Consider the following 72,089-nt stretch of genomic DNA (forward strand, 5'->3'; position numbering starts at 1 on the left):
CAACAGAATTGAGGGATACAAAACTCCTGGCTAGATTGTCTGTAGGTGATATGACGGCATCAGATGCTGTTTATCACAAGAAGTGCATGACTGTTCTCCACACTCGATACAGATCATTTGTAAGAAAGAATGAGGAAGCCAGTTCAAGTGAAAATATGCCACCAGAATCAGTAGCTTTGGCCGAATTGATAGCCTATTTGGAAGAAATGAAGTGTACAGATGACAGTTACACTTTCAAGTTAGCCGATCTCACAAAGCTTTATACAGAACATCTGGCACAACTGGGAGGTGATATCTCAAAGAGGATTAATTCAACTCACCTTAAGAACAAGCTTCTCAGACACCTTCCGCAACTTGAGGCACATAAGAGCAACCATGAAGTGGCACTGTCATTCAAAGAGGACATTGGTGAAGCTTTATTGCATGCTTGTAGACAAAGCTCTGACAACGACGCGGTCATTCTCATGAGAGCTGCCCAGATTGTGCGCAAAGATATTTTGCAAAAGCAATACCAATTCAATGGATCCCTAGTTAACGAATCATATAACAACTCACCACCATCATTGGCAGCGTTGATGGAAATGATTCTTGCTGGTACAAACATACAAAAACAAAACGCAAACAACAAGGGAGGCGTCTCTGTGCAATCCTTAACTCAACTTGTAACATTCAACACTATGAAACGAGGAAGGTTGGAAACTACAGCAGTACGTCACAATTTGAAACGTGAAACATCACTGCCACTTTACCTGGGTCTTCTCATTCATAGCAAAACAAGGAAACGGGATCTCGTTGACGTTCTTTTTCAACATGGTTTGTGTGTTTCCTATGATCGCATACTGGAGGTATCCACAGATGAGGCCAACAGAGTCATAGAAATATACAAACATGACGGCGTTGTGTGTCCAACAAAATTGCGAAGTGGAATATTCACAACAGGCAACCTAGACAACATAGATCACAACCCATCATCAGCATCAGCACAAAGTTCATTTCATGGAACCGCGTTATCACTGACACAACATGTTTCACATGACAAAAGTGGCAGCATTCGAAATCATGAGAATGTCACTGAGAATGAGAACAAACAGCGCTCCAAAACCATAGCCGCCTTTCCTGCATCTTACAGTGATGTGCCTCCTGAAACATTTCCAACTAATAATCCCATTCCAAGAAAACCAAAAGGTCCATCCACTCCAAGTGTGTCCTCCAGAATACAGGACAAAGAAAGTCAGTGGCTTTCGTTTGTACAAAGTCTGCAGGAGAAGGAAGGTCTTGAGAGTGAAGATAATATCTCCTGGTCAGCATACATGGCAAATCTGCAGGTTGAAGTTCCTCGGCCTCCTGCAATTACAGGACTGCTACCTCTGTTCCGCGAGAGTGCTCACACATTGGCAATGGTGAAGCATGGAATGAATTTAATCAAGCAGGCGACAGAACTAGTAAACCCCGGACAAGTTCCAGTTCTGACCGTTGATCAACCACTCTATGCAATTGCAAAGAAGATTCAATGGACTTGGCCAGGTATATATGGTGAAGACAAGTTTGTTGTGATGATGGGAGGACTTCATGTAGAGATGGCCTTGTTGAAAGCGATCGGCAGCTTCCTGGAGGGGAGTGGCTGGGCAAGTGTAATGACCAGTGCTGGTGTAACAACAGAGGGAAGAGCAGATAGTCTTCACAAAGGTTCGCAAATATCGAGGTCACAATGGGCACACCAAGTCACAGTAGCGGCGTTGTACGCTCTGCAGCGAAAGGCATACAATGACTACCGGAAAACATGTGAAACTGAAGATTTACAATCATTTGATCTTTGGAGCAAGAAGATGGCTACAAAGTACCCCCAGTTTTGCTACTGGAATAAAGTCCTGCAGTTGGAGTGTCTTCTCTTGGCATTCATAAGATCACAACGGGAAGCCAACTACACGCTCTATGTGGAGACTCTCACGGCGATCATTCCGTGGATGTTTGCCATGGACCATTACCATTACGCCAGATGGTTGACAGTGCATGTAACAGACCTTCAGGAACTTTCAAACGATTCCATGGATATCCATCGTGAATTTGGCAAGGGGAACTTTGTCACTCAGAACTCATCACACAAGTTCTCTGCTATGGCACACGATCAGATACACGAACAGCAGAACGCTTATGTGAAAGGTGATGGTGGAGTCATTGGAATTACTGAGAATGAAGGGGCTCTTCGCCGGTGGATGGTAGCTGGTGCAGAAATAGCCAGAATCCTGAATGAGTTTGAGGACCAGTTTCAAAGACAGAGGCAAACTGATGTCCGCCACCACGAACAATTGCCTAGTGTCCAGAAATCCTTTGCATCAGATCTCAATAATGCAATCAGTTCCTTTGAAAAACTTGGAAACCCGTTTGCGGAAGACAGTAATGACTTGTATGTGCTTGACACAAAGGTCATCATGCCTGATGAAGTGATAGCCGCAGTGCGATCCATGGAGGACACTGGCAAAACACAATTTGACGGATTTGTGGGGCAGCGAATCAAGGATCCTTCTGACAATTTCTATGATAGCATTTCAAAGAACAATCTGCCACTGTTGAAATCGAAGCCCAAGAAAACACCTGGAAAGTCTGAGGCGAAGATTACACGTATGAAAAGTAATGTGGAGCTCTTCTCACGAATGTACATTTCTTGCCAAACTAGAGATGGTGATCTTAACACATTTTATGAATATGAGTGTCATGGGTGGCCACCTGCATTGGCTGAAGGTATCAATACAATGCGGCCACCAACCGGCAAGGCTGATCTTTTGCCCTGTTTGGAAGCTTTAGCACAACGTCCTCGTGATGCGCCCAAAGGAGAAGTTCGTATTTTCGATGGGGCTGCCTTAGTCCATCATTTGGAGCCTAAGAAGTGCAACAGTGTGATCAGGACATTTGGTGACTATGCACAGAAACAGGTCCTTCCATACATTGCCCGAAAGTTAAATGAGGGGACTGTGATGCGTGTTGATGTGGTGTGGGACACCTACAGAACGGACAGTCTCAAAGAAGGCACCAGGCTTGGTCGTGGCACTGGCATACCACTCCATGTGACTGAACAGACATCCGTGCCACGAAACTGGAGCAGCTTCCTTCGTGTAGATTCCAACAAAAAGACATTATTCAGTTTCCTTGCTGATTCCCTGCAAACGATGCCTATTCCAGAGGGAAAAACACTTCTTACAACCTTAGAAGAAGAGGTTAAATCAAAGCCCCCTTCTGATGTTTCTCAAATTAAACCATGTACGCATGAAGAGGCTGATTCACGAATGATGCTACATGCTTGGCATGCATATCAGCAGGCGTACAGAAGTATCGTCATTCATGCAACAGACACGGATGTGGTTGTGTTGGCTATCGCAATGGCAAGCATTATGGACGGTTGTGCAATGTGGTTGGCATTTGGACATGGAAACTATTTCAGGCACATTGCTGCTCACACTATTGCGACTCACATTGGCCCTGAACGCTCATGGGGGCTTCTATTCCTGCATACTGTTTCCGGATGCGATACTGTTTCTGCCATATGTGGGATTGGCAAAAAGACTGTGTGGAGCATATGGAATTCCATGCCAAACTTGGGGGAGGTCTTCAATCATCTCTCACATGCACCAGCGGAAGTAACAGATGATGACATGGACAACATAGAGAGGTTCTTCATTGTTCTGTACAGTAGAACTTCCCCTCTGAAGAAAGTGAACGAAGCACGCAAGCAGCTGTTTGCTCAGGGAAATCGGCAATCGGAAAATATTCCACCGACAAAAGAGGCACTGCGTCAACATGTGAAGAGGGCAGTCTTTCAGGCCGGTCACATCTGGGGACAGTCCCAAATTGCTAACCCAGAGCTGCCTTCACCTGCAGATTGGGGATGGGCTAAAAATGCAGATGATGTCTGGCATCCATTTTGGACAGTAATGCCAGAGGCGTCAAAAGGGTGCCGAGAGCTGATCAAGTGCAAGTGTAAAAAACGGTGTGCTGGAAATTGCAAATGTCCTGCTGCTAATCTACCATGCACAGAACTATGTTTCTGCTCTGGACAATGCTTCCGAGATGAGCAGTAGGAGAAGTAAAACGGATGGAAAAAAGCTTGCAGCATGTTACGGCTGCCAACTGGTACGAAATATACTTTGAAATGAGCTCTTTGACTTGTTATATGATTTGTCAACTAGGGATCCATTGAATTGGTATTGCTTTTGCAAAGAACCCGGGATTTTCAACATTTCGTCTTGGCGGCCATATTGGAATTCAAAATGGCGGCCATACCATTTGTCAGACATTTCAAATTATTGCCTTATTGAACTCAGCATGTCAACATACCCTTGTGTACAAAATTTGAGCACCACAGGTCATTTAGAACCCAAGATAGGGATTATCAACATTTCGTCTTGGCAGCCATATTGGAATTCAAGATGGCGGCCTGTCCATTGGTCAGACCTCTTGGATCCGCCAATTTTTGAACTCAGCATGTCAAAATACCCCTGTATGCAAAATTTCAAACTTTCTGCCGGATGTGAACATCTCGTGCAATTTTTGTTACATATCTGCCCCACTAACGCCATTAGCGAGACCACGGAATACTCGACAAGCCACTACATCTCATGATTATTGTGTGGCCATTAGCAACTCAAGGGTGGGCCACTCTGATGTTTGTTTCTTCCCCTCCACTGCCAAACTATGGAACTCTTTACCTTCCCATGTATTTCCAAACACTTAAGACCTTCCCCTTTTCATGTAGCAGATTTTTTTACTTCCTCAAAAACTCTTCGACTGTTCTCTTTCTTCACTTTTCTATCAATGCATCTCTTTTATTTGAGGCCTGGCCTCAATAAGGAAAATATAGTCCATGACTGGCGCCTTCAACATAATTTTTTTTTTTAACCTGCTGGAAAGATCTCGTTCAACAGTCTAAGAAACCCTGTCGTTGGTTTTCTCAATAAATCAGCAACTATGCTTCTTGTACATGTTACTGAAGCAGGAAAAATATCTGAGGCAAATGTGCTCGACATGGAATGGGAATACATCTTCAATAATTCTCCTACAACTTGGTAAAATGTGGACACAGAGAAAGTGTTTGCACGTATTGAGTAATTTTTAATTTATTGCATCATCAAAAAAAAAAAGTGAATATAATCAAGATGAATATGGCAAATTATGCGTGGCCCTAACTTTCACTGCTTACAGGCTGAACCTTATTAGCTCCTAAAATGTGAAGTGACAAAGGAGTCTATACAATGGAGATTAGTCAGTTTGGTTTTAACAATCTTTTTTTTAAACTCATAGTCAAATGCAACTTGGTCAACAGTTAATCCCCTGTGCAAATTTCTGTTCACCCTAAGGATCCCATCCAAGAACACCAACATACTTCCTTTAGCAAAGAAAACAAAAAGCCAAAGTTCCTCAAACTTGTGACCCCATAATTGAAGTTGGGTGTCGAGAGTCCCCTGTTATCTCTCCAATTGCAGAGAATCAGGCCAGCAAAATCCACATGGGATGATCTCTGCACGAGCTGTTTATGAAATATTCAGGCAGAATATTGACTCTGCAATCCCCGCCTGCCAACACCAATAATCCTTGCTGTATGATTCAGCAACAAAAGCCTGAGCCTTTTTCCTGGTAATAATTAGTACAAGATGATGAATGGGATTTTGGAGTGGAGCAGGCATCACGTCGGATGCAAATTAATGTGGCTCAAAGGGTGATCCTCAGACAAAAACCACCGGATATGGCATTGTGCGGAGGGATGGCCTATTTTCCCAAGGGTCTTTGCAGAAATTGCCAAGCATGAAAAATGTGATTAGGAATAAAACCAATGAAAAGAGGATATATACAATAGCTTTGACTTTGCCCTCAATCAGATGCAATCGTTCACTGTTAGCAATATGTCAGCCATGATAAACTTTTGAATGAATGTACACTTTGTTGTCTTCACTCCATGGTCGCTGAGAGCCAGGATAAGATTAATACATAGACCAATGTGGGTCTGCCCCCAGGAACCCAAATCAGAGAAGGCCTCCTTTACAAAATTCACCATAATGCAGATAAAATGAATCATAGAAGTGCTGGGACAACAGATGCAGGGATTCAGTTCTACATCTAAGATAATAGTGAGATGATATTTTAGGAAGGTAACCAGATGTGGATTTTTGGAGAATGCCTGAAACTTGGCTGGGCTGTGTAAAGATGGAGAGCTGAGAGAATGGGTGGAGAAAGGCCAGAATTGAGGTGATAGTAAACTGAGCATCCACCAATCTGCCTGCAGATGATGAAAAGCAAGTTTTGGCACTTGGCCTCCTGCCGAGATATGCCCATAGCACTGAAAGTCTCAGATGGAATCACCTTCGTTGGAGCAAGATGGGAAGCAATTGACTTGTAGAGTGGATACCCATGCTCAATGATGCTTCAGATGAAGGCCTTGTTCACTTTAATGAGTTATGTCCTGATCAGAATGGACTTCGCTCTTTGTTGAGGGTTCAGTCAATTGTGCTGTAGGTGAAAGTGCTTTCAGTGAAAGGAATTTGGTGTACTCTGTAAAATAATTAATTAGCCTGTCGAATGTCCTGTGGAGTTGTTAAATGTCACAATGAACCTTGCCTAGGCTGAAATGGCAACGTCATGAGAGAAGAGACACCAACGGTGACACAGGAATGGCAACAAAATGAGATAAGGGACACCAACAAAGGCTGCATTGGCCTCCAGAAATGATAACAAAACGAAGATGAAAGACACTGACAGTTTGCAGAAGATATTTAATGCATCAGTAGTTTGTGAAAAGAAAGAGAGAGAGAGAGAGAAAGAAAAAGAAAAAGAGAGAAAATGTTGAAGGAGAAGAAACAGCTGCTGCACTGAATTTCACTTGAAGAAATTCATTTTAAAACTGATTCAAACAGTAAAGAAGGAATCATGGGTCCACTGTATTTGAACCCGGAAGGGTTCAGCGACCCCATTTCCTGACTACAAAGAACCAACTTCACCCTGCTTTACGTTGGTCGCTCTAATCTACTGGGCGGGTTACTCATCGAATCTACTGTCTCAGTCTCAGAGACGACTTCAAAGCAGGCATAACCTTGCTGGCTGCATCGAGAGTCTACGGAAGCCTCTCCTCAGTGAAAGACACATGAAAGCCCGCTTGGAGTTTGCAAAAAAGCACCTAAAGGACTCTCAGACTGTGAGAAACAAGACTCTGTGGGCTTTCATGTGTCTTTCACTGAGGAGAGGCTTCCGTCTGGCCACTCTGCCATAAAGCCCAGATCCGTGGAGTGTTGCAGTGATGGTTGTCCTTCTGGAAGTTTCTCCCATCTACACACAGGATCTCTGGAGCTCAGCCAGAGTGACCATCGGGTTCTTGGTCACCTCTCTTACCAAGGCTCTTCCCCCCCGATTGCTCAGTTTGGCCGGGCGGCCAGCTCTAGGAAGAGTCCTGGTTGTTCCAAACTTCTTCCATTTAAGAATTATGGAGGCCACTGTGCTCTTGGGAACCTTCAATGCAGCAGAAATATTTTTGTAGGCTTCTCCAGGTCTGTGCCTCGACACAATCCTGTCTCTGAGCTCTACATGCAGTTCCTTCGACCTCATGGCTTGGTTTTTGCTCTGATACGCATTGTCAGCTGTGAGACCTTATATAGACAGGTGTGTGCCTTTCCCAATCATGTCCAATAAATTAAATTTACCACAGGTGGACTCCAATCAAGGTGTAGACAAATCTCAAAGATTATCAAGAGAAATGGGAGGCACCTGAACTAAATTTCAAGTGTCATAGCAAAGGGTCTGAATACTTATGTCAATGTGATATTTCAGTTTATTTCTTTTTAATAAATTAGCAAAACTTTCTAAAATCCTGTTTTCTCTTTGTCATTATGGGGTATTGAGTGTAGATTGATGAGGGAAAAAATGAATTTAAACGATTTCAGCATAAGGCTGCAACATGCAAAATGTGAAAAAAGTGAAGGGGTCTGAATACTTTCTGAATGCACTGTACAGGCTCGATTCCCACCAGCGCCGTCTGAGCTGAGCCATAACTCCCGGAAATGGAAATAAACCCGCGGTCATGGTGTCCGGATAAAACGGGGAATATTTGCACCTTCATACATGACAGTAATCGGTGTGTTTTTTTTGGATGATCCACATGTTGGTGTCTCAGAAACTATTTCAAATTGTGCTAAACGATTATTGCATTGGGCAATTGCATTACATGGAAACTTTCAATCAAGTGTTCTGCACATCCCTCGTGCCAAAAGACACTTGGAATGAACGCTGGAATAGTCCTTCAACAATTGCATTTTAATTTTTGCATGTTTGGCTTTTTTTATGGAGGAGTGTATATTTTTGTATACCTTTTATAGATTTGTTGTTGCTAATTAAGGTGGTGTTCCTCATTCACTCCCAAGGTGAATTAGGTTCTATACTGAACCATTTGTGAGATTAGGAAGGTGTTTCAACTTGACCTGATTCTCTGTGCTCCCATTTAAAAGAACTCTGCCCTCAGGGTGTTGCAAACAACCACTCGGAGTTTATTACAATATCATCTTACTATAATTCACCAAATGTCCGTCTGTCCGTACATCCGTCCGTTCGCAGGTATCGCAAAAACGGCTGAACCAACCGCAACGATATTTTGGGTGGGTAATCTTGGGACCCCCTGGAGTAAAATAGGCTATATTATTTTCCCAATTTCAGCTTTGGTCTCCAGCATTTTCTGGTTTGGACTCCCGCATAACGTTATTTTCCTGGGTACCGCACAAACAACTGCACCGATCACAACCTGACGAATGAAAACACACAGTTAAAAATAATGACCTCAGACAAAGACCTTTTATAAGGACATGGGTTGAATCCCTGCTTGAGAGAATGCCAACCCCCTCCCCGCCATCACGGTCGTTTCTCCAACTCACAATCCCACAAGATATGTGGAAAGGACGACCCAAAACCAATTATCTTCTTTTTGATTCGTAAATAAACATCATTAAAAGTAAATAATGATCTCGGCCAAATTTCAAACGACGTGTGTTTAATCTCTACATGAGAGAATTCCACATAGCTATTTGGGTGGTGTATAAGCTAACAGATCGCTGTCTCCATTGATCTTGCCAAGGCCGTAACACCTATCGGCTCAAAATCCTTTTAACTGTTGACTTGGTAGTTTTTACAATGAAGGAAACACATATCGGTTTCACGTACTCGTATACTACATAGCGATTGTGAATGTGACAGCACTGAGGCGTCTTTCGCTTCACATCGCAGTGACAGCGAGCACCAACATGGCGGCTGTAAGATTAAAATCTGGCTTCAAGCCCCCTCACCACCCAAAGCCTTCAAACAGACATATTAACACGCTCCTCCCCCTTCATTCCCGTTCTTCAAAGCAAAGCGGTGAAAATTGTTTTATCGCCATTATATATTACGAGCAATGGTACCCACCCTAAGGGTGGGGCTTCAATTGGGAGGCGTAAATTATTATTTAAACGATTTATATAAACATCCGTTAAATCATATCACATGCAAATCATCAAAATCTAAACAGTATTTTTTAGAATTTCAATGAAAGCCACATCATTGTTCATATCGGCAAATATTATTCCATCGTCTTTCAAAATCGTGACATCAACTGTACGCTTTTCTTTAGGAAAAAAATGGAATGAATTTGTACCTCTTCTTCAGCTTAGAACTTCAGGATAGACGACATTGCTGATAAAAGTTCCTTTTCTCTCTTTGAAGTTCTTGGCAAACATTGTTATATTGTCGCTGCTACCAACTCGACGCATGGCATTATTCAATACATTCATTCATTCATTCATTCATTGCAGCCCCGCCTGTAGGGCAGGTACCGTTGTTAGTCCATAAAATGTCAGTAGCAGAAATTATTTTTACCATCATCAATGTTTATAAAATAGCTGGCACAGAGGTTTGTTTCAAGTTAGTGTTTGACTATAGTGTGGGAAGTCAGATTGACTATCTCATGGAAAGGTATGGGCCAAAAGGCTCTGACACACTCCTCGATTACCCAATCACAAGAACAGCCAAATTGATTAGCTCTGGCAACCACTATCAGTAAATTGGACTCTTGTGATAGTCAGCCATGCAGCATGAATGTGCACTGAAGACACAGTGAGCCAGTCGACTTACACAAAAACCCTCACATTAGAAAACAATGCATGTGCTGCAAGACCCATAATGTGATAGTTTCTATTTTAATACTCAGTCATATTCCAGTTGCTAAACTTTTAGTTCAGGTATTTAAATTACCCCAAGTTACGCTGGTTATTTCTTAACCCTGCAATGCACACATTGTGATATTTAAGCTTGGTATTATCGCAAAACAAATAAATAACTGTTTCTAAACACAAAGAACACAAAATATATGACAACACAAAACTATGATGTAAATTTGGGCCTTTGTCATTTTCGCTACGTCTTGGCCAAAATAAGCAGGTGGCAGATGTGGACTGAATGTTGGAGCAGGCGAAGAGGGAATGGATGAACTTTTGTTTTGCTCATGGTCCTCCAGTGTGAGGCATCGGATTGCTCGGTGACAGGCATTTACTCTCATTGGCATTTGAGTGCATAGGTGTGCTGTTGGCATAGCACGTGCAGCATCGCTAATCGGTATTGGCATAGTTCATAGCAGTAAGGACTCTCATGAGGCCCAGTCTCACAAGACGTTTCACCCACTACCACACCAAAACACAAACTGCCACACAGTAAGATTGCTGTCATTGTACCCCTGAGTCTACTGCCATAGTGGGGAGCCCAATACTGTCTCAGCAACTCTGCACTTTGGACTCCCTTTAACCTTTCGCCTCATCCTCCTCTCTCCTGTGGTTTTTATACAAGGCTTTTATTTCCTGCTGGGGCCCTGAAATGGTCTTTACCCAACCTATGGAAGACCTGCAGGCATCTAGGTAATCTCTTCTTTCCACTTTTCTCAGCTCTGACCAGAAGCATAAAGAAGACTGTGAATCACATATATCACGTTTCCATCCCACTGTAAAGGATTCCAAGGTTATCCACATTCACGTTCTTGCTATTTCACCAATATAATGGTTCTTAAGAGTACAAGAAAATGGCTTCATGGTGTCCTTGCGTGAGATGTTGCTCCACAGTTGTCCCTTCACAATGAACTAGTGGCAATATCACATCGTCCAAGTTTCTTCCCCCATACAGGGAACAGCATTGCGCACAAGAGACAACAAAAGCTTGAATAATTGATGTGTTCACTCCAGTAATTACAAAATCCTCCCCGCAAGGAGTCTCAGAGCATCACCCAACAAAGTTTGAAACCTATAAGCTGCTCCAAATGAAAAACTTTCTTCTATAGATGCCAATTCTACAAGTAAAAACGTATCCCATTCCATTCTTTTTCCCTGCAACGAGCTTTTTTTGAGCCAATTTCAAACCAATAATAACATTGGTAGATATTTGATGGACTCTTATTGTGAATCGTTCTTCCAAAAATTCATCTAACACAAGTGGAAGGTATTCCTGATATGATTCATTATGTTGAGGATTTTCCTTTCTGCCACAGTAGCATTTTCATTTAAAAAAAAACAAAAAACAGAATAACTTACACTTTTGAGTAGTTGATTGCGTTAATGCTGACTTTGCAGTTTCTGAATATCATGACTTTTTTCTCCTTGATTAGATACTTTCTCCATCGGTGAGGCATGTCCCCTGATTCCCACTGGGTAAATGAATGCTGGATCATTTTCTCCATCTCCTACACTATTGCTTCCTCACATCGAGTATCATTTCGTTCCTTACCAATTGGCCCTTCTAAAATGCATTCTTCCGCTTTCAATTTAGCTCTCAAGTTGTTTATCACAGCTTCACATTTCCATTAAATACACTAATATATGCCCCCATTTTGACCAACAGGGTAATGAGCAGAAAGTGTTTTCCTCAGTTTCAGCAAACCCCAAACCACCCCTGGGTAGGGGCAATTCCAGCCCTACAGATTAGAAGCCACCAAACACCAATTCCCTGGAGTTTCCTATTGGGTGTCATTATACGTTTCTTGTTCCTTTGCCGACTTGGAAATGGGAGTGTTCTGATAGGGTGAGAAGATCGACAAACTGCTGGCAGTCTGCACCAATAACAATGTGCAAGTCAAGCTGGAGTCATGTAGAATAAATGAGAACATTCTTTGGAGCATTGAAAATCTGGCGAAGAAGGTTTAAGGTGAACAGCTAGGCAGTGCAGGGACAAGATTAGTATTCCGTATGCAGCCTATGGCTGATGATGCAGTACCCTTTGTTTCCAGAAACTACTACTACTACTACTACTACTAATCCGCATGCTCGTCTAAGGGACGTAACGACCCCCGGGAGGGGTTGACCCTTAATACTTCGTTCCCTTGGGACAGGGGGAACGAAGCCAGTAGATAGAGCCAGTTCTTCATAAAGTTGAGTAATATGCCTCCATCTATGTCAGACATTGCCATTGATCCCAAAAGGAATTCATCCGCTAATGAGTAGCTCAAAGCATCATTGCTGCCCGGTGCAAGATTATCTAACCTATGGGCATAAAGCTGTGGGAATTTTAAATCTGAGTTGTTCTTCTCCTGGCAGACCCCACCCGCCCAGAGCAATCTGGTTTTAAGGCACCAGAAACCCGCCTTTAACACATCTGCCATCCTTTAGAAATGGGATGGGAGTCAGCACAATAACTAAAGGCAGTAGAAGTTTGGTTAGGAAAGGCTTTAAGAGAAACTGACTATATTGGGCATTTCACGGATGGGGAGTGGATCAATTCTCTCCACCACCCCAGTCAATCCTAACCCATTGACCCCCAAGCTGGTTCTCATTCCAGTAAACTGGTACCCATTTTGCCGACCCCGGAAGGATAGCAGGCTGAGTCAACCCACCTGGAGTTATTCACGGCACGACAGGAGCTCAAACTCAAGACCCTAAGATCTTAAGGCAGCCACCTTAACCGTTAAGTCATCGCCAGACTTGCGGACAAGATGCAAGCATTTGAAAGAATACATTGCTACAAGTAGGGCCGCTCCCAAAAGGAATAGACATTTATACTATTTGGCTTCATTTTTAGCTCACATGGAACGAAGTTCCGGGGAGCTTATGCGATGGCGCGTCGCCCCGTCAGTCTGTCCGTCAGTCCGTCAATCTGCCAGTCCGTAAACACTTGAAATTTCTTCTCTGAAACCGCTGATGGGATTGCGACCAAATTTGGCACAAATTATATTTGTTGTGTTGTGACTAAAGTTTGTTCACAGCATTTTTAAAAAATCAGGGTTTAAGGGGCTCTACCAGGGGTCAAAGTGGATCCAGGTTTGACCCCCCAAAATAGGAATTTACTTTTTCCTCTGAAACTACACTCACTATTTCGATGAAACTTCACCACAACCTTCACCACCCATGATGTACCAAAGTTTGTTCACGGCATTAAAAAAATCGGGGTTCAAGGTGGTATATGGGGTGGCTTGCCCCCAAAATAGGTATTTGCTTTTTTCTCAGAAACTATATACACAATTTCGATGAAACTTCACCACAACCTTCATCATCCGTGATGTACCAATGTTTGTTCAAGGCATTGGAAAAATTGGGGTCTGTGGAGGTACTGGGGGGGGGGGGGGAGGGGGGGAGGGGATTGCCTTCAAAATAGGAATTTTTTTGTTTGTTTCTTTAAAGTCTTATGATTATGTTGGTATGATTCTACATGCTGCCCTGCCTTCTAGCAAGCATTGAAATTGATTTAAAATACCTTTAGTCAGTGTAGTGTACTGTTTATTCGACCAGGTGAGCACCAGGGGTATTGCCCCAATGTTTAGGAAACTGATTGAGCTACACTGCAAGTGAACCATTCATCCTCTCAGAAAGTTTGCGAGTGAATGACTGTATAACTTTTTATGTGAGTGAATGCATAATTACATTAACTTTTTCTCTCCTCCCCAACACCCATCCACCAAACATGGCACTCACTGTGTGAATACTCTGAGCGGATACTTTTTGTGGTTAGAAGAGTGAGCGAGGAGGACCTTGCTTTGGCACTGATATTCGGTGAGTCCCATTGGATTTATCTTTCACGCTGAAGATACTTGGTCAATGCCCAGGGATGCTCTTGAGCAAGTTTTGACCTAGCACTGGGAGCTTATTACTTCCTACTTTCAATCACAAAGTCAGGCTTCTGATCTCTATCCTTTCTACTTCACCGCAAACTCGTATTAACCCCAACAACTTTAATTAATGATTATTGTAATTGCATATAACTTCAATGGAGTTGCTTACACCAGCTGATCCATTAGTTTGTCTGGTAGAATATTTCTGAAATGCACATTTCATGTAAGACAATTTTTTACATTATTTCATATTGATAATAAGTTGACTTGTACCTTGTTAATACTAGTCGATTCAGTCGCATATTTGATGTCAACTGCTGTGATTAATTATTTCCCCTCGAAGGAAATTATTGCTTCGAGAGATCCATCCATCCCTCCTTCGAGATTATATATCCCTCATTCCACTCATCCATCCCTCCTTTCATCCATCCATTCCTCATTCCCCTCATCCATCCCTCCTTCCATTCATCCATTCCTCATTCCACTCATCCATCCCTCCTTCCATCCATCCATTCCTCATTCCCCTCATCCATCCCTCCTTCCATTCATCCATTCCTCATTCCATTCATCCATTCCTCATTCCACTCATCCATCCCTCCTTCCATCCATCCATTCCTCATTCCCCTCGTCCCCCTCATCCATCCCTCCTTCCATTGCTCATTCCCCTCATCCATCCCTCCTTCCATTCATCCATTCCTCATTCCCCTCATCCATCCCTCCTTCCATTCATCCATTCCTCATCCATCCCTCCTTCCATCCATCCATTCCTCATTCCACTTGTTGGGGATTAAATATTCATATTGACAATATTGCTAGAATATATATCAATGTAATCTTGTTTAAAGTGGAATTATGTTTTACTTTACGAATGAGCAAAAGAGCATAGAGCTAGCATTAACATGTGGTCAGGAGAGTTAATTTCAGACAAGAATGTGTAACGCTCTTGGACCGCCACCTGTCGATCATTAATAGCCTATGTTCAGGGCACTGCGCACACGCTGCAAATTCTCCTTCAGCAGGTCAGAGTATTTGACCTCTTGAAACAGAAATAAGTATTTGCTGCCAAGAGAGCCAAATAAGGTTTTGGATAAGGAACACCCTGCATGCTCTGCAACATCAAAGGAGTTTGGGGCTTTAAAACCAGGAGAAAGTTGTGAGCAGAGAGCAGAGTGGACTGGGAGAGTGGACTGGGAGAGTGAACTGAAGAGGAGTGGAAACTGAAGACCAGTTGAACTGATCAACCAACTGGAGACTGGTCAACAACTGAACGAGCTTCAAAAGACCTACAGACCGTGCTTCAACCAAGACCGACCAAACAAGCTTCAACAGACTCTGGAACAAAGACTCATTAAAGATCTCGGCTTAGTATACAACAAATTCTCAGAAGTGAATAAAACATTGATTTTGCTAAACCGAGTCTCTTGAAGTTTTACTAACATAACACCAGTAATTGTTAATAATTCTCCAACAAGTGGTGGCCCGTAGGGACTCAACTGCCCAGGTAAGCTTTTGTTTGTTATCTGTGTAGTCTGATGTTAATCTGTGAAAATAGTTCAGTGTTTGAGTTTTGTGTACGTTTGTTGATGTGTGGAAGGAAAAAACACGAGGCCTTTAACAGGTTTCAGAAATCATGCCAATTTTTTTTCTTCCAAAATTTATGTATACGCATTTTTGAGGGATGGTGCCATGAACTGTCACAAATATCCACTAAAGCTTGGTGTCTTTAGAAAAGGTGCTGTGCTTTCATGAAGGATTTGTTTTAAAATTTCAGAAGTCATGACGATAAAAAAAATTTTTAAAAAATTAATAATCAATTTTTTTTTTGTTTTTTCTGTAATTTGAATTTTTTTTCGGTACATTTTACGAGTTTAATGAGACGATTGCAAAGAGCCACTAACGAACCCCGGGCGTTAGCCAACAGGTGCTGCATTCGTCTTGTCATGTACAACTGAAATATGGATTTTGTATATTTCTTGCTCATTTCATGAATGTCATGAATTCATGAAATAGAACGTCAATTTTGTAAATATCTTTAAAATGATTTCCAGCAATGGTCTGCATTCAAATCTCTGCTCGTTTTCGTGATTAAATGACTTATAAGTGTGTCGATTTTCCCGTTAAAATAATGGTTGAGATCCTGCTTGGGTTGTGACCACAGACGAGCAGATTGCAGAATGGACACTATTTGATTTATAATCATATTCGCGGTTTTTGTAAAAAGCGATTTTTCAAGCGATTTTTTAAAAGCGATTAAAGCGATTTTATACAGCATCTGTACAGTAAGCCAAATAATGGTAAAATCGGCTGGATTCGATTTTCAAACATGCATTTCCAGTGTGGTAACAAAAAGTGAGTTTAGTATTTAGCATTGTTTAGCATTTAGCCAATTTGTCTGCACGAGTCGACAGACAGTCCAAAAATAGGCATTCTTTTCCACGTTCAGCCGGCCACTGGAATGCGTGCAGGCAGGTTGCCCATGGTAACCGTTTGGTGTTGTGTCCTGGGTCCCGTAAGATTTGCACACACTGACCCTGCCACTGGAATGCGTGCAGGCAGGTTGCCCATGGTAACCGTTTGGTGTTGTGCCCTGGGTCCCGTTCACTTTTACATATGGGATCAGAAGCGATTTTTTAAATGTAACCTCTTTACATCCTGATTAGAAAAAAAATATATATTTTTTTAGGATTTTTTATGGCGGCGGCCATCTTGGACCACAGCTAAAAATCCTTCAATCAAGATGAAATTTAATGTGAGCCAATCCCATGCTACTGTGATCCGTAATCTCTAAAAAATAGAACCATCAAATGTACCTTTGATCATTTTATATTTCATCTGTCTTTTAAGATTTAAAAAAGGGAATTTATTGATATAAGATCCTATGACATTTGACAAGGCAATTAAATGGAGGGAAACCAATGATGAAATATATTGTGATCTGTTTATACATGAATGAATTTACATGTACATGAATTTGTTGACCCCAACCCAATCTTAACCCTAACTTCATTCTACCATTATCCATCCTCTCCAAATCATGTTATATTACTGATTGTATGAGGCATGTACAGGATTGTTGATCCCATATCCCATTGGATCCCATGTTGATTTAGCATATCACCTCATTATGTGGCTTTATGTGTTTTTATGTGTGTGGGTATGTGTTTTTCATTCTCATTTTTAAAATTTCTCCCTCTCCCTAAAGAATATGGCCCCATAGTGTTAAAGTGATGAGTGCCATGATACGACACAGTTTACATCGTTAAAATAATGCACAGATGAGTGTATGATTTGCACCAAGGTTGAGAGGGACAATAGTATCCATCATATAACCTTTCACAGCCTTGTAAGGGAGAATAAGTGCAGCCAATCATACACAGTTATTTTTAGAAAAATACAATGAGTGTCGTATTTCGCATAGTATTGATACCCCTAAGCCCCATCCCTCCCCCAGCCTCATTCCTCCCTTGGCATTCTGCCACTTCCCCTCCTCCCTTCCCCACCCTTTTCCTCCCCTCTTTCCTCCTCTTTTGCTTCTTCTTTTACCTGTTTTCACCTTTCATAGTTCTCATTGTTTTCTCATTTCTCTCATTGTTTCTCATTCTCATTGTTTTCTCTCATTGTTGATGAGATTCATCATTGTCATCATGATTGTCATATTGTTGAGTATTATTGATGTCCATTCTCAAATTTTGTTACAGTTAATGATAACTGTTTCATTGTTGATTATACCACGTGGATGTGTTGATACGGGAAATGTTTGTCTTCTGCAATGGATGATTATGGTATGACTCTGATAATGGTAACAATTTACAATTTTTTCACAAATTATAATTTATAATTGCCAATTTACAATTATGGTAAATTTACATTTACAATTTATAATTACAATGATTTACAATGGTCATGATTTTACAATCATGAAAATTGCTATGATTATCAGGCATGTCATCATTGGGTTTTGATGTAAATCGATTGCATGGACTTTAAGGATAGCTTTATAGCCCTGCAGGATTAATGATGTATTACAAGTTACAAAGTTTATTGGAGTGTCGAAATTTCGGTATGATTGGATTCCATTGATAAATATTATAAATTGATTGCCATTCATTGGTACACATTTCAGGAATATTACACCATTTTAATTGTCAAGAACTTTGAGTCTCTTTCAAAGTGCGACATGGTGGGTGACACATCACATGACGTGTGACATGTGACACGTGTGACATGTGGCACGTGACATGTGCGACATTGCCCAATGGACTGGCTCATATCTGTTGGATCAATTTTCGCTGATTGTCTCACAGATGAAGGGTTGAGTTGCCTTCAGTGGTTGTTCAGCTTTAATTTGTGATATAATGACCACACAGGATTGAACAAATATGTCAGATATGATCCAGAGGCAGAACGGTTATTTGTCAATTGACGGAAGGTATGGGTCGAAAGTGACGTCCATGATCAAATACCTCCGCCAGCGGACGGAACTGTTTTGCCTACATTGCGAACAGGCATAGATATAGAGTTATCAGACTGATAAATGTGAATTTTGCTATTTTGATATTTGAATTTTGATATTATCATTTATGATATTTTATTATGTATTATTATTAGGATTTTATTGATTAATGTTGGTGAATTGATTGAGATTGCATATTTGAATTGATTCTGATTCTGATCCGATTGATCTGATTGATTTTGATCTGATTAATTTAATCTGATCTGATTTTAATTTAAATTTAATTTAATCAAGTCAATTGATGGATGAATAAAAAGTGCGGTCTCAAGAAAGAAGCTTTGAGACATTTGCGAAACATCAATGTGCAGACAACCTTGGACGATGAGCGAGGTGGTGAGTCTAGTGGTTATTTGTTGTATTATGTGGTTATTTTTGTTTGACCCCCCCCTTAACAGGACTTACTGATCCAGACTCATCTGCAACACTGATCAGTGAGATTGGGGTGTGGGAAAAGCCACAGGGCAGGGGGACTCTCTGGAAATCACCTGCAGTCATCAAGTGGACAGGTGGAGAGATACTTCCTGGAAGACCACAGAGTGGAGCTTATCGGAATAAGCTAGACAACAACGCATTCAACGCTACTTTGTATAAGGTGGAACAAACTTCTGCGATTTTTGCAGTACACACAGTTGATAGTGGATACAGGTGTAGTCTGCTGTGTAGTCCTTGTAGTTATTTGATATATTGAGTGAGTATAAAGAGGTACTCACACACAGGCAAAATGGGAAGTGGATTCTGCAAGAGTAAACAAGGTCAATTGGACTTGAGTCAAAGAGGTGCTTGTATCAGCTCCATGTATCAGAAATATGGGGCAGAATCACTTAAAGATGTGGAATCCTGGTATGAATGGACGAAAGGTCGAAAAAGTGGATTTCCACAGGAGGGCACTTTTGATAGAAACGTATTGGCAACACTCAGAAAAGAATTGGAAGCAAGAGGGCGACAGAAGTTCAAAGTGGATTGGCAACCATTCTATTACTGGGACACTGAATCTAGGGACAGGGAGACCAAAGCAAAGATGGGGGGCTTGAAGAAAGAGGTGAAACAGATACAGCATAGGTTGTGTAAGGTAGTAAATCAGATGCCTCTTCAAGTCAGTAATGGAGAGCAATCTCAACCCAAATTGTATCCAGAAGCCAGATCATACGAGACCAATGAACTGGAAGACGAAACTCCTCCACCTTATCGGAGAACTATTGTATATCAGCCACAGGTAGTGCCTGTACCTGTACCTGCCGAAAGACCAGAACAGAGTGCAGCGATTGGTTCTAGTCAACAGAGGACAGGTGAAAGACGTGACTCATTTGAGGTAACTACCCAAGAGGGTGCAATTGGGGCACAGGAACCGACTCAAAGTGGGCAAACGATGCAACCAGCTGTTATACCCTTATCATGCTCTCCATTTCACCATACACGGAGTAAGGGTCGTGTGATCAATGCCAATCAATCTAACGATCAATGTGATTGGCTAATGAATGATCAAAAGTTGACTCTCTCACAAGGAGGGTTTGAGCAATGTGGTGTTATGAATTTTCCTCAGCGGCAATTTCCAGGGGCAAATCAGCAACATCCAGATCTGATGTATAGACCATGGCAGGTACATCAATTGAAGGCATTGCAGAGTAGTATGCCATCAATCAAAACAGATCCACTTCAATTTGCGGAGGAACTGCGGTTAATTGTGGAAACTCAGTTGCCCACTGCAAGTTCCGACTATATTCAGGCATAGACCGGGCACAAATTGACAATGCCTTAAAACCCCTTTTTATTAATGGTCTATTGCCCAAATTGAAGAGTGAAGTGGAAAGACAATGTATTGCTTGGGAAGGCAAGCCAATGCAAGAAATATTGAATTACGCCTTGCATCATCAGCGGATTCAAGCCAGGAATAGTGCTGTAAATGCCGAGAAATTGATGCAACTACAGACTCAAGCCCTGATGACTACGAATCAACGCAATAGGTTTTCTGGGCAACAACGCAACAATGCAGTAGGAAATAACCAGAGAGTGGAGTGGCAACCCAGAAACCAAGAGATGCAGCCCAGAAATACAAGTGCACAGGTGGACAGACCAGCCAATGATAGACGCCGATGTTTCAATTGTGGAGAAATGGGACATTGGATAAGGCGATGCCCATATCAAAGACAATTTCGGAAGAACAACCAAGAACAGGGATACTACCAGTTACCACCGCCTCCATCAACAAATAGGGTTCTATTGAGGAATGCCCCAATTCAGGGAGGACCTCAGCAGACTAAATGGTCTGCCACACCCTGTTGACTAGACCACAATGACCAAGTGGCAGCGCTTCCTTTAATCTCAGGGTCGGCTGCACAGGAACCAAGTGTTAATTTGACAGTAGGTGGACGCAAGGCACCCTTTCTCGTCGATACGGGAGCTACGCGTTCCACGTTACGACAAGCAGATTTTCCCGATATACCATTGTCCAAATACTATACGAAGGTGGTTGGAGTGTCAGGAGTTCCCATACACACGCCAGTCACGGAAGAATTGCGTGTCCAATTTGGTCCATTGACTGCACAACATGCCTTTCTTGTGGCATCTGGCGTTCCAGTAAATTTGATGGGAAGAGATTTATTGTGTAAATTGAATTGCACCGTCATCTGTAATGAAAACGGAGTGTATCTAGAAATGCCAGAACACTCCCACGACTTTATTTCTAAGGTACTAGATGGCCTGACAAGACCAACAACACATCGATGGGATATCGATGATACAATCATGGCGGAACTTTTGTGTGTTAGTTTTATGACACTGAAGGATGAAATGCCCGAAGTACAGGAATGGTTAGATAATTTTTTGATGGACTTTCTGACATGGCAAACTGATCTTCACTGTACAACATGTTATGATGCTACAGGAGAAGAGGGGTCCTATGCAGAGCGGGTTTTTACATACCTGCACACCAAGTATGATATACATCTGACGTCATTGTGGGTGGGACGACAGGGAGTTGGGATGTCAGTGTCTTTGACGCCAGACCAACAACTCCTGTGGAATCAACCCGAAACAACAACCCCACACGTCACCTTAGCGGTGGCACAAGGGTACGAAGCAAAAGATGTTGGAATAATGATTGCAACTCTGAAAGAGTGTAACAACAGGGGATACATGGGAGAAATTCAAAGCGCCCCGCTCTATGACTTAGATGGAGATGGATTTTGTTGGCAGCTCGGACAGCAGGTGCTTTCTACAACCTTCAACATGATTGTTGAATCGAATGATACTGACGATATTGGGGTATACCTACTCAGCTCTGACGCTGACGGTGACCAGGACCCACTCGATCAAATACCAATATGCTTGTGGACAACGCATCCAAATGATGTGGGGCCGAAAAGGGTACTTTCAATGTGACATTATAGGGGTTTTCTAAAAATAAACTTTTTGTCTATTTGTGTATTAGCGTTTCTAACATTAAAGGATAAATTTTACGAAATTGAAATGAAATTGACACCCATCTTGATCTGTTAATGATGGTTCAAATGCAAACAAATATACATAATGCTTGGGTTTGTGTATGTTTGTGTGTCAATGGGTTTTTGTTTTGTGTGTCAATCTTATAAGAATAGTCAGAAAATTCGTAAAATAAAATAGGAATATAATTTGATTATGAACATTATCTCTTTTGTCAAGGGCGATGGAATATACGGATTTGATGTGCTAGGTTATGAGCAGCCATTAATTAATAGTAAAATTGTGAGTAATTTTGGGATTCCATTTTTGATAGAATTTATATGAGAATAACAGCTATTTATGGATAGGAGCTTCATAAACAAAAGGAGTACAAAATTAGTCAAATTTGGAAGTGGTCTTACATTGACTTTCCAGAGTACTCTGCTCATGGATTTTTACATATATAAACTTGACCTTTATCAGCATATAAATTGTGCTGTATGTATGGATGTGTCTTAGGCATAGACGATATGGGCAGATAGTAAAGACAATTTTGTTGAATTGAACTATTGTGAGTTTTACAACGAAATGCATTGTGAATCTTAAAACCAAGGGGCAGACGTGAACGCGCTGTTATGTTTTTTACACTCAGATGTTTTTTTGTTTGTTATGTTTTTTTTACACTCAGAACACGATGTTACGTGTACCTGCAACATATTTTGTTAATCTGCCACACCTATATTGGCATACTGGTGTCAGTAGTCTTCACTAAGTTGCATAGAAAAATGGAGGAACAACTTTTAAGGGAGTATACAACCACGTATTTGGATATTTTCTACAAAAGTAGGGGTTTCAATAAGTGGTAGCTGTACACATGGGATTTATCCAATTAAGTTATGGAGTTTAAACAAAGTTACTGGTAAACGGAAGGGAAATGGATAGTAAATAAATTCTTCAATGCTGGGTAAATTTAATGAGATATTACAAAGACTTATAAGAGCTACTGTTCTTCCTTATAGCAGTGGGAAAAGAGTGAATTAGAACCAAATGAATCTATAAATGAATGTGATAGGGATAATATCCTCAATTTGTGTTACTTATTTGATTGTGGGTAAAGAAATTATTTTATCGTAATGGATTGATAACAGCAGCCTGCAATGTCCTGAGAGTGTGCATCCATGTAATTAGAAATCCCAGATTTGTTTTTACAAACAACATTTGGTGGAGATCTTATGTCGATGAGCACTTACTTGGTAGATAAAAATGGTACTGCATGTTGGCAGCCACTTTTGCGGCCATTTAGGCCAAACACATTGAGAGAAAAATTGTCGTTCAATACGTAATTTACACATGGCTATTTGTAAAAGGGAAGTTGTTGCGATGGGCAACATTTCTGAAGGTTTATTAAAATGTTATAATATGACATGTGTCAAGGCAAACTATTGGATGGGAAAATTAGATCTGGTTATAGAATGAATTTGCTGACCCTTTGAAGTTAATTCTTTGAAATTGATTGTTTTACTAGTATTTTGAGTTCACATTGGAAATAGTTTGGTAGCGCTTTGTTAAAACCTATGTTGTGGTATTTTGGAACGAATTCACAGATCATAGGAAGTTGATAACAATAGAAATAAATATGGACCCCGGGAGATAGGGGCATCAGAATAAGGCAAATAATCAGATTTATGTTACATATTAAGGGATTTTTCTTTAGTCACATTTTAAGAAGTTTGTTAGTTTGGTATATAATGTTGAATGTCATTGACATAAATGAGGGCATAACAACTTGTTGTGCACTATGTCCGTTTTACACGATCGATGAACTCATATCACCACAAGTAACACTGTTAAAGAAAAAAAGCGGGGAGGACTATGCTAATAACACATTAGGCATAGTTTGCTTGTTTGCAAGAATTGTTGGGAATTAGATATTCCTGTTTGTGATTTAAATCATATAATCATTATTAATGCATTTATTTTCTTTGAGTTGAGTCACAATACCTGCATGAGTTTAATTTTTTGAATTATATGAACCTGAAAGCAATTGTGGATGCTATTCTTAGTTTTAGTAGTGTAAAACACATGTCTGAGTTGAATATTATTCGTGTGAAGTTGTTCTAAAATATAGTGATTTCATGTTACAATGTACCCCATCTGATTCAATCTGTGCGGAGAGCAGATATAAATGTGGCTAAGTAAAGGAAAGACAAGACCACATCCCAAATGGAGTGATAACGACATCTGGGAAGAAGTTTGAAAAAGGAAAATTTGTGAAAATGAAGTTAATCTTGGCATACACCCTCTTTCTCAAAGAATGATGAAGAAATGCTCCTTTGGAAGATGGATGTTTACCTTCACCAAGGGAAAATTATGTGACCATTTGTCTGGGTCACACTGCAACATATGGAAAAGGGCGATCACTTACTTGTGTTCAAATACCTCGAACAGTCATCACATCAGCAATTGCAGGACGACGATATTTTACCTGCAACGTTTACGGGATACGGTGACGTGTGTCATTACTTCACCAACTTCCGGGGAGCCAGCATGGAGCTGCAAGCGAACGACTGCCTTTTCCTTCACAACAGCTGTGCACGATTCTGCTGTGTGCTCCTGGTATGGACCATGGACAACTGAGTACCATGGTCCCAACATCATCATTGCGGATGCATCCGGCATCCCTGCTCCACATCTTGTTGACAAATCAACATCACATCAATACTTGCTCCATGCTCACGATTAGTGAGGAGGCAAGTCGACTACAACTGGATGGAGGCCTTGTTCAAATCTACTATGGCTCACAGCAAGAGTGGCAAGGATGCTGCATGGAGAGCAGGGTCAGTCTTTGACTCTGCCCAGCTATCACAACAGCAGAAAATCCTATGCAAATAGTGAAGGGGTGATGAAGACAACAGGAGAAAATGTTTTATGCTGAAATTCCAAACACAAGTGATCCGCCCCTTTTTCAAACAAAGAAAGTCAATATTTGATTAAAGGCAAATATTTTGCCAAATGTTGCAGATGCTTTATTATTTTGATGAACTGAAATTATTGCGTCTTGGTAAAGGTGAAATGTTTTGTGATCTTTATGCAAATGAGTTGAATTGAATTATCAACATAGAAAGAGTCAATGAACAAGGAAATGTATTGTGATCAAAATTCTTCCAGAATGACGGTGTATGCCTTAGGAAATTGAATTACAAGATTAGTGGTTTGAATATTTAATGTGGTAATGTTTAGATTAATGGTTAATATAAACATAAAAGAAAAACTGGGGATTGTTGGGGATTAAATATTCATATTGACAATATTGCTAGAATATATATCAATGTAATCTTGTTTAAAGTGGAATTATGTTTTACTTTACGAATGAGCAAAAGAGCATAGAGCTAGCATTAACATGTGGTCAGGAGAGTTAATTTCAGACAAGAATGTGTAACGCTCTTGGACCGCCACCTGTCGATCATTAATAGCCTATGTTCAGGGCACTGCGCACACGCTGCAAATTCTCCTTCAGCAGGTCAGAGTATTTGACCTCTTGAAACAGAAATAAGTATTTGCTGCCAAGAGAGCCAAATAAGGTTTTGGATAAGGAACACCCTGCATGCTCTGCAACATCAAAGGAGTTTGGGGCTTTAAAACCAGGAGAAAGTTGTGAGCAGAGAGCAGAGTGGACTGGGAGAGTGGACTGGGAGAGTGAACTGAAGAGGAGTGGAAACTGAAGACCAGTTGAACTGATCAACCAACTGGAGACTGGTCAACAACTGAACGAGCTTCAAAAGACCTACAGACCGTGCTTCAACCAAGACCGACCAAACAAGCTTCAACAGACTCTGGAACAAAGACTCATTAAAGATCTCGGCTTAGTATACAACAAATTCTCAGAAGTGAATAAAACATTGATTTTGCTAAACCGAGTCTCTTGAAGTTTTACTAACATAACACCAGTAATTGTTAATAATTCTCCAACACACTCATCCATCCCTCCTTCCATTCATCCATTCCTCATTCCCCTCGTTCCCCTCATCCATCCCTCCTTCCATTGCTCATGCCCCTCATTCCCCTCATCCATCCCTCCTTCCATTCATCCATTGCTCATTCCACTCATCCATTCCTCCTTCCATTCATCCATTCCTTGTTCCGCTCACCCATCCCTCCTTCCATTCATCCATTCCTCATTCCACTCATCCATCCCTCCTTCCATTCATCCATTCCTTGTTCCACTCACCCATCCCTCCTTCCATTCATCCATTCCTCATTCCACTCATCCATCCCTCCTTCCATCCATCCATTCCTCATTCCCCTTATCCATCCCTCCTTCCATTCATCCATTCCTCATTCCACTCATCCATCCCTCCTTCCATTCATCCATTCCTCATTTCACTCATCCATCCCTCCTTCCATCCATCCATTCCTCATTCCCCTCGTTCCCCTCATCCATCCCTCCTTCCATTGCTCATTCCCCTCATTCCCCTCATCCATCCCTCCTTCCATTCATCCATTGCTCATTCCACTCATCCATTCCTCCTTCCATTCATCCATTCCTTGTTCCGCTCATCCATCCCTCCATCCCCTCCATGCATCAATCTATCCCTCCAACCATTGATCATGGAAAAGACAATTTGCGAATGTATAAATCTCTGTATCCGAGCTATGGTTCTCACATGTATGCCACTCTGAGTGATCTGGATTGGAGTGATTGATGATGGTTATTGAAACATCTCTCATGTTTTATGTTTGGGTTGTATACACAGTATAAAGATAGCCCTCAGTGGGCTGACGGTCATCTCTTGAGGTTGTAGTTCAGACCACTGCTAATTTGGGGGGATCTCCCTGGGAGCCCCCCCTCATGCGAAATCGAAACATTTAAGACCGAGAGATCCTGCGACTATCGAGTAGAAGGGCTGTTTCAGGTTTCAGTAATTGGTAGGTAAATAAGGGACAAGTAGGGATCCGAAGTTTCAGGAGCGAAGCCCTTCCTCCCCACCCCACCCCCCCTCTCATCCACAGATCTCCCGATGTCCCTGTTCTCTACTGTTGTACTTGTGTGCTTCCCTCTCTCCCCATCTTGTCTCCTGCTCCCTTTATCATTTGTTTTATGTGTCAGTTTGTATTTATGTGATTAAATATTAGCTCTTAAATGAGCCTTGATCTTGCATACAAAAAAAAAAAAAAAGTTGGCAGAGATGTCGCGTATGTGGCAAGGACGAAATGATCAGATTTTGATAAAGATCCGGATTGGGATCCGGCTCCTATAATTTTTAAAGTGATTCTTCACCATTGGGAGATGGGGCCAAAACGATACATAGCAGGATATCTCAAAAAAGTTATGGATGGATTTGGACGAAACTTTGTGGACAGGTTGTGCGTGTGACGTGGAAGAATCGATTCCATTTTGGTGCAGATCTGAATATGGATTCGGATATGAGAATTATTTAATTTTTTAAGTGTTTCTTCACTATTGGTAGATAGGGCCAAAAACGATACATAGCAGATTTATAATATAGATTCATTATGGCTTTATTGTGTGGTTCTTCATTTGAACTTGGCATCCCAGCATTGTAAGCAATGTGCTCAGATGAAAATGTCAGAGAAGCCAACTTTTCACATGGAAACGACAGCTGCATAATATATATGGCAACTAAATTACTCAGAATGTGTGTTGCACAGAAGAATGTGTGCAACACTTCAAGCTGGCAACGGCCACTTTTTTGATCCAGAAGCTTCTTTCTTCTATAATTGCATTTAGCAAACCTCCAGTCAATCCAATGAAGCAAAATGAAGCAAATGTAACAGAGAACAGGGTGAGAATTATGATGAGAGGCACACACACACACACACACACACACCATACTTCTCCTCACCTACAATGTGTATGCATATTAAATCTGCAACAATCTGCAACAACAACGTTAAATCTGCAACTTCAAATCGGTCAACCCAACCTCCTATTTTGATAATGGGGGATTTAAATTGATCGGTGAATATTCTTCCTTACTCAAATTACTTTAATGTCCAATTTAAATTACTAAATAGTTTATTGTGAAGCTCAAAAGAGAAATATGGCAATGCTTTTCTATCCGATAAGATTTGGTTATGGGGCGTATGGAAAAGGATTGGGGAAGAACAGATAATGTACGCAATGTGGTGAACTACACGTGTGTCATGCTGTGCAGAACTTGGCAGAGAAGTTTAAGTTGATATCATTTCCACAAAACAAATTGTCCTCAATAAAAAGGGATTAAGAGGAAATCTAAACTGGTAAGATAACTTTTTTTTATCACCGGTGACATTTTAATGCAGCCTGACGTGTAAAACGAATATGTTTTTTCATGGGCTTTTTCATTGGCTTCCATCTGTGATATGCCATGTGGAGGAGTGAAGATAAGCACGTGCTGCCTTTTGTCCTATTTAAAAGAAAGACTCCTGGTAGCTGCTGCCAAACTGGCTGAGTGTAGCCTATTGGCATTCAATCTCATTGAAACTCATGTGGAAAGAAAATAAGAATAAATGGGACACAACACAACGAAACAAAACAAGCTGAATATGGTCGAATTGAATGTCCCGTGAGTTGTTTAAATGAGCGTTTTGTGTTCATCGTTAACCTGCTATTCAGTTCATTGAATGTGTAAATACTCATGAATATGACCATCCAACTCCCACCATCTGTGCTTATAGAGTCAAAGTTGATGCAGATATATATATATATATATATATATATATATATATATATATATATATATATATATATATATATATATATATATATATATATATATATATATATATAGATATATATATATATATAGATATATATATATATATATATATATAGATATATATATATATATAGATATATATAGATATATATATATATATATATATATAGATATATATAGATATATATATATATATATATATATATATATATATATATATATATATATATATATATATATATTGTTGCGGTTTTGTGTTTTTGCAATAAAAGGTTAATTTCCCCCTCATAGTTAGTCACACTACAACACATAGCCTCGCGATAGTTCAGTTATTTCTTAGTAAATGTAAGCATAGTCCTTTTCCTGTGTTAGTTTTGCGTTGAGTAGAATAATGAGAGTTAGATCCTTTCATTGCTTTATGCCGCCTCGATACTTTGGCTTTGGTGCGAAATGCCACGAGGCAGGCCTGGACACGTCGATCAAGGGCAAAGGAAGGCGGGGAAGGAGTGACGGTAAGCACGAGCCACCAATCAGGGCTCGAAGGGAGTGGCTTAGCACTGCGTCAAAAGGCGTGGTTTTTGGAACATTCGATGCGAGCTAAGGGCGTGGCAATATAACCCTTTTGCGCAAAACCCCCACCTGAGTTCTGAGGAGAGGTGCGTTGAGACAAGTCCTAAGTTTTCAGGGGAGAGGCGCTTGAACAGTTGAACGCTCGGTTGAGCTTGAGGCAGATCCTCTTTATTGAGTTACGCGAGTGAAAGCGCGCCGTTGATTAATAGCGCTGTGAGGAACCGCCGAGCCATGCGAGAGACGCGTATATTTTCCCGCCTGCCTGCTCTGCCTTGATTCGAGATACGTGCCGCAAGGATCCCTCCCGCCTGCCTGCTTGCCTTCATCGAGGGACGTGCTGTGACCGCGGAGGGCCACGCCGGGCGAAGCTGTTCCTGAACAACGGAGCCGGCGCGTTCAGCACATGAACATTTCCTTTCTTCATTTCCCCTTGTGAGTGTGAGCGGGCCCGTGTCTGGGGAATAAGCTAAGACTGTTTAAGTGGCTGCCCTGTGTCGCTGCTTCTACCGATCCTTGTACATAATAATTATTAAACCTGTGTTCTTTCTTCTATTCGACCATTCTCGTCATTTCCGTCTATTGACTAAGCGTGGTACGAATAAAACCGCTCGAATCGGGTTCCAATACCAGATAACTGCACGGACCACGTGGTACGCCATCCGCTCGGATGTACTCAAATTACGCGTGGTTCGTGCGAGACCTGATCCCCGCTTCCGCGGTAGCGTGAGTACTTAGGTACGTGCGAACATCGTCCCGAAACCCTGTCTCGCGTCCGACCGGAAGTGGCGACTCAAGTCTCTCGGTTGTGACGACCCAAAAAGAACAAGGGGCTTAATCTCCCCTTGGTAAGGGCAGGAGGGTCACGAAAACCGCAACATTTGGTGTCAGGAGCGGGATTGGACCTGGAGTGCGCTTCACGCACTCGAAATTACGAGCGACCGAAATTTAGTTTAAGAATCAAATTTATATTCGTACCATTGGCTGGCCAAGGTGGTCAAATGCCGGTGGGGGTAGAAGAAGAGGAATTAATGACCCAGGACCCACAGGAAGAGCTGGTAGACGAAGGGAGAATTGATGAGGGTGCGGTAGCTGGCGAAGAAAATGGCGGCGCCTTGCACGTGGCGGCGAGAGTTGAGCCCGCGGCGCCAGGGGGTTCGGACCTGCACTTACTCCTAACTCAATTCATGGCATCCATAAAAAGGGAAGGGGACAAATCAAAAAGGGAAATAATGGCGAAAATGGATGCCCAAGCAGTCGAACTTTGGGGGATAAATAATGACATGAATAAAATGAATGAAAGAATGGACACCCGAGGGGAGACATTTTTTAAAATGAGGGAGGACATTGGACACAGGTTGAGCGAGAAGGTCGCGGCGGTACGCGACGAGGTTACGCGGTGTGAGGAACGCATGGAGAGCGAGCTAGAGCAGAGCACAGCCAAATTGACGGGGGCTATGGAAATCGCGACGCGGGGTGTAGAAGACCCGACGGTCACCAAATTGGACGGGGAAATTTCATACGCGCCGGCGGTCGTCAAAGAAATAATTGGAATTAAAGAAATAATTGGGGTCGAAGAGACAGAAGAACCAGAAAATCAATCGCGGAGAAAGAAATGGAGTCTGAACAAAGTCTGTATTCACACCGTGATGCCGTGCTTGCTAACCCCAATAAAGGTTTACAGGTGCTGGCGGAAAAGCCGGAGAAGGAGGACCCCAAGGTGAGTGAAAATAATGGCGCGAATGTGTTTGGCGCTAACGGGTTTTTGGCGCACTTGGGAGAGAGACGAAACCCGGGCGGTCGCGGAAGGTCCATTGTGCGGTGTACGAGAGCGACTGGTGCGCAGTACGAGAGAAAGTGTGTACAGGAGTGTGCACCCGAGCGTGTTGCAGAGTGTGTGCAGGAGTGTACACCCAGGGGAGTTAGTGAGTGTGTAATGAGAGAGTGCGCACCTGGTTGTGCGGTAAAAGAGTGCGTGGAGGAAGAAGGCACGCCGGACTGTGTGCGAGAGAAGTGTGCACCAGGGTGTGCGATAATGAAGTGTGTGAAAGGCGTGAGTGCGCCTAGGTGTGCGGGTACGAGTACGGGATGTGAGGGAGAATGCACACCAGAGGACGTGGAAGGAGAGTGTGCAGTAGCGGAGTGTATGGGACGTGCGGGTGCGCCTGGGTTTGCGAGTGCAGAGTGGGTCGCGAAGTGTGAGGACGCGGCTCATGCATCGACACAGACCGGGGGAGTAGCGCGCAGTGGGACGTATAGCGGGCGCGAGCCCCCGGTGAGTTGTGTGCAGCAGGGACCGGCGGGGATCGATGCCGCGGCGGTTTCACAAGGACCGACGTGCACGATTCGTGCCGGCCCCCGCACTGTATGGTTCGGGCCGTGCCGTGGCGGCAAAGGCGATCGGCGAGGTTCAATGGGATGTAGGAGATTTCGGAGCCGCGCACCTTGGTGGGTGCGATGCTCCGACCATGGGCGGTTGGGTCATCATGTGTGGGACCGCGAGGCCCCGCACAGGGATGGGGCCCTGAACCTCGGCCCATCCATACCTCCCCCTTTGGATTGAAAATACCGGACGGACACCCCATACAGGAGACTAACCACCCGCATGGATCGCTCGGCCCTGCGAGGTCGAGCCGTGACGACAATATACATCCACTTGGTGAGGCTCGAGTGTAGTGGACTGATGAGGATAGTGTACCCCACGTGGAGGAATGGTAGTCTGACCATTCCTCACATGCCCAGGGCCCATGAGCATTAGTTTAGGGGGATGGCAGAGATAGGCACATGGGGGTGCCAGCAATGGTTACCTCCATGGGGCACCGAAGCTAGCCGAGGGAGGGCGAGGATAATGATAGGGAATTAGAAGATCTTAGAGACAAAATATTTAAGTAGTGACATTGTACCTATAGAGGGGACGTAGAGAGCTTAGATGGATGTTAATGAGGAAGGGAGTGCATAGTGTAAAGGGATGACAGGGAAGCATGTGTTTTAGGGGAAAACCAGGTGGATAGATGATGCTGTGTGTGTGAGGAATTGTGTTGTTGAGAATAAATGGAATTGGTTTGAGGCGTGAGAACAAAAGGTGTATGGAAAAAGGTGTGTGAGCACAAAAGGTGTGTGAGATGAATGGTGTGCGAATAAGTGGTGTGGAATATAAGGTGTGGAATGCATGGTGCGAAGGAGTGAATGGGGGGAGATGGAACCCATTCACGGATGCCCGGGGTGGGTAGTGTAAAGCCAGGTAGAGGATATAGGCAAAATTTGTATGGATATTGACACCTGTGGTGCGGGTAGTAGAAAGTAGTGTTTTTGTTGGGTGCGTGAGTCTGTGGAATGGCTGGGCGTGTGGTTTAATTGGTGTGTATGGTTATTGGGGCACTCCGTCACTGGTAGTTTGTCGGCCAGGTGAGGCCGCAGGTAGGCACTGGGAGCCAGTTAGGGTAGTTGTGAGTTGTTGAGTGGGGCCCGAGGATCCAAGGGAAGGACCCGGGTTGCCCAATGCCAAGGTGGGCATCAGGGGGTAAAGTGCCAGGAGGGGCCTTCCCCAGTTAGGGTAGTTGTGAGTGGGGCCCGAGGATCCCAGGAGAGGACCCGGGTTGCCCAATGCCAAAGTGGGCATCAGGGGGTAAAGTGCCAGGAGGGGCCTTCCCCAGTTTAGGTAGTCGCAGGAGCAGGTAAGCTCGGGTGGCGATTTCAGTGGTGGAGGTGCGCAGGTAGGTAGACCTGCCAGTGGAGCCACATGACCCAGCCCCGAAATTGTGCAAGGGCACAGAGTGAAAATTCATTGGGAGTGAGACCCAAATTTTGAAGAGCACCACAGAGTGGACAATGGGAATTCGATTTTTTAGAACCACATAGTTTAAAGAGGCCGATTGGCAGGGTACGACCCCGGGTATTTAAATGAGTTAACGTTACTAGAGTAGTTAGGAAGAGAAAGCCCTTCACACCATCCACAGCCATTCACCAAGGAGGACGAAGCTCCACACCAAGGCTTTGTGAACTGTTTGGGTGGTAAAGACGCATCATGACGTAAAGTGACATTGTGTTTGTTCCATTCCTTCCTTCCTGAGAGGGATTGGGAGACGAATTTGAGATAGAGGGGGATATGGGAGACAAGACGTAGAGACTAATTGTAAATACAAGGGGGGCTAGGGTAGTGTAAGCTGATGGTGGGGGGTACGGACGGCTAGGGACGAGCCTGCTCTGCTCGCTCATCCGCGCCCCTCGCGCTGCATTACCTTGTGTTGCTGTGTACCGTTGCACCCTTTCCGCTTTGCTGGTCGTGCTTTGTCTCTCCCCCCCACCCCAGGACCATTTTGGAGGTGGAACTGTGCAGCACCATCGACATGTGCAGCATTCCTGCTGCACTTTGTTACATCTGTGCAGCCGAACAGTGCAGCATTTGCTGCCATATCCATTTGTTGTAACTTTGCTGCACTTGTGCAGCACTTTGCTGCCATAAACACTTTGCTGCACCTTACACACACCTGGACCACAAGTCTTGTGGCTTTGCACCTCTGCTGTGCAGCACCTTGCTGCAAAACCATCCAGCACTTCAGACCACTTTTTTTGAGTGGCATTAATGTCACGCAGTCAGACCACATAAGGTTGGCCCTGCCTGACAAAGACACGAAATGAAAGCATTTTTGTTGTGCATTTGTATTATGGTGTGCTAGGGATGAGAAGATTTGTAAGTTAGATAGCCCTGAAGATCAGGAATGGCCTGTATGCTGGTCCGAGGGCTAGCTGTTTTGATAGGCACAAAGAAGAAGCAAGATGCAAGAAGCAAGCAGCAAGTGTTATGAATTTTTGAGTATGTTTTTGGTTTTTGCTGTGCTTTCTCTCCCCTCCAACCTTCTCTTCCAAAATGACAGGTCCTGGGTCATAGAATTGTAAATAAGTTAAGTTTTTTGTGCTTGTAAATATAAAAATGCTGCCCCCACCAGCTATGTGTTTAGTTTGACAAATTCCGGATTTCGGTTAATTGTGGGCGTGATTCTGTTAGATAGCTACTCAACGCAATAGGGGGGACATATTTAGTGTTTTAAAACTGTCGCATACACTGGTTAGAGTAAATGTTAGAGGGAACCACACCTATATGTCACATGTAAAAGCGAGGTTAATTTTGCATATCATTCTCAAAACCGGTCATTTCGTTTGTTGGTTTCGACTCGGGGACGAGTCTGACGAGGGAGAGGGGTAGTGTTGCGGTTTTGTGTTTTTGCAATAAAAGGTTAATTTCCCCCTCATAGTTAGTCACACTACAACACATAGCCTCGCGATAGTTCAGTTATTTCTTAGTAAATGTAAGCACTGTCCTTTTCTTGTGTTAGTTTTGCGTTGAGTAGAATAATGAGAGTTAGGTCCTTTCATTGCTTTATGCCGCCTCGATACGTTGGCTTTGGCGCGAAATGCCATGAGGCAGGCCTGGACATGTTGAACAAGGGCGAAGGAAGGCAGGGAAGGAGTGACGATAAGCACGAGCCGCCAATCAGGGCTCGAAGGGAGTGGCCTAGCACTGCGTCAAAAGGCGTGGTTTTTGGAACATTCAATGTGGGCTAAGGGCATGGCAATATAACCCTTTTGAGCAAAACCTCCACTTGAGTTCTGAGGAGAAGTGCGTTGAGACAAGTCCTAAGTTTTGAGGGGAGAGGCGCTTGAACAGTTGAACGCTCGGTTGAGCTTGAGGCAGATCCTCTTTATTGAGTTACGCGAGTGAAAGCACGCCGTTGCTTAATAGCGCGGTGAGGAACCGCCGAGCCGTGCGAGAGACGCGTATAATTTCCCGCCTACCTGCTCTGCCTTGGTTCAAGATACGTGCCGCAAGGATCCCTCCCGCCTGCCTGCTTGCCTTCATCAAGGGAGACGTGCTGTGACCGGAGTGCCACGCCGGGCGAAGCTGTTCCTGAACAACGGAGCCGGCAAGTTCAGCGCATGAACATTTCCTTTCTTCATTTCCCCCTGTGAGTGTGAACGGGCCCGTGTCTGGGGAATAAGCTACGACTGTTTAAGTGCCTGCCCTGTGTCTCTGCTTCTACCGATCCTTGTACATAATAATTATTAAACCTGTGTTCTTTCTTCTATTCGACCGTTCCCGTCATTTCCATCTATTGACTAAGCGTGGTACGAATATAACCGCTCGAATCGGGTTCCAATACCAGATAACTGCACGGACCACGTGGTACGCCATCCGCTCGGACGCACTCAAATTATGCGTGGTTCGTGCGAGACTTGATCCCCGCTTCCGCGGCAGCGTGAGTACTTAGGTATGTGCGTACATCGTCCCGAAACCCTGTCTCGCGTCCGACCGGAAGTGGCGACTCAAGTCTCTCGGTTGCGATGACCCAAAAAGAACAAGGGGCTTAATCTCGCCTTGGTAAGGGCAGGAGGGTCGCGAAAACCATAACAATATATATATATATATATATATATATTATATATATATATATATATATATATATATATATATATATATATATATATATACATATATATATATATATATATATACACAAGTTCAAAACACACCTGGTCACAAGTGTGCCGCACTGACCGGGTCCTCAGTCGAGGTCCTCAGCGTCATCCCGTTTCGGCCCTTCAACCTCGATACGGTCAGATAAGGTGGGCCAGCAGGGGCACATACACATCCACATACAGCAACTACACCTGGATGCGTACATACCCACACCCCCAGCCAGTGCGAATGCAGACTACAATAACAAAATCGCCTCCACATCCAGAATCCACAGCACCAAACAAACATGGTGGAACACTCAAACACCCACCTTTATACTTCCCTTTCTCCCATACCTGGCCATTTCACTCTCCTCCTCACATCCTTTCCCTGCAGAAGTACAACCCCAGGACGTACAACACTGTAGCTTGCTACCTCTGCATCGGCCTTTCCCCTTACCAAGGGGGGATTAGTCCCCTTGTCTTTTACTAGCCGACGGGACCCGGGACCTATGACGTCCTTCCTGAACAGCGTTAAATTGGGTTTTAGGACTATAAATTCGCTATTACCTAAGTACTAACGCTGACCGGAAACGAGGAAATAAGCCCCGCCCGAATCACGGGTGTTAGTGGAAACGCCGAGCGGTAGCGACCCGTGCCCCGAGCCATTATCAACGACTAAACCCGATCCAAGCGGTTCCTAATCATGCCACGCTTACCCAATGGAGGAAATGACTGAAACGGTCGAATTTGGGAAGAAAGGAATAACAGATTTATTTACACTTTGTACAATAAGAAGAAGAAGAATAATACACAGTGCAGCTTATCCAGATTAATATTACACAGCTTATCCAATAATACACAGTGCAACAGTCTTAACCTATCCCTGGACAAACGGGCCCGTCACACTCAGACACACTCACACGGGGTTGCAGACGAACAGGTCGATGGTCCATGGATGGCGTCCAGGCAGCTCGTTCTCCGGTCCCCAACTCGCACCGCGAAGCTGATGAAACAGACGGCAGCGGCCAGGAGCTCTCCGCGTGTCATTTGGCGCGCACGGGATTATTATAGGACAAACGGTAGGCTGGCTTTGGCGGTTACATAATAAGCGAACAGTTCCAATAACCGCGAACAATGTGCTCTTCAGCCTCTCTCAATGCGTATCTCAATGCGCTTTCTCAATACAATTCTCTTGCAGCCAGCCCTCTCACTAAGCGCAATTCACCCAACGAGTCCTTCTCATAAGTCCTTTCGTAAGCGCCTCTCCCTTCTCATCTCAACTCAACCACTACTCATCTCTTCCCATCTCGTCTCAGTTCAACACCGCGCATCCTTTACTCATCTGAACTCTCGTACCAGACCTTCACAATGCGCCTCTCCCTTCTCATCTGAGGTGGGGGCCTCGTGCCAAGGGTTTTATTGCCACGCCCTTGGAACCCTCTGGAACTCACCAGACGTTTCTTGCCACGCCCTAGCATGCCATGCCCACCGAGCTCTGGTTGGTTGTTGCCCTTACCGTCACCGCCTTCTTACGCGATGCTTGATGCGGCCACACTCCGACCTCACGCTCCTCCCTCTTTCCAGACCTACCTCGTGGTTACCCGACTAGTTTGAGCGAGCAACGGGCCGCTAACGCTGCTGGCAGCCAAAGCGTAACAAACTTGAGGGATGCCAAATGGGGCGCGGAATCGAGTTAGCCCATAGATGGAATTGAAGGGCGGCCGCAAAATGAAAGGAACCTAAGCTTATTATTTCTTTATACAACGCAGATGTTACTAGTGAAATGGCCTTCTCTTACACATACTATGACATAACTAATTATAATGGGCCTACGTGTTGCTTGTGGACTAACTATGGGGGGCAACCCTTTAACCTTTAATGATGTTATATGTACAATTCTCAAAACCTCAACACTGCCCCCCTCCTTCGCCAGGCTCGTTCCCGAGCCGAACCCACACAAGTGAGCACGACCGGTTTTTAGCAAGGGTCAGGACCATTTTTTAACTTCCGTGTGACACTTAGGTGTGGTTACCCTCTACATTTAATCTAACACGCTGTGTGTGACAGTTTTACAACACTAACTATGTCCCACCTACTGCGTTGTGTACTAACTAACAGATTCACACCCACGGCTAACCGAATTACGGAAAGAATTCTCAAACTATACATAAAGCCGGTGGGGAGCATGTTATATACAAGACTAACCTAATTATTTACAGTACTACAACCCAGGACCTGTTCTTTTTGTGGGAGAGAATTTTTGGAAGGAGAGAAACACAGAATGCACTGCACCAATACACCATATGCAAGAAATGCACAAAAATGCACAAAAATGCACAATCACATTTCATAATAATAAATGTCACATTTCATATTTGAATGGCACATTTGCTGCTTGGCTGCTGCGTCTTGCGTCATCCTGCTTTGTCTTCGGTGTGCCATAATAAAACTTGAGATCTTCCTTCCTGACACACCGGAGGATAAAAAGGCACAAACCGTGTCCGTTTTTATTTTATTGCAGGGCCATCTCATGGTCCATCTGCGTGCCTTTGACGTCACTTAAAATCAGTGGTCCGCAGGGCAAGATAACGCTTGCAGCAATTGTCTGCTCAAGCAAATGTGCCAGGCCACAGAACGTGTGGTCCATAGGTGTACTGGTGCAGCACGAGGTAGCAGAGTGCAGCGCAAAAGTGCAGCCACACAACTCAGGGTACCTGTGTGAAGAATCAGCTCTTCGTTTGCAAAAGAAGTCCACAAATAGCCTGAAAAATGGCGCAGCTTTATTAATAACCAACTTATACGGATCCGGAGGAGGCCGACGTCTACAGCAATCTACAGCAAGAACATGCCACGTCAAGCCTTCCTGAAAACACATTGATTCCCAGTCCATTTATATAGGGACACGTTTTATCAGGAAATCTCCGAGGGAACAAACAACACTGGGAGAGGTTCCTCCCACCGTTATCATTCGGGGGAGTCAGCCTTTCCTTTATCATTTGGACCAATTGTTTTTCTGGGCTCCGAGAAAACAGAACTGTAACTCACAAAGAGAAGAGTGTATGCTTAGCCAAACAAACCCATATATTTTATGGGTTTGTGTACATGAGTAATCCAAAGCATGTATACAGAGTCATGCGTTGCTGAGATTAAAACAAAATATATATGGTTAACGATCATGTCATTCTATTACGCAAAAACAAGCGCATGTGGGCGTGGTTTTACGACCAGCCTCGAAAAGCACACGTATACAATTTGTTCAGCCTGACCTCATTTTAAGCTTTTCCTCATCCAAAACTAAAACGAAGCAAAAACCCTTTATTTACTTTATGAAATAGCATTTTTAGACATCATATAAATCATAACACATTAGCACCCAACGTCTATAACTGAACTTTAGGCAATAACAAATCTACTACTTGACATTCCTTCCTCTTGTCTCGTCGAGACAAAGTATCTTAAGAGACAACGTGCCACATCGGGCTTTATTGAAAAATAATTGTGTAATGCGGGTATTGAAAAAATAATTGTAATGCGGGTATCTCCCAAGGGCATATCGTGCGCCCAAAGCGCCTCGCCCGTGCATTTGGCGAACGTGTCGTGTGGTGCGTGCTCGGAGCCTGAGGGCTCAAAACATGAAAGTTCATTAACGTTTCGGATCCACAACGAAGACGTCTGGTCCAGATGAGGTTCTGCTCCGCCAGAGGGTGCATCACTTCCCCTGCGGAACTGGCTCCCCCCACCCTTTGCAGACGCAGTCCTTGCAGATCTTCGAAGTTAATCAACGGTCATGCCCATGAGGTCCCTCACGTGTTGCTGTTCTGGGGAATACAAAATGTCGTCAGTATCTTGTGTCTCAATTTCCTGGTCAGGGTACAGAGCGTAAAAATCCGAATCCGAATCACTTGAAGCAAAGAGATCCGCAACATGTGGATCAAAGAGATCCGAAACATTTGGATCAAAGAGATCCGAAACATTTGAAGAAAAGAGAGGGACTTCCTTTATGTCAAAGTCTCCCATGGGCGCCTGGTCGGCTTGCGGGTCTAGGACATCCGCGTCGGGTCCCTCAACCGCCAGACCCAGTGTCGCAATCAGATCCATAGTTGGGTCAGAAGGGGGCGTGCAGCTGTCAGCTTGTAATACATAAGCAGCGTTAGCCAGTACACGCAAGGGGTTTATAGCACAAGTATCACAGTCATCACATACACCGTTACAGGCAGCAGCCAGTTCCCACATGGGATCCACACAAGTATCACAGTTGCCACAAAATTCAATGCAATTTTCTGGAGCGCCGGTCGCAACTGCCTTGTTGAAGGACCCGTTCAGGTCGACGGCCTCTGTGGTCAGAGCCATAGTTGTTGTCGGCGGCTTCTTCACTTTCCATCCTGTAAAATACTTTCTCATACAGAGGAGGACTAGAGATTTCATTAGTGCCCCCCAAATTACTACCCCGATTATCACAGCCAGTGCGGTCAATAACCACTTCACTATGGTGCCCGTCCATCCCTGGAACCAGTCAGTGAGCCAGCTAAATGTATAAGAATTTTCGCGCGCGATCCGATCGATCGTCAGGGCGTGGCTAGTTTCCCTTAGTCTCACTATTGCGGCTGACACTCCTTCAGATGGATCGGGTATGTAAGTGCAACATTTTCCCTCTATAATTCCGCATACCCCTCCTTTCTCTGCCAGGAGCATGTCCAAAGCCACCCGATTCTGCATCACCATTGTACGCATGTGAATTACCGTGTCCAATAGTATGTCATGAGCCGTAGCGGTGTCGTTTGCCACCTTTTCTAGGGCCAAAGCCAATTTGTCTATCCGGAAACTATCCATGACTGTGCCCGCTCCTGGGAAGAAGAAACCAAACACCTTTTCCCCTAGGCTCCCGTGTAGTTTAGTGGTTCCATCTTCGTTCATGACTGACCTCTTATAACGCCTGTCCAAGGACTTTGGGTCTAGCTCATCCAGTATCTCAACGTCAGGAAGGACTGAACCCAGATAACATGTGCCCCCCCAATTATTTGGTAAATAGGGGTAAGCCTTGTCGCCGCATATAAACATTGTCCCATGGGGTGGGACCAGGTGGGTGGATAAGCACTGGAGTCCCTTTACCACCCCATTAATCCTACTAACCCCCCTAGAGAATGTTATAGCCGTTATGTTGTGGTTGTGTTTATCTTGCAGTACTATTCGTAATGTAATCCCCGAGCTCCCTTGTCCCAGCTTCCCGGGGAGAGTGTAGGCGCATTCTGATTCTCCCATACGCAAGTGGCCGGAACCCTGGAGGCAGACCCTCCCTTTCTGTGGTTTGACCCAGACGGGGGCAGGCCTCTCGGCCACATGGGCAATCATTGACGGGCGATAATTAAATTGTCGATTGCAACTCTTGCCGTTGTCAACCCCTTCTCTTTCCAGCGTGGTGACTAAACATGGGGAATCGATAGGTTGTGAGCAGAGGTCATTGAGGGACAGAGGTAGCACTATCATGTGTATTCCTGTGGTGCCTGCTTGGGGAAAGCGCATGCACGACCAGCAGTGTGTCCTATTTTGAATTGTTGCCACCTCCCTGGCCACTTTCCAATATGTGTTTTCCCCCCTCTTTGGGGCCTTATCCTGGGGTTGTGGCGTGAGTATGTATTCGATGCATGGTATGTAGTTCTTTTCGCCACCGGCCGCGCCAGGGGTCCAGACGCTGCACCGGACCTGCATGGTCATGTCTTTCCCTAGGCGTGTGCGTGTTTGTAGCTTAAAATCAGGGGTTCCCCATTTGTATCCTGGTTGGGCCAAGGTCTTAATGCTAGCTTGCCCGTCTTCCCGGAACTCTCGTTGCTTTTGTAGTACCATGCCAACGCGTCCAGGCCCTGCCGACGGTGCTAGCCATTTTATGTTCACCCAATTTGTGTGCAGGGCTTTCTGTTCGAAACATGGTAGTGATACTCTTTGTCCCCATGTTACGGTGAGGTGTCGGGTTTCGTTTTCGCATCTATTGGAATCGGAGTTTCCCCTAGCTGCTGTCGCTATCAATAGTATTGTACCTATGATTAGGCCCATCCTTACTGTGTTCTGGGGGTGTGGTGTCTGGTGCTTGTATGGCCAACTTACAGTGCGTGGCGTGGATCCACGAAGTCTTGCCCTCGCAAAAGACTGCCGTTGGTGTAGTCAGCAACACCTGGACTGGTCCCTTCCACCTTGGTTCCAAGGCGTTCTTGCAGGTGAAGTGCTCCACGAACACCTGGTCTTTTTCCTCTGGTGGAACACCTGATCCACAAGTCTCCTGGGAGCGCCTGGTCTACAGGTCTCCAATTTCCTAATCCACTTTTTTCCAAGTGGATCCAATTTTATTCAATATTCAATTTTTAAATTCAATCCCATTTAATCCAGTCCAATTCAAATTAAATTCCATCCTTCTCTCAGCATCCCATTACCTGTTTCCAACATCAATAAAAATAAAATTATAAAATTAATAAAAAATCAATCATCTCAACTCTCAAATCGAATCAAAAAATAAAAATAAACGAAAATTACTTCAGCGAGAGTTTCAACTAGAATTAACACAAACAAACCACCATTAACCTCCATTAACACAAACAAACCACCATTAACCTCCATTAACACAAACAAACCACCATTAACCTCCATTAACCTCCCCCTATTATTTATTTATTTTCACGAATAAACAAATAATAGAAATAACCTGGTCTACTTCCAATTTCAATTCTGGTCAGTTCTGGTGTCTGGTCACACACAATGTTTTCCTCACCCACTGTGATTCGCTCAAAATAGATTCTCACTGTTATGTCTGAAATTAAGCTACCCTACTGGGTATTCGTGAAGGGGGTCCATCTTTCCCAACCCCTTCCTTCACACCAGCCACTTCACGTTGTCCACCATACTCACTGAATTGTCATCAATTCTGAAATTCGTCTCATGAAAACACATCCCAGAGTCTAGTGTAACAGCCAGACAAACACATAGACACGCTGAAGACCCCAGGGTACCCATCAAACTAGCTTGTCCCCAGATCAACAACACAGCGAAACATGTAATTTTACTAAAATAATCACTTACTCATAACTAGCTGGATAACTAGCATAACTAGCTCAACACCTGGAACTCATAACTAATACTCATACCACTAATTACTCATAATACCTCATAATTACTTCTGTAATTACTCATACCAATACTTACTCAAAATAATGTAATATCCCAATCTTCACCCCTTATGCAAATCGAAGCACCCCGGACGATCCACAGCCAATATCAACCACTGTAGCCGCCTTCCCCTCCAGGCAGCCACACACAGCCACATACATCTCCATCCACGTCACACAAGACAACAGCCAACGAGTGTGTCCACCACACAGAAACCTTTGGCAATGCAACAACCGAACTCCCAGACAACCAACAACAAAACCCAATCCATCTCCATGGCTCATCAAGCAGTTCCAACTTAATCCAGCTTCACATACCGATTTCCCCAAAAACTCGTGAAACTTCACCCCCATTTTGGAAAAACCCTGGACTAAACCCTGACACCCTAAATAGCTTCAGACCCATCTCCAATCTACCCTTTCTGTCAAAATTTTTTTGGAACGTGCTGTGGCCACTCAACTCAAACATCACCACTCTGCCAATAACCTGTATGAAACATCCCAATCCGGATTCTGCTCCAGCCACAGTACTGAAACTGCTCTCCTCAAAATCACCAGCGACCTTTTCTCTCCTCTGATGCCGGCAACCTCAACATTTTCATCCTCCTCACCTCAACGCCTCCTTTGACATCATCAATCACACCATCCTCCTCACCCTGTTTAGACCAGCTTGTGCCTATTAAACCCAAATTAGTTCACCCCCAAGCCTACAAGGACCACCTACAGCACTGCAAAGATGTCCTCTACTCCACCTACTACCCTCAAATTATCCACTCTGGCTCCGGAATCCCAAAAGCACTCTTCTCTACAATAAACAAACTAAATAAACAACCTTTACAACGTGAACAAACTCCTCAGCTCCCTGGATACCGCCACCTTGCTCCACACACCTGTTGGTGCACACCTGTGCACTCACACCTGGTGCCACCTGCACCCTCCTTCCTTCCTGGACCATTCATCCAAAGCAAAATTGACAGCATCTACAACAGCTTAATCACCACAATTCACTCCCCCTTAAGGTGTCCCCCAAGGTTCAGTTCTTGGCCCCCTCCTCTTCGTCCTGTACCTATCCCCCCTTGGTCACTTAATCCGTCATGCACCATAGCCAATGCACCATGGTCTCCAATTCCACTGCTTCACCGATGACATCCAGCTTTTTCATCTCCACCAAATCGTGCTCCACCACCACCCACTCTATCCTGACAAACTGCCTAACTGAAATAAAATTCTAGCTTCAGATCAGCTTCCTCGAACTTAACTACGCTAAATCTGAATTAATCTTTATTCCCCCCAACATCGATGGTTTCCCAGTATCCACATCCGGAATCTTGGCATCATCATTGACCAAAACCCTCTCCTTTGAAAAATACACTAAACAGATCATAAAGACCTTAAACCTTAATCATAAAAACTGAAAAATGCTTCGCCATGGAATAGTCCACCACTCATGTAAATAATCATAAGAGTTCTGCGAAACATCTCCATCTTTAAAACTTAGCCAACCAAATTTAAACCACATGTTTTCCCCCCAGAAACAAGTCACATTCTTTGTATATTGCCAACATTGTTCATCGTTTAAGTATCATCCAGACCTAAATTTTTATAAACCATCAACTTGTAGATGCATTTATTTATATCCCATTAACCCAAGAACTCTCAATTGCTTGGTTATATTTTAGTAATGTCATATATCCATATTTCTTTTCCAAATTGTTCCTGATATACACATTAATCCCATCTGTCTTCGTTTCCAGATGAACTCAAATCAGGAAATCAACACAAATCCTTATTACCTCCAATCAATTCAAAATTAAATCAACAATTCAAAACCAGATCGGATCAGCGATCAGAAATCACTTTTCCAATCAACACATTCCAAGCAACAATTCATTCAAAGACCAAGCTTAAAAACACAACTCTCATCTTACAGTGACAAGTAAGCAACCAACCTACTTCACACTAAAACAAATAACTTTTCATCACCCCTTCCTTGATGGAAAAACTTGATGATTACACAAAGTTCCCGTTTACATTTTGTGACTCACAGCTCCTGCCTCCATGGAACAATGACGCCTGAGCACTCAATTAGCCCTCCCAGTACCAAAGACTTACAATCAGACCGACAGACAGACAAATAACAGAGGCATGTCGCCAGCCCCAGCACAGGACATCCCCTTTCCGGGCAGGCATAATATAATCCACAGCATCGAAATGCCAATTTCTATCCGGGGCCTCGCAAAGCCAGAATCCATGCATGCGTGCTCCATCATGCAACCCGATCTGTACTCGGTGCGCCCGGCGCCCCCTATACTCAGTGAGTTATAATAACCACAATATCTCTGGCACCCAGCTCGTGATACCACAATTTAATCCACGTTACTTGCATCTCTTCATCCTCACAAATGTCCTCCTCTTGACATGACTTAAATCCATCTCAAATCCCCACCGCTCGGCCCGGTTAAATTAAATTCCAAGCGTACTGTATTCTCTGTCCACTAATTATGTACATGATTTTGGTTTTACCCACAATATATGTCCCGATATTCTCTCCAGATTTAGGTTCTATATCCTGTCGTTAAAGCAACACCCTGTAGACTGACTCCGCCTGTCGTTCTTCCAAGGTTAGTGAATTATCTCCGACCTCTTTCCCTTGCATATCTCGAACAAAGGTCAACTAAACTTTAAAAGGTCAAACTTCGAATTGGTCAACCAGCGCTTTATTTTTCCGCAAATAATGCAAGTCCGGCGACAATGGACAAATGACCCTTAATGTGGCTCTACATAGCATAATGCTAACTTCTACGAATCCAACAACCGTCACAATCCGTCCAGGAACTTCCGTACGAGGCGTGCTTCACAATGCCCATCGCACAACCTTCCTCGTTCGCACAACGCTTCATCAACGCACCTCCTCGCGCCCACACCTTGGCACAAGCCACACCACATACCGACAGTTGAAACCTCGACCGTCCTCCTTCCTCGGATCAGCGTTCTGTTGAAAACGTGACATTTCTGCTCAAATTATTGAATTTCCAAATACTCTCCCTGCAGCGCCCGTGAGGCAGCTTGTCCCACATTATCTGCCTCCAGACCCATATGCGTTTTAATAACTTAACCTTATCAGCATCGTTCGCCAGCATACCCTTTGTCCGGCGCATCGATCATCCCAAATGCTTCGATGCATCTTCCAGCCGCCACTCCGCACTGTACCTTACTGTATGAACAAGACTTCCTGTTGGAATTTGGCTCCGGAAATTAATTACTCTGTCTTGAAATCGTTTAATTTAGCCATCTTAAATAAATCCATCCATCTATCCATCTTATAAATCCATCTTAAATAACGTATTCGTCCTGTGACATTGCCTGGCATATATGTCACAGCCGGCCACTATTCCGACATGGCTCATGACTCATGTCTAATTCTGACAAGAAGATGAAGGATGAAGGACATGATATGAAGAAGAAGATTCTGACAAGATACTGACATGTGAACGTCCGACATCCAGCAAAGTCGAAATGACCCACAATGCATTTGGGCACACACTTCCTCTGAGAGTGGGCGAGTTATCGCCGGCACTCTGAGCAACCTCATACAGCACACCCGTGACTCGCGGCTCGCTTGGCTCCTGTCTGAACACCCAATATCCCTCTACCCAAACTTCCACGGAGCCGCACGGCGGAAACACAGGTTTGTACCACCTTTTGACAAAACGAACATGGCCAGGATTCTCGGATAGACGTTTAATTTCACAACACACATGACAAAAATCCGATTTAAATTCAGAGATCGCCGATTGACCTGGCACTACCATCTCAACGCGACGACGCCACGCCGCCCCCCGTCTTGGCGCGCACCCTCGTGCCTCCACACGAATCCCAACACTTCCTGCACGCCGCTCTATTCGCGTTCGCGGCGGGGTTTACCTCGCGTTGGGACATGCAGTCGGCTGTCATAACAAAGTGCTGTCATAACAAATCTACTACCTGACATGTAGTGAGCTGTCAGAACATTGAGCTGTCAGAACTCATCCCTAGCTAACAGGATCTCCGACGCTTGACCTCTCTGACCCAAAATGCACTATATGACACCAATTCCAAAGGTGAGCTGCCTCAGCGATACATCCCACACATACAATACACAATATCTGCCATTGAATGACTTCAATTCAAGTAAAACACACATATTGATTCGAATTCTGCAACCATCTCCAAGAAACCGCTTCATATCAACAGTAGATCGACAAGGGCACTCCGGGTGCTTTCCTGACCCGATTTATATCAATTCGCTTCCCAAACAACTCCCAAACAGATGAAAATCCGGACTCAGTTCAGGACCTCGCCTGTTCTCTCGGATAGACGTTAAAATGGACATTCCCGGCCTGAATTTCCCCCAAGTCGAGCAGATCGCTTACAAAGTTTCACACCGAAACCCTCTGCTTTGCACATGACACACAGACAAACACATTGGCCAGACACACACGTCAATTAACATCCCAATATACATTCATTCCTCATTCATGTTACGTCTCTCATTCAAGGAAAAGGATTTTTTTGGGACGGGTTTGGACGGGGGGTGGGTTGAGGTGGAAAGGGGAGGCAGGGCGGGGGGTGTTGGGGTGTTGCCTAGAGCCCTGGGACTGAGCTCAGGTCTTGGGGGGGTGGGGGGCATGGTGGCTACCTCCCCTTTCGCGGGGTCTTGGTCCGGATTATGGACGAGCGGCATTAGCCGCTGATTTGCTTGCTTAACTACCTCCTTAATTGTTTCACCTGGCCCATTTCCTGTGAGCTTATTTATTTTCTCTTGTCCACCAGGTCCTGGCCTGCTTTATCTGGACCTCTTGTCTAGAACTTCCTGGCTTGACCTCGTAGTTGTCACTACCTTCTTGTCAAACCTATGGTACCTGCGCATTTCACCCTTCCTGGCCATGTCCCTTTGGCCGTCTATGTTCCTATGGCTTTCTATCTAAGTTTAGCCACAGCCCTTCGTTCCCTGGCATGCAATGGCATACCCCATCTTGTCTCTGGGCTGTTCCTTCCTGGAAAAATCTTGGCCACCTGGTTTCAACCTATATGGCTGTCCGACCTCATTTTCCCCTCCTGGTGCTAACTGTAACTTTAAGCTTACTGTTAAGTCCTTACTGGTTTATCCTTACTTGTTTATCCTGGCTTTAACAAAGCTACGCCATTCTGAGGCCTAAATGAGCCTCTACTTACAATTTCTGTTCGAGTGCAGACAGCGGGGAAGACAAGGAGACTGAGCCCGCGCGAGGGAGGAAGGTACGAATTTGGAATAATAGCCCTCTGATATAAAACAACTCCCACCTTTAGTCAAATCAACGTGCCGGCGCCGGCCTCAGGTCAGCCTTCCTCCTGTCCCTCGGGCTCCGTTTCCCGTCCTCCGCGTCTGTTGACACCCCACTCCTGGTACCATCTGTGAAGAATCAGCTCTTCGTTTGCAAAAGAAGTCCACAAATAGCCTGAAAAATGGCGCAGCTTTATTAATAACCAACTTATACGGATCCGGAGGAGGCCGACGTCTACAGCAATCTACAGCAAGAACATGCCACGTCAAGCCTTCCTGAAAACACATTGATTCCCAGTCCATTTATATAGGGACACGTTTTATCAGGAAATCTCCGAGGGAACAAACAACACTGGGAGAGGTTCCTCCCACCGTTATCATTCGGGGGAGTCAGCCTTTCCTTTATCATTTGGACCAATTGTTTTTCTGGGCTCCGAGAAAACAGAACTGTAACTCACAAAGAGAAGAGTGTATGCTTAGCCAAACAAACCCATATATTTTATGGGTTTGTGTACATGAGTAATCCAAAGCATGTATACAGAGTCATGCGTTGCTGAGATTAAAACAAAATATATATGGTTAACGATCATGTCATTCTATTACGCAAAAACAAGCGCATGTGGGCGTGGTTTTACGACCAGCCTCGAAAAGCACACGTATACAATTTGTTCAGCCTGACCTCATTTTAAGCTTTTCCTCATCCAAAACTAAAACGAAGCAAAAACCCTTTATTTACTTTATGAAATAGCATTTTTAGACATCATATAAATCATAACACATTAGCACCCAACGTCTATAACTGAACTTTAGGCAATAACAAATCTACTACTTGACACCTGCACCACACTCCCCTCAACAAAAATATGGGTCCATGGGTGGGGAGGAAAGACAAAGCAGAGAGTTTAGCGGGGGCAAGGGCGCAAGGGTACACACAATACAAGGCAATGCAACATGAGGAGCATGGGAGAGCGAGCGGAGAAAGCTCGTCCCTAACCGTTCACAACCCCCCATGTCAGCCTACACTATCCTTGCCCTTCCCTGTATTTACAACTAGCAGAAGTACCCAGCATTGCCGGGTGGGGGAGGGGAGGGGAGGGGGAAGAGGAGGGGAGGGGAACGGGGGGGAGGGGAGGAGAGGGGGGGAGGGGAGGAGAGGGGGGGGAGGGGGAGGGATGGGAGAGGGGTGGGAGGGGGCAGGGGGGGGAGGGGGGAGGGGGGAGGGGAGGAGAGGGGGGGGAGGGGAGGAAAGGGGGGGAGGGGAGGAGAGGGGGGGAGGGGGAGGGGTGGGAGGGGGGAGGGGGGAGGGAGAGGGGAAGGGGAGGGGCAGGGTGGAGGGGGGAGGGGGAAGGGAGGGGGGAGGGGGAAGGGGAGGGCCAGTCAACAATGACGTTGCAGTTCTCATGGTCTCATGGACATCGTCCTGAATCTTCGCAATAGCACGAAGCGGATTTTGGAGACTCACCGATCGTGTGACGCCCTCCAGTACCGGCGTTGCCGGGTGGGGGAAGGGAGACCCGTACATTCCCAACCCGTACATTCGCCCTCTCGACTCAAGCTCACTCGGACAAAAGCCTCGCACAAATTACACCGTAAAGGCCCAATGGCCATGTCTATGCCACAAATCAAGTACGTGAGCGAGTCGGCGCACTGAATTGAAAATATATAGAACGCTCATACTCAGTGAAAAGTGAAGCCAACTGGCGGCGGAGATGGAACATCACGTGATTACTCTGAGCGAATCAGCGCGCTGCTCTGCCACTGGTCAGAATCCGTGTATAATATTCCTCGCTGAAAAAAAACTATGTGAAACATGCTACTATCTATGCTAAATCATGCTAAATCATGCTAAATCATGCTAAATGCTAATCATGCTAAAATCTATGCTACTTGCTGTGAGTTTATGGCGGCAAGGAACATCACGTGATCGCGTCACGAACATCATTCGTGATCACGTCATCATGTGATCGTGATCGTCATCAATGAGCGCGAATGAGCGAATCAGCGCGCTGGAAATTTTCCTTCATTACTCATGGCGTAAATAAATATACTGCCGTAAATATGGTACATTATTTAAAAAATTAATGTACTACAATATTTTTGAAAATTTTCATTGGTTGCTAGGAGATGGCAGCATGTAAAAGCCGTTTGAATATTTGAAATACAGTTTGATACAGAGGTAAATGGTATGGTCTTGCTGGTTGGTGGACACGATATGTGTAAGGGAAATTATTTTGGTGTCCTGTATCTGGTCGTGCTAGTTGGTGAACACGGTAAATTTAAGGGAAATGATTTTCTGTCATTCTTCTGAGTGGTTGCTTCTCCTTCCCCGTATTTTTGTTCATTTTATTGTTTTTTTCCACTCTTGAGTTGTGGGCCTTCCTTGAGTGGTATTACATTTATCATCATCATCATTGGAATGTCTGTTGTAAAGATACGGTCATCAAGTCCGTATCTTGACGCAGAGAGCATCAAGCACCATCTTTTTATACCAGGCAACGGCAACGCACGAACGCAGACCTCGCTCGGCCCCGCCCACAGCGACCTCTCTCGGCCCCGCCCATAGCTGCCTCGCTCGGTCCCGCCCACAGCGACCTCGCCCGGCCCCGCCCACAGCGACCTCGCTCGGTCCCGCCCACAGCGACCTTGCTCGGTCCCTCCCACAGCGGCATCACTCCGCCCTACACGGCACTATCTATATATTACTCGTACAATGCCGGGTACTTCTGCTCGCTGAAAAAAAATCTACGTGAAACATGCTACTATCTATGCTAAATCATGCTAAATCATGCTAAATGCTAATCATGCAGAAGTACCCGGCAAAAACGCAATTTTTGCTTTTCGCTCTGAAATACGTGCGAAGTTAATGGCGGCAACGAACATCACGTGATCGCTCTGAGCGAATCAGCGCGCTGCTACGCTACCGGTCAGATTCCGGTCATAATATTTCGCGCTGAGGTAAAAATATGGTAAAAAAAATATTATGAAATCAATTTTTAGGTCGGCCATGTTCGTCCCAGGCTCAATGGCCATGTCTGTGCCAAATATCAAGTACGTGAGCCTCTCCGTTTAGGAGTCTACCGGTAACATTACACACACACACACACACACACACACACACACACACAAACTGTGTTTTATATATATAGATTTACAAATTCGTCTCTACGTCTTGTCCCTTCTATCCCCCCTCTATGCCAAATTCGTCATCCAATCCCTCCCAAGAAGGAAGAGATGGAATATTACACAATGTCACACTCACGTCGAGATGCATCTTACATTCCAAACATTCGCAAAACCTGGTGTGGAGTCCTGTCACCTTGGTGAGTGGATGTGTATGGTGCGAAGAGATTTCTCATCCTAACTATACTCTAATGACATTAACTCTTAAACTACCCGGGGTCATGCCCTGCCAATTGGCATCTTTAAACTATGTGGTTCTAAAAACCAATTCCCATTGACCCACCCTGTGGTGCCCTACGAATTTGGGTCTCACTCCCCCAATTTTTCAATACTGCGCCTTCGCACAATTTCGGGGCTGGGTCGTGTGGCTCTACCAGCAGGTCTACCTACCTGCGAACCTCCACCACTGAAGTCGCCAACCGAGCTTGCCTAGCTCCTTGCGACTACCCTAACTCGGGGAAGGCCCCTCCTGGCTCTCTCACCCCTCTGATGCCCTCTCTGGCATTGGGCTACCCGGGTCCTCTCTTAGGATCCTCGGGCCCCACTGAACACTACTCTGACTCTACCTAGCTCCCAGAGCCTACCTGCGGCCTCACCTGGCCGACAGACTACCAGTGGCTGAGTGCCCCAATAACTATACTCACCAATTAAGCCCACACGCCCAGCCATTTCCACAGACTCACGCACCCTTCCAAGCAATTCTTTGCTACTACCTGCACCACAGGTGTCGATATCCAACAATGTACCTAAACCCTCTACCTAACTTTAACCTACCCTCCCCGTGTATTCGTGAAGGGGTCCAACTTCCCCCATCCACTCCTTCGCACCATGCACTCAACACCACTTATTCCACACCATTTACTCCACACCATTTATTCCCACACACTAAGTATTCTCACCATTTATCCACTTGCCCCCCATGCAAATCCATTCACTCAACACCATAACACATGTCCTCAATACACCACCTATACACTTTCTCTCGTCATCCCCGACCAATGCCTCATTTGCGCAAGTTCATCCACAACCAATTTCATTCAATTCCTCATTTGCGCCTAAATCTCAAGCTCATCCTCACACACACAGCATCATCTAACTAACTACTTCCCCCTAATACTCATGCTTTCCCGTCTTCCCTTACACTAAACACTCCCCCGTCATTATCATCCATCTAATCTGACTACGTCCGCTCTACTTGTATCAATGTCTCTACTTAAATCTTGGTATATGGTCATCTAAATCCCTAACAATATCCTAGCCCGCCCTCAGCTAGTTTTCACTGCCATCCCCATAATCTAAAGCTCATGTGCCCCAATGAATGGTAAAGCTACCGTTCGCCATCACTACTGCCATTACTATCCGTCCACTAACTATGAGCCTCTTCGTGCGGGAAAACATTTTCACAGCTCGGCTTCGAAAAGTCAAGCAATGCATGCGGGTGGTTGGTCTCCTGTTGGTTGGGTCCGTCTGGCATTTCCGATTCTGGGGAGGAGGCATGCTTGGGCCGAGGTTCTAGGCGCCATCTCTGCGCGGAGCCTTTCGGTCTCCGGCACGATGGCCCAACCTCCCCCGGTCGGAGCACCGCGCCCGCCAGGGGGCGAAGGTCCGACCTCTCCTTCCTCCCTTGGAATCGTGCCATTCGCCTCTTTCGTCAAAGCACGGCACCGACCATACAGGGTGGGGCCCGGCACGAATCATGCACGGCGCTCCTTGTGAGACCGCCGCGGCAACAATCCCCGCCGGCCCCCACAGCACACAAAGCGCACCACGCCCCGAGAGCGCGCGTCGGCTATCCGTCGCGCTAAACGCTGCCCCGGTCCGCGTCGATGCCCGAGTCGCATTTTCACACCGAGGCGCTCCAGCGCCTCTCATACACTCCATGCATTCTACTACTGCACTCTCTCTCTGTGCACTCTCTTTTCTTACACACGCAGGCGCACTCACGCCGCTCGCACACTCCATTATCACACACTCCTCGGTTACACACTCCGTAACACACTTGGCCATCGCATACCCTCGCGTACACTCTCCCGTTATGTACTCCGTAACAACCATGGGTTTGCACTCTTTTGCTGCACACCCAATCACGCACTCTGGTGTGCACTCCCGCACACGCTCTACAACACGCTCCGGTGTGCATTCTCGCACACTCTCCCCGGCCATCGCACACTCTGTTTCGCACTCTTCACACATACACTCCGTCTTACACTCGCGCTCCGGCGCCGTTCGCACACGCGCGCCATTCGCTTTCACACAGTGCACCATGGACCTTCCACGAGCGCCTGGGTTGCGTCTCGATCCCAAGCGCGCGAAAAAAGTTTTCACGCCAAACACTTTCGCGCCAAACCTTTTCGCGCCATTCATGCTCCTACTCTCCTTTGGGATTCTCTTTTCCTCCCGCACCTGCAAACTTTCATTTTGATTAGGCCGCACGACATCACAATGCGAACACGGACTTTGAGTGCATTCCATTTCTTTCTTCGATAATTCCTCTATACCTGCCGTCTCTTCGGCCCCAATTTCAACTATACACATTTCATTTTCTTTTTCCATTTCCTCGACAACCGGCGGCGCCAATAAAATTTTATTTCCCAATTCGGCGGCCGTCGGCTTTTCCATACCCCGTGTCGCGATTTCTGTACCAGTCAACTTGGCTGTGCTCTGCTCAAACTCGCTTTCCCCGCGTTCCTCAAATCGCGTTACCTCGTCGTGTACCAATGTGACTTTCCCGCTCGACCTGCTCCCCATGTCTTTCCCCATCTTTTTTATTTGGCCACCTATTCTGTTTCCAAACCCCGTTAACCCGTCTTTCATTTCTTTCATTTGGCCACCCATTTTGTTTTCCAACCCTTCAATTTCATTACTCTGAGCATCCATTTTTGCATTCATTTCATTACTTTGCACCACGAAGCATGCCTTGATTTGTGCCATTAAGATGTCCATATCCATTGGCGCCGCGGGCTCGGCTCTCACCGCCACGTGCGAGGCGCCGCCATTTTCTTCCCCTGCTACCCCTACTGCTGCACCCTCATCAATGTTCTCCTCCATTTCTCCTAATTTTTCCTGGGGGTCCTGGGTTGATTCTAACTCCTCATCCTCCTCATTTACCCCCACCGGCATCCGACCGTTTTGGCTATCCATGGCACGATGTTAATTTGGATGTTCTACTAAATTTCGGCCGCTCGTAATTTTGAGTGCGTTAGGCGCACTTCGGGTCAAATCCCACTCCCCTGACACCAATTGTTGCGGATCTCTGCATCGGCCTTTCCCCTTACCAAGGGGGGATTAGTCCCCTTGTCTTTTACTAGCCGACGGGACCCGGGACCTATGACGTCCTTCCTGGACAGCGTTAAATAGGGTTTTAGGACTATGAATTCGCTATTACCTAAGTACTAATGCTGACTGGAAACGAGGAAATAAGCCCCGCCCGAATCACGGGTGTTAGTGGAAACGCCGAGCGATAGCGACCCGTGACCCAAGCCGTTATCAACGACTAAACCCGATCCAAGCGGTTCATAATTGTGCCACGCTTACCCAATGGAGGAAATGACTGAAACGGTCGAATTTGGGAAGAAAGGAATAACATATTTATTTACACATTGTACAATAAGAAGAATAAGAATAATACACAGTGCAGCCTTAAACAGTCTTAACTTATCCCTGGACAAACGGGCCTGTCACACTCAGACACACTCACACGGGGTTGCAGACGAACAGGTCGATGGTCCAGGGATGGCGTCCAGGCAGCTCGTTCTCCGGTCCCCAACTCGCACCGCGAAGCAGATGAAACAGACGGCAGCGGCCAGGAGCTCTCCGCATGTCGTTTGGCGCGCACGGGATTACTATAGGGCAAACGGTAGGCTGGCTTTGGCGGTTACACTCGTGGCTCAGCCACGTACGTAATAAGCGAACAGTTCCAATAACCGCGAACAATGCGCTCTTCAGTCTCTCAATGCGTACCTCAATGCGCTGTCTCAATACAATTCTCTTGCAATTCTCAATACAATTCTCTCACAAAGCGCAATTCACCTAACGCGTCCTTCTCATAAGTCCTTTCGTAAGCGCCTCTCCCTTCTCATCTCAACTCAACCACTACTCATCTCTTCCCATCTCATCTCAGTTCAACCCCGCACATCCCTTTCTCATCTGAACTCTCGTACCAGACCTTCACAATGCGCCTCTCCCTTCTCATCTGAGGTGGGGGCCTCGCGCCAAGGATTTTATTGCCACGCCCTTGGAACCCTCTGGAACTCACCAGACGTTTCTTGCCACGCCCTAGCATGCCATGCCCACCGAGCTCTGGTTGGTTGTTGCCCTTACCGTCACCGCCTTCTGACGCGCTGCTTGACGCGGCCACACCCTGACCTCACGCTCCTCCCTCTTTCCAGGCCTACCTCGTGGTTACCCGACTAGTTTGAGCAAGCAACGCGCAGCTAACGCTACTGGCGGCCAAAGCGTAACAAACTTGAGGGATGCCAAATGGGGTGCGGGATCGAGTTTGCCCATAGATGGAATTGAAGGGCGGCCGCAAAATGAAAGGAACCTAAGCTTATTATTTATTTACACAACGCAGATGTTACTAGTGAAATGGCCTACTCTTACACATACTATGACATAACTAATCCTAATGGGCCTACGTGTTGCTTGTGGACTAATTATGGGGGGCAACCCTTTATTTAACCTTTAATGATGTTATATGTACAATTCTCAAAACCTCAACAATATATATATATATGTATGTATATATATATATATATATATATATATATATATATATATATATATATATATTTATATATATATATAATCGTTAGATTAAATAAGACGCGGACGTAGCTTCAGGACGTCGATCTTTAATTGTCGACAAGCTTTCGACCAACAAAGGTCTTCTTCTGAGTCAGCCCCAAGTTCGACGGAAGTGACCGTGACGCAAACGGTCAGTCGGTCGGTCTTGTCCAGTCGGTCTTTTCGGAGAGACATCGTAAGAGTGTGAGATTTGTCAGGATTGAAAGACATGTTCCACTTGTTTGCCCAGTCTGTGATTTTGTCCAGGTCTGCAGAGAGTGAGGAGGCTGCAGACTGCCGATCTGAGGGATGAGGAATGGAGCGGCAGAGAGTAGAGTCATCAGCAAAGAGATAGAGAGGATTTTCAAGAGAGTCGGAGAGATCATTGATGAAGACCAGAAAAGGCACAGGGCCCAGGACACTGCCTTGGGGAACTCCAGCCTGAACAGGAAGAGGAGATGAGAGAAACCGTTTGCGTTTGAGAAAAGAAAAAAAGAGTGACCGTTTGCGTCACGGTCACTTCCGTCGAACTTGGGGCTGACTCAGAAGAAGACCTTTGTTGGTCGAAAGCTTGTCGACAATTAAAGATCGACGTCCTGAAGCTACGTCCGCGTCTTATTAAATCTAACGATTATATATTCAATACAAATGAGACGCCCTGCTCGTACTTTGGAGTTTCTACTATTTCTTACAGTTATATATATATATATATATATATATATATATATATATATATATATATATATATATATATATATATATATATATATATATATATATATATTGTTACGGACGCGGTTTAGATGTTATTTTGACCGAGCGGTTGGTATGACCGCGACCGAACAGTTATTCCCCGACTAGACCCCGATTCCACCCAGACGTTGACCAAATCGCGCTATGCCAAATCAATGATGGAAAGGACACAACGACTGGGATAGATGAAACGACGCAAGGGGTACAGTTCTCAAGACCTCCGGAGGAGGGTATAATTACAGTGGTGGAGAAAAGGGGGTAGATTACAAGGTAGTGAGGTAAAGACACAGAAGAGATGGGCACTTAATTACAGTCTTATCTTATCCCAGACAGACCACAGACAAACGGAACAAGGCTGACTTACACAGGGATTGATGGCAGGAAGGGACAGGTAGTTCGATGGCACAAGGTGCACCTTGGCTCGGGGACAGGATAAAGCACGGTCCAGTCCAGAGATGCGGGGAGGCCTCACAGCGCTCGGAGGGTACGTCTTGCTTGCTCCAAGCTCAGCGCGCATCTGACGTCACCTCCCTCTTCCTGCACATGCTCAGCGGGGAGTGACACGCCCTCGGCTGGTTGGCTCCGCCCCCCTGGGGCCGGTCTGCCGCTTCCATTGGGTGCGGGGGTTACCGGGCTCCGCCCTTGACGAGGAGCTGACAGGGAGCCCCTATTTGGTAACCCCGTCGAGCACATGTTCGATGGCGGCTCGTTGGGAAGGCCTCGTGCCCTCCCAACACCCCCTACCAACCAAGCCGGAGTGAGGACACGCACTCCCTGTGCACGCCGCCGCCGTTGCTGTTGTTGTTGTTGTTGTTGCTGAACCGTGAGGAAGAGCTGCGGGGAGGTATTGGGAGGTCCTAAACTTCCTAACGGTGCCATACAATCACATTCTGGTGCAACGAAGGGTCAGAATTAATGGAAACGAGTCCTTAACTGACATAGACTAAGAATAACTAGCAAGATGTCCTATAGTTGTCTTACATGAGATGCGGTGAACCTGGGCACGACATTTAATGGGGGAAATAGGGGGAGGTCGGGTCTACAGAGTGTTGTTTACAGAAAATGGGACTAGGGAATGGGGGATTGGGGATAGTTGGGAAGTATTGAGGAAATAGGGGAATATTTACAAGCGGATATGGGTGGATGCAAATCCCATATCCGCAACAATATATATATATATATATATATATATATATATATATATATATATATATATATATATATATATATATATATATATATATATATATATATATATATATATATATATATATATATATATATATATATATATATATATAATTATATATATATATATATATATATATACATATATATATATATATAAACACAGAGTTACCGACCTGGTTTCACCCTTGTTGGGGCTTGTGAGTGAGTGTGAGTGTGAGTTTTGAACTGTGAGTTTTGCATGCACTTGTGACAGTATCTCAATTTATAATCCATAATGAGGCACTGCTGGATGGCTCCCCTGGAGCTTTGCAGGCAATGTGGACATGCATGGCGATGACGTCATGACGTTCGCTCATTAGGTTGGAGAACCAGATTGCAGATACTAATATATTGTTACGGTTCTCCGCCGCCCTTCTTCCCCTTACCAAGGGGGAATTAATCCCCTTGTTCTTTCTGGGCTTGACGGAACCGAGAGACTTGAAACACCTCTTCCGGGCAAAACGCAAAGTAGGGTTGTTTTTTTGGGGTTTTTTTGTATACTGAATCGAGGCTCGTGAAAGAGCTGACAACCGCGAGGGAAAGACAGTACAGGGGGACCGCGAGGGAAAGACAGCACAGGGGGACCACGAGGGAAAGACAGCACAGGGGGACCACGAGGGAAAGACAGCACAGGGGGACCACGAGGGAAAGACAGCACAGGGGGACCACGAGGGAAAGACAGCACAGAGGGACCATGAGGGAAAGACAGCACAGGGGGACCACGAGGGAAAGACAGCACAGAGGGACCACGAGGGAAAGACAGCACAGGGGGACCATGAGGGAAAGACAGCACAGGGGGACCACGAGGGAAAGACAGCACAGGGGGACCACGAGGGAAAGACAGCACAGGGGGACCACGAGGGAAAGACAGCACAGGGGGACCATGAGGGAAAGACAGCACAGGGGGACCACGGGGGAAAGACAGCACAGGGGGACCATGAGGGAAAGACAGTACAGGGGGACCGCGAGGGAAAGACAGTACAGGGGGACCACGAGGGAAAGACAGTACAGGGGGACCGCGAGGGAAAGACAGCACAGGGGGACCACGAGGGAAAGACAGCACAGGGGGACCACGAGGGAAAGACAGCACAGGGGGACCGCGAGGGAAAGACAGCACAGGGGGACCGCGAGGGAAAGACAGCACAGGGGGACCGCGAGGGAAAGACAGTACAGGGGGACCACGAGGGAAAGACAGCACAGGGGGACCACGAGGGAAAGACAGTACAGGGGGACCGTGAGGGAAAGACAGTACAGGGGGACCACGAGGGAAAAACAGTACAGGGGGACCGCGAGGGAAAGACAGTACAGGGGGACCGCGAGGGAAAGACTACAGGGGGACCGCGAGGGAAAGACTACAGGGGGACCACGAGGGAAAGACAGCACAGGGGGACCACGATGGAAAGACAGTACAGGGGGACCGCGAGGGAAAGACAGCACAGGGGGACCACGAGGGAAAGACAGCACAGGGGGACCACGAGGGAAAGACAGTACAGGGGGACCGTGAGGGAAAGACAGTACAGGGGGACCGCGAGGGAAATGCAGCACAGGGGGACCACGAGGGAAAGACAGCACAGGGGGACAACGAGGGAAAGACAGTACAGGGGGACCGCGAGGGAAAGACAGCTTTTGGGACCAAGTCTCGCTCGTACCTAAATCCCGCGCCGCCACGGAAGCGAGGAAGCAAGCCTCGCACGAGCCACGTGTGATCTGGGTACACCGATCGGATTGAGTACCACGTTGTCCGTGCAGTTTTAGGTAGTGGAACCCGATTCAAGCGGTTCTATTCGTACCACGCTTAGCCAATGAGGAAATCACAGGAATGATCGAATGGAAAAGGAAGAACACGGGTTTAATTATTATTCCCACACGTATGTACAATGATCGGGACGCAGAGACACAGAGCAGCACTTAAACAGTCTTAGTCTTAACCCCCAGACTCGGGCCCATCACACTCACACAGGGAATTGCAGATGGGTTGATGTTCCAGCCAAACGCGCCGACGTGGTCGTCCAGGAACGGCCCTGTCCGCCTCTCCACAGTCCCAGCACGTCCCGCGAAGATGGCAAGCAGCCAGTTGAAGGAACCTCGTAGCGTGTCTCCCGAACAAAGGCAGCCGGTGAGGTGGAATGGAAAATGCGTGTCTCTCAGCGCGGCTGGCGATTACACAGCCGTTATCACTCGCGTGACTTAATGCACTGTACGCGGCTCGGCCTCCAGCTCAACCGAGCGTCACTTTATAATAGCTCGTATGCCGGTTCATGCGCGTCTTTCTTCACCCACGTATCTCTCAATGTTCTTTGATGCTCTCAACCTCCTGCTCGTCAACGAGTCCTCCTGGTTGGTCAGTGCGCGCGAGTCCTTGCGAGTCCTTCCATGCTAGTCCTTTCACTGCTGCGAGTCCTTTCATCAGCCAGTCCTCCCGCGCTAGTCCTCCCGCGCTAGTCCTCCTGGGGGCTTTTCGTAACGCTTATATAGATACGCCCCGAACCTTCTTGAACCCGCTCGAACCTTCCAACCACGCCCTGTGACGCAGTGCTGCCGCCACAACCTCTGAGCCCTGATGGGCGGCTCGTGCTTACCGTCAGCTCCTCTGCCGCCCCTCATTCGGCTCCGCCCCGACCCTCCTAGGCCTGCCTCGTGTTAATTCGCCTAAAATGAACCAAAGTCAGCGCAAAGGGGCATGAGGCTAGGGAGGCTGGAGAGTCAGTAGAAGTAGGACCTATTCTCCTTACTCTACTCAACGCAGAACTAACATAGGAAAAGGACTAAGCTAACAAATACGAAGAAATAACTACACCATCGCGAGGCTACATGTTGCTTGTGTGACTAACTATGAGGGGGAAAGTTTAACCTTTATTATACTGACTGTACAAAACTTAAAACCGCAACAATATATATATATTGGTGTGTTCCCGCATACGTGTGTAAGTGTGTGTGCGTGCAGGTGGCTGTTGTTGACTAGTTGCTATCTCCACACGTGGGTGTGTTTCAGGATGTGTGTGTGTGTGTGTGTGTGTGTGTGTGTGTGTGTGTGTGTGTGTGTGTGTGTGTGTGTGTGTGTGTGTGTGTGTGTGTGTGTGTGTGTGTGTGTGTGGCAAGTGGCTATTGTCGACTAGTTGCTATCTCCACCCGTGGGTGAGTTTCAGGGTGTGTGCGTGTGTGCGTGCGTGTGTGTGTGTGTGTGCAATTGGCTGTTGTCGACTAGTTGCTATCTCCACCCGTGGGTGAGTTTCAGGATTTGTGTGTGTGTGTGTGTGTGTGTGTGTGTGTGTGTGTGTGTGTGTGTGTGTGTGTGTGTGTGTGTGTGTTTCTGACTGTAAAGAAAATACAGTAAATGTATTTTTACTCTAGTGGCCTTTTCATGTAATTTTGACCAGTTCTTGCATCCTTGCTCAACCATCAAATTAGGTTTCCTGTCCTTTGAAAGGAAAAAAAACAATGCCCTTTCCTTAGCAATCATCAAATAGATTTGAAGATAAAGCTACTTCTGCTCTCTACCGGAAAATAATTGAATCGCACATCAAGAATGAAGTACAATGTTTTCTTTTCTCCATACCTCATCGTGTGTTTATTTGAGTTCTATTTTTTCAGTTGAGATCTATTCAAACTAAACTAAAACCTCCACAAAGAAAGTAGGTTCTTTCTCGATTTTTGTATTTTGCAGGAATACAAAAAAAAACCTGGAGTGTTAATGGAATTTATTGTTCCATACTCAGGTGTCTCCTTTGAGCTTATTCAAATTGGCCTGTGGCTAAATTACAGGTGGCATCCTTATTGACGATGGTTGTGGCAAACACTGAGAGCTCTGCACATCAGATCAGCAATTTTGTAATTTTCCCATCGTACTGACACACTCTCCTTCTCCTATTGCAAGACACATTGAGAGCTTTAACGCCCACCAGACAACGCAAGCATACATATGGTCTGACTTAACATCTCTCCGAAGGACAGAGCGGAAATTGATGCAACACCTTGCCAATGATCCAGTCCAAGATGATGGTGTATAGTCAGGACGACAAAGCTCATGGGAGATTATGCATCCTCCAAGATATCCTAATGGCCCCATTGAGGTCTAGTGAAAGATGTTTCCAAAGATTATGGATTCATTTTCTAGGTGTTTAAATTCTGATGGAGCAATTCCTTTATCATGCTCCGCCATCCTTTCTTTTATATTCCATGTCGATAGTGGGACATTTCACTGGAGGGCAAACTTTATATGGGTGCCATCACTAATGGATGGCCAGTGTATTAATGAGGAATATTACAGCCTGACGTCGTGAAAATATTGTTAACGTTTTCCGTAAATTGAATTGCCAATATCATTTTGCTCTTTCAATAAGAATATTGACGTTATGGCGGGTTGTCAATAATTGTGGGAACTCTCAGCTATGGGTTCAATGCTGGCCTCACACGTGTTTGACATTTCCCAGGCCCTATTCCTGACGGGTCATGTCTACCCCAGAGTTCCTTCACAATCCCCTGGGAACATGCAGAATGGAAACCAGGGGTTACAATATAATTAGATATTTGGCGAAAATGAAAAAAAAAAAAAAATTCATATGTTTTTCTTAACCTCTTGAACATGCAATGATGTATTGCAACACCCGTGGGAAGGAGTGGAAACCCCCTGTAGTAGTAGTAGTTATGTCACATTAGCTTAGGTATTGTGTGATTACACACGTATTGTCACATTATTAAACACAGTAGATTAGAGAACAACTACAGTTTGTCACTCAGATCCTATATTTCCTTCACACCACCTCCCTCTTTTATCATTTATTTACTGTTCCACTTCCACGTAGCCTTCGGTGCCTGGCTTATCGCCCCGGGCAGGCGAGGAGTGCGACCGCAGCAGCAGGATAATAAGGCTGCGATGGTGTGATGGTGAAGCATTGGTGATGTCCCCAAGTTGGATGGAGTGTTCTGAGAGAGTAAATGGAAGCAGAGAATGGGTGCAGCTCCAGACAGACCTTGATATTGACCAGTGGCCTGTCTGTTTTTGGCAGTTGGTGAGTGTTTTCCACAAAAGTTGAGCATCATGGCGCAGCCCAAAAGTGACCTCAACCCTTTGGTCTGGAGTGCCAAACTACAGGCCTCCATGATCACTAACTTCAGATAAACATTTTTTGTTGGTGCACAATTGGCATAATAATCTGTCACTTCTTTCATTTTCCTCCACCACTTTGTCTGCTATAAAACAGAACGGTCCTTTCCTTGGTCTCGAAGAGGCCAAAGATCCTCCCTTTGACCCCGTGAATATATTTGGACATCTGCATCCCTTCACCGAGCTTTCTATGCAAGCGCTTGAGGTAGGCCTGCATGTGTTTCAAATGCTCACACCTTCTCGCAGTCTTCATATGCCTGAAGGCATGAAAAAACACTGCATTCATACATTTCACCTCCTCCCCCGGCCTACTAAGGAAGGGAGGAGGCAGCAATCTCTCTGTGGATGTCAATACTTCTCAACATAAGATCGCTCTGAACTGTCTTACTGCAAATGGCAACAGTTAATATTCCCGAGCCCATTGCACAGAGCATGCACCCCTCCCCACCCCCCTTCAATTCTAGTTCCAAGGAGAAGCGACAGTGATTGGAAAAGGCCACCACATGAAGTACCTGATCTAGAACCATCTTTAGAGGCCATTTTCCCCACAGAAGGGGGATTGGCCTTGTTTTGGGCACCGTGGTCCCCTTTATGGAGCAATGTTTTTAAGGCCGGATGCCCTTCCTGCCACCAACCCTGTTAGTTGCCACTTGCGACGCACAGGTAATTACCAGCGAACTGGTACTCAATTTGCCGACCTTAGAAGGATGACAGGCTGAGTCAACCCTCCTGGCGTTAATTCAACGATCAACCGGGATTCAAACCCAGGATCCTATGATCCCAACCCGGCACCCTAACCGCTAAGCCAACACCAGGCTTATAAGTACCAGATCTAGGGTCACAGCATTTGGAGACAAAAGGAAGTAATCTATTTTACTTCTCCAGGTACCAGCCAAATTGGCCCAGGTGAAACTACCACCTGCCCATGCCACCTAGTGACCCCAAACAGTGCATGCATACTAAGGGAACTCCAAAGGAGTGCATCAATGAAAACTGGGTATTTTGGTAAATTTAAATAGCCCTTTTGAAGATACTAGGGCATGCCCGTACTATATCTATATCTAAAATTATATCCCCCCCTCTATTTACATGAAATGGTTTGGTCCATGAAATGTTTTGGTTCATTCGCAACGCCAAAGCGAACGGCGAACGCTTTACATGAAATGGTTTGGTGCATGAAATGTTTTGGTCCATTCGCAACGCCAAAGCGAACGGCGAACGGCTTGCGAGTACAGTGACAATCCCCCGGGGTTTTAATTAGTTTTAAAACGGAGCTTGGCAACCGCTGGCGTTCTTTAGCCGGCAGCTTCGCCCGCCTGAACGCCGTTACAGTACCTTCGACCGCGAGTTGCTCGGACTTCACTTGGCGGTCAGGCACTTCCGCCATCTGCTCGTGCGAGTACAGTGACAATCCCCCCCCCCCCCCCCCCCCTCTATTTACATGAAATGGTTTTTATTAGTTTTAAAACATAGTTTAACGCCAACATAGCGCCAACATAGTTTGCAAACGTGAAATAAATGAATACGCTCTCAAATGTGCCATCCGAGCAGAGTGTGTCCGCCACGTTCGGCACACGCGATAGTTCGCTGCTCTCTGATTGGTTGAATCGTTTTTTGGACATAGCTCGGTAAGTAATTGTCCGTAATATGAAACCTTGAAAAGGCACATCCTCGGGTCCCCAGCAATATACCTGGCAAGTTAAAAGTATATCGGACCCGTGGTTGTCGAGAAACAGCGGTCACAGACAAACAAACAAACGTACAAACGTACAAACGTACAAACAAACAGAGATTACTGGAATTATAGATAGATTTATCTCATCTCATCATGAAAAACAAAAACAGCTGGCTTACCCTTGGTCAGCCCACATTTACCTCGCAGGGGTCTTAATCCACCATTTTGTTTTGGCCTAATCAAAAATCCCTTGCCTTGGAACAGGTTGCTATGGTTTATATACGATAAAGCTTTAAACCTACGAATTGCTGTATACATCTCTGATCGCTGGCCAAGCCAGCCGTTCCTTATCACCCGATTCGTTGGAGTGCTTCTAGAGTGATTAAGCCACTTGGCAAGCACTCTACAAGCTGCTTGGTAATGGAACACACCCCTGTTTAACCATTCTCTTCCCTTTCTATTTGCTTAATTGTCTTTTTGCTTAAATATTTGTAATGACTTTGTTACTCAACTTTGAGTGCTTTCTTCGATATTTGTAAGCCATGGTGATACAGTCGACACGGGTGTAATTGACATTTCTTATCACAGTGGTTGTCGTTTTTGAAATATAATTACAAATTGACATTCAAGACAATATTAAGCCTAAGGTGATAAAGTAAAACAATGTACAAATATAAACATGTGTTCCGTCATCTTAATGTAAGTTCAAAACGTAATCTTCGCCTCGGAGAGTTCAATTTCCATACAGGGGGACAGCCGCAGTTTGAGTCACATCTCTGGAGGGAAGCCCATGTTATAATATCATTAAAATTGTATGTGCTGTTTGAAAGCAATGGGTGGTATTGCTTATCTGTTTGAATATACCCCATTTCATTCAATCCTGAAATTGGCATGCATGTATGTAGGAGGTTGGTGGAAATGTAGGAGGTTAACACCCCCCCGCCCCCCCTCACTCCCCGCCTTCCTGAAGTCCTCTTCTCAGTTAAACCTCCTTGGCCTCCATGAGGTATGAGGTGGTAAACTAACCCCTCCCCCTCAGGTCCCCTCTCACTTGAAGGGGGTAAAGCTAGACTCAACGTAAACTTAAACCTAAAGTCGAATAACTCCCCCCCCCCCCCCACACCCCCCCTCCCTCTCCTATCCCCGCTTCCCCTCAACTTCCCCTAGCCTAGCAGATGCAAATCAAACCCAATCCGCCCTCCCCCATACTCTCAATCCAACTACCAAAAGCAAGTCGGGAACACCAGTAGGGAAGCCTACTCTCCCTCTTCTTTTGTTTTGGCCTAATCAAAAATCCCTTGCCTTGGAACAGGTTGCTATGGTTTATATACGATAAAGCTTTAAACCTACAAATTGCTGTATACATCTCTGATCCCTTATCCCTTATCCCGTCCCCACATCATGTTCAACCAGACACAATCAAAATAGGTATTAGAATACATCCATTTTCTCACCTTTTGCTGCAACCGAGACTTAAACCATTTCGCAACTATAAAAATGAAATTAGATGAATTAGAGTTGAGGTGTAAAGCCGAGATGGAATCTTAATGGGCTTTATATTACAGGCCCTCATATTACAGGCCTTCATTTCATTTAAACTACATTTTGTTCCATTAACAGTAACTTTCATGCAATTTTATTCCCGTTATTTGCAACCGGGACTTAAACCATCTTAGCGACTATGTAAAATTAAATCAGATATCGAATTAGAGTTTAGATAAAACCATGAGAGAATCAGAAAGCCTGAGCCTTACTAAATAGGCCTCAGAGCTATGTGGTTATCAAACAAAATGGTGGAGATTTGATGTTGAAGCCCCTCCCAGAACTGGTGTAGTCACTCCTTCAATGGGGGAAGCCCCACCCATGAACGGACGGACAGACTGGAGGAGAGTATTATAGTGTCGATATAACTAATTTTGTACACTTCTGAATTCAATATAATTTTTATCACAAAAACTTGAAATATGTAACTATATCCTGTAAATATTTTGTGTTTGTTTGTGTAACGACTCAAATATCCAGAAATTTCGTTTCTTAGCAAAATAATTACAGTGGTTCAAAATGGGGAATCGATAAATGGCCCACCCTGTACATTGCCATAAATATGTTACAGTTCATTTATATATGCAGTGAATGTTAATGAGATATCTCTCAAACTAGAATTGCAGACATTTTAAAGCAAATGCAATATCTCCAACCCCATCCCTTACTTCCGCTTTGACCCCTGTAAATTGAATGTAGACACCAGACCAACGTTTACCTGCTTTTTCTGTAGAGGCTGTGGCAAAGTATTTTATGCTCCAAGTATTGGCTCGATTGGTTCAAATATAAATGCTTGTCAGGCCAGAATCCCTAATTTTGCATCTGCTTTTGAACTTTGATCCCGTGTTGACTCTAAATAAAAGCACTGAACTAAAGTCTATCAAATTCAACATATAGAAACTGACCTTCGACATTATTTTCTCAATTATTGTCTGTATTCGTTGAAATGCAGAGGCATGAAAAGCCAAACTTTCATTTTGCAACAGATTTTTGAACTTTAACCCCTATAAAACCCTGAAAACTACTCTAATACTATTTTTCTCCAGCCATCCCCATAGGAGCTCTTTGAAAGCGCCTTTTTGCCAAATTGCTTCTCTATCGATTCAGATACAAAAGAATGGCAAGGCAAAATGTGTGATTTTAATGTTTCACCTTTGACTCATTCAAATTGGAACAAGGTGCCTAAATAAGGGGAAAGAAAAATCATATTTCAGGGTATATTGGACAAAACTAACACGATACAAAACAAAAGACAATTGGATTAGAAATAAAGGAATGGTGTGTGATTGGAATTGGTGGAAATAAATAAATACTGTATAGAAAAAAACAATATATCTCCCATATTTTTTGGAGGAGATGCAATAAATGTTACTTGAATTTTATAAGTATTGTTAAAAAAAAATAATTATATATATATATATATATATATATATATATATATATATATATATATATATATATATATATATATATATATATATATATATATATATATATATATATAATAATAATGCATTTATTTTATATAGCACTTTTCAGGAAGCCCAAAGACGCTTTGACAGAGTGCAAAACATAATGCATAGCAAAACATAAAGACAATTGCAAAAAAAGAAGAATCAATAGGGAAATATTCAAAGCACAAAAGAGGGAGAAGGAGATTAGATAGTCAGGGGTTAGATGCTGTGGGTTAAATGTTGAATGCAGTGTTGAACAGGTGGAACAGGTTGAACAGAACAGGAACAGGAACAGGAACAGAACAGAACAGGAACAGGTTGAACAGATATATATATATATCTATATATATATATATATATATATATATATAATATATATATATATATACTGTATATATATATATATATATATATATATATATATATATATATATATATATATATATATATATATATATATATATATATATATATATACACATACAGTTGGACCATTTCGCTGATGCCTTCTCATACGTTGCTGGAAAATCCGCTAATAGCGAAACCCACGAAAAGCGGGGCATTGTTTCAATGGAAAACGGGGGATAAGTTCCCGAATCACGAAAATCCGTGAATGGAGATGACCAAACCGCGAATGGTGAGGCAAAATCTGCTAATGGTGACACAATTCCCGAGAATGTCGACAATGATCCACGAAGGTCGATGAAAGTCCTGGAAATGGCGAGACAAAACCCGCGAATGGCGGCGATAATCCGCGAATGTCGATGAAAATTTGTGAAGGTCGATGAAAATCTGTGAAGGTCAATGAAAATCCGTGAAGGTCGATGAAAATCCGTGAAGGTCGATGAAAATCCGTGAAGGTCGATGAAAATCCGTGAAGGTCGATGAAAATCCCATGAATGTATGCCATGAATGAATGTTTCAATGGGGGAAAAGGGGGATACGTTATAGGGTCCCGGGGGTTCCTGATTCATAGAGGAAATATTTTAAAGTTTAAAATGTTTTCGCCCGCAAATGCACATGATTACAGTTTCACAAAAAACGCTTAGAAAAAAAAAACGACAACACCAGGTACCATTTCCAATTTCTTGAAGGAATGCGCTTACAATTTATTAAAAGTACTTAACCATACCGTACCATCGAAGTTAAAAAAAAACACAACAATATCATCGACCATTGAAAATTTTTATTTCATAAACACACACAATTTCAAATGATGATGATGATGATGATGATGGTGATCAATTAAAATCCCAAGAATTCCTCGAATTTTGAGGGCGACCCAAATGATGGTGCAGAAAAACTGTGCACTAAGGGAGATTCGGGAGAGGTAGGAGAAGGTGAGAATGCTGTTGAGGACGCTGAGAGGATGCAGGAGAGGGTGCTGGTGATCTTGAGGTGGAGGGAGCAGTGCTGAAGAAATGGGTGATGGGGACCTGCCTGACACATTGCCCAACATTTTGATGTTGCTCTTTGTACAGGAGCAGCGCATCATCCAAGGCCCTCTTGAACTTGAGGTACATCTCGACGACTGGGTCAGCGTCTTGTCTTGCACCCTGTCGACAATTGCCCGCATGTCCTGCAGCAACTCAACCAAGAACTGGACTGTGAGGTTGGACCTCGGCACCTCTGCCTCATTACTGCCCACCTCGCCTCCTCCTCCTCGGAAACCTTTGGAATGGCGTCCAACTCGTCCTCGATGAGTGGGTTTAGGAAACGGTTCATCCTCATGGTTTTCAGCATGAAGTGCCTCATCTGTGTGTTGTCCTCAATTCATAATATGAGAGTCTTCTCCATCCTTTCCATGTAGACATTCTGGACTGGGTGACCACCTTCGTACTCGATACAGTGCTCGCTGAAGCTTTCTCAGAAATGGCCTTATCCTTCTTTCGTTTGTGGCGAACTGTGGATTCTTTGACGCCGTGATGCCTGCCCACAGAGGCCGCACTCTCCCCTCTCGAAAGCCGGTTGTGCAGCTCCACTTTCTGGCTCAGAGACATCACTTTCTTCTGCCACTTGGTCGTCGACGCATCCCCAGCACTGGTCTTGCGCTTTGAAGGCATTATTGAACGATGAGCAGAGCCAGTCAAAACCACAGGTCGAAGCAACAGGACGAGAACAATGATGGAGATGGAGGACACAATCTGTATTTATATGTATGATTGTGAGCATTGTGGGTAGCTGCGGGAGCCCATTGTTTGTGGGGGATGTTATCGGATGATGCCATATCGAGCGTATCTGCTAATTTCAATAATAGATTTAATGAAGCATTTGCATTCTATAATTCATGGAGGATGACATGTTTTATTCGCTGATGGAACATCCCCCGAAGCGTTTTCATTGTGTAACATCTCTGATGAAGCTTTACCGTAAATTGTAAACTGTATTCGATTTAATGAAGCGTTTGCATTCTATAATTCGCGGAGGATGATTGTTTACACATCTGTTGGGATATCCCGCGAAGCTCGCTTATAGTGCGGCTAAAATTCGCGACCGCGAAAGCCATGAAAACGCGAATCACACAGCAGTGAATGAACAGCACTGTGATGTACAGTTTAAGCAGGTCATGCTCACGGCTTGTATAAGACGTTTTTTTGCGTGTGTCCACCTGCTTTTTGCATGGCTAGTAAAAGATGAGTTTTATAAATGTATCAAGCTAGCGGCTCATGAAATTTTTTTTGCGCCCTTGAAAAACCGCGAATTCGCGGAACATGGCCGTGGATAGGGGGAAAAACCGCAATTTCATGGAACACAAACCGCGAAAAGACAAACGCAAATTTGCGGGACATTTTTTCGTGAATAGAGAAACATGTCACGGGGAAGTAATCAGGGAAAAAGACAACCCAAAAGAAAAAAGACTACACGGGGAAAAGACTACCAGCCAAACAGTTCAATCCTGGTTTCATCAGACCACAGAATCTTGTTTCTCACAGTCTGAGAGTCCTTTAGGTGCTTTGTTGCAAACTCCAAGAGGGCTTTCATGTGTCTTTCACTGAGGAGAGGCTTCCGTCTGGCCACTCTGCCATAAAGCCCAGATCGGTGGAGTGTTGCAGTCATGGTTGTCCTTCTGGAAGTTTCTCCCATCTCCACACAGGATCTCTGGAGCTCAGCCAGAGTGACCATCGGGTTCTTGGTCACCTCTCTTACCAAGGCCCTTCTCCCCCGATTGCTCCGTTTGGCCGGCCGGCCAGCTCTAGGAAGAGTCCTGGTTGTTCCAAACTGCTTCCATTTAAGAATTATGAAGGCCACTGTGCTCTTGGGAACCTTCAATGCAGCAGAAATTTTTTTGTAGGCTTCCCCAGATCTGTGCCTCGACACAAGCCTTTCTCTGAGCTCTGCAGGCAGTTCCTTGGACCTCATGGCTTGGTTTATGCTCTGATATGCATTGCAGCTGTGAGACCTTATATAGACAGGTGTGTGCCTTTCCAAATAATGTCCAATCAATTGAATTTACCACAGGTGGACTCCAATCAAGGTGTAGAAACATCTCAAAGATGATCAAGAGAAATGGGAGGCACCCGAGCTAAATTTCAAGTGTCATAGCAAAGGGTATGAATACTTATGTCAATGTGATATTTCAGTTTTTTCTTTTTAATAAATTTGCAAGACTTTCTAAAATCCTGTTTTCTCTTTGTCATTATGGGGTATTGAGTGTAGATTGATGAGGGATGAGTGTAGTGTGGTGCGTTGGCTGGTACTCAGCTCTGATCTTCCTCATACGACCCTCGAACCCTGATGGTCATCGACTAGGTCCCAGTTCGTGCGTGGGAAAACGCCCGAGGGCACAAAGTCGTGCTGCAACCAGCCGGTCCGCATGAGGTGTCCAAAATCCCTCCTCCTCCTCTGATGGCCCAGGGAGAGAGAGAACAATGGTGTGACCGATTTCACCACACCAGCACACGAGAGAGAGAGGAGAAAAGAGAGAAGAGAAGAGAGAAGAGAGAGGAGAGAGAGATAGAGAGATAGAGAAATAGAGAGAGAGAGAGATGCGTCCACTTCCACCAGGCCGGACCAAGAGAGAGACAGGGAATGCAAATGCGTCCGTTCATGACGAAGCCCAGCGGTCTCTCAGAGAGAGAGAAAAATGGCGGTGCTTCACCTTTTTGTTCCTGGTGCTGGAATGTTCAACGATGATGTCACACTCTCACCAATCGTGCCGCG

The sequence above is a fragment of the Myxine glutinosa genome, chromosome 6 (assembly GCF_964187855.1).
Source record: "Myxine glutinosa chromosome 6, kmMyxGlut1.1, whole genome shotgun sequence".
Classification (NCBI taxonomy): domain Eukaryota; kingdom Metazoa; phylum Chordata; class Myxini; order Myxiniformes; family Myxinidae; genus Myxine; species Myxine glutinosa.